Source organism: Protopterus annectens, chromosome 3.part1 (assembly GCF_019279795.1).
Source record: "Protopterus annectens isolate FY-2018-M chromosome 3.part1, PAN1.0, whole genome shotgun sequence".
Taxonomy (NCBI): Eukaryota; Metazoa; Chordata; order Ceratodontiformes; family Protopteridae; genus Protopterus; species Protopterus annectens.
This window is the reverse complement of record NC_056732.1, coordinates 1,470,339,380-1,470,411,468: the sequence shown is the minus strand read 5'-3', so window position 1 is coordinate 1,470,411,468 and position 72,089 is coordinate 1,470,339,380. Positions and strand designations below refer to the sequence as shown.

Below are 72,089 nucleotides of genomic sequence, written 5' to 3'. Positions count from 1 at the left end.
AACTAGTATTTAAATAGTATATTTATGGGTATTTCTATGGAAAATGGTATTAAAATGTAAAGTAATTAAGCAAAAAGGAGGGAAAAATAAGTTTCTATCAATTGGTTGATAGAATAATGAGTTTGATGTGTTTGTATTTAAGGAGATGGGTTTCATTTGATGTATTGTTCCACTGAAGGCGAATTGCCGAGGTACCAGGACATGTGAATAAAGTGTTGTGGCTTTCCATCTTCGTGGTTGGCGTTTACTTTCTGCTATGTGTTGGAGTTTTTGAGATTTTTTTCCTTTTGGTGTTTTGTTATGAGTATAAGGAGTTCTCATATGAGTTGTTGGATTTTTGGAATTCTGTTAAGATGTCGATCCTGTGCTGGAAGGTTATTTTTAGGTTGGTTCCATTTTATTATTTAACTAATGCCTGGGGTAAGCGAGGGTTGGTATAGTATTTTGTAGTTCTAGCCAGTTTAGGTTCTATAATGGAATGCACTGATGGGTTTAGTTTGAGAAGTTGGATGAAAATTAAATTTTTATTATAGATCTATTCAAGCTCATTCATTAGTATAGTCTGAAATTTTATGAAAAAATTGTAACTGCATGCAGTAGTCTTGGAAATAAGAGTGATGTTGCAGATACTTTCCTACCATGGTCAGTGACTATGGCCTGGCTTTGTAAATCAGTTTAATTTGCAATAGTTCTTTTTTTTTTGTTTGAGAACAACGCTAATATGTTGGTCAAATTTGTTTGTCATCTATGGCTATTTGTTCCACTGGAGGCAGATGTGATTAATTTTTTTTTTTTTTGGGTAGGGGGATTCAGAAGTAGCTGGGATCATTTTAGTCAAGTCTCAATATGGATCTTAGAATTCAGAAATATCTTCACCGTTCAAGTAAATTGCATATCACAAGTAGGTCGATTTGCATGAGAGTAAGGAAAATGTGATTCCAAGATGACCTCATCATCATCTCATTAGCATATCTCTGAATCACACTCTGGCTAACAGTAGTGCTGATAGACCTGATGGCGGTGATGTTTTATCTGGCAACCCGTGCATCACATTGGTAAATACTCCATACACTCATAAATACGCACTCATTCAGACACCTGTGCACATGTGAGCGCGAGCACACACACTCACACACACACACACACACACACACACACACACACACACACACACACACACACACACACACACCATTCAACAAACAAGCACCTGTCACTGTCGATCATGCTTAAAAAGACATTCACCCATTTCCCCACATGCACACTCTAACACACAGACATGCGTGCGCGCATGCACACACACACACACACACACACACACACACACACACACACACACACACACATACACACTAACACACCCATCACCTCCATGTCTTCCCTAATCTTACCTGCACTACAGCTGCTTCTAAAGTAGGAAATGGGTGACCATATCTTTTGCCACTTTTCATATTTTCCTCCAGCAGTGGAAGTGTATGCAGCTATGCAATTCTCTGAATCATTTGGCACCATATATATGGATCCACTGGCATTTCTGGGAAATACCACATAACAAATTAGCATTAGCCTCTCCTCTAAATTTCCAAATTAGCATGCAGCCGTGCCAGCTAGGCCACCCTCTCTTCTATGACTCCCACTAGAGGGAAACATGAGTGGCTAGGTGTGCTAAGAATTGGATAGGCTTACCAAGAATGAGGAAAATGGCCACATTAAGTTTTCCCACTTGTGGTAAGCTTTTCTGAATATCAGAGAGAGTCTTGGGTGATCATTTACAATTGGGATAATGTTGGGGCTGAGCAAACAAGAGAAAATTCATCAACATATACTATTGTTGTATGTTTGGCTGTGTGTCATTTATAACTATATTAAATATGAGGGGTCATAGTATTGACTCATGGTACTCCGGTTTGCATTAGCAAGAAATTAAATTAGGAGTCCTGCCATTTGACAATATGGTTGTCGAGGTAATTAGAGAACCATTCAATGGTGGTGCTGCTTAGTTCTAGTTGTAAGAGGTTGTTGAATAGAACAGGGTGAGATACTGCATCAAATGTCTTTGAGAAGGCCAGAAAAAGGTGGTGACAAGGTTAGCCATATTTTTTTCTTTCTTTGGTTGACTGTGTGACTGTACAACACAAAATTAGGACTTGATGATGGAGACATAATTCTAATACTTTAGAGAGTGGAAGGAGTTATGTAATAAGTCAATAGCTTGAAAGTTCAGTGGAGGTACCTTCTTTAAGTACTAGTATAATGTAAGAAATATTACTGGAATATGTGACTCTTGTAAGAATCTGTTGATTAGTGCAGAGACTGTATAGCTTATCCTACCTTTTCCTAATTTAAGATATTCTGCAGGAACATTATCTGCTGCTAATGTACTGAGTTTTAGTTTGTGAAAGTATTTTGTTATTTTACTTACTGGGAGTGATTCAGATGAGAGATTGTCTGATTAGTTCTGCAGTATGAGGTGAGAGGCAGTATACATACATTCTGTTTGCAGATGGGAGAGGTAGTAGCTAAAGTGCTCATTGAACTTGCAATTTATGATGGCATTGATTTCAGGGGAACAGGGTGAGGGGTAGGCTTGGTACCTGACTTTAAGAGATTATATATAGCACACTAGAACCACTTGGCATTATTAAAGTATGTTGTTTGTGCTGTTGTGTAACAGTTTTCTTGTCTAAAGAACCTGGTTTTAGTGATACTTCTTAGGTGTGCGAAGTTTTGGTATTTGTTTTGAGTGTTGCCTATCCACCACTTATTTCAAGCAATATTCCTAGCTTTCATTAATTGTTTTTTTTTGTGTGTTTGCCCAGGTGCTGTTAGCAATGTGGCACACTTATACCTCAAGACATGTCTGTTGGTTTAAAACTTGTAGATAGGTGGCACTGAAGTATGGAACAACATCATCTAGTGGGAGTATTTTTAGTGGGATCTAGTTGCAGATTTTATAGTCTCAGTGAAAGTGACCATGCTGAAGTTTGTAAGGAGTCTTACCAAGTTTAGGTGCTGGTCCCTGGTGATTTCTAAGAAGACTGATTATGCAGGTTGGTTTCAGGGAGAACTCCAGCTTTTTTTTTTCTGGGTAGTTCATAGTATGCACTCCAAGGGCTAGCTTTGCTGGAGGTCTTATCATGTCCTGTTGGGCATTTAACGATTTGGGTAAGACTGAATAGAATGATATTTAAGTGGGAGGTGTAAGTATCTTGATAAAACCATTCTCATGTTGACGTCTCCAAAAACAAGTGTTTCCTGTTTAACATTAATAGTTATCCATATGAGTATATTTGCTGTTTTATTAATATTCTCTAAGTTTGGAGATATGAATGTACCTAATATATGTATTGTCTTATGTGAGTCTAATTTCAGATGAGTTATTATTAGTTTTTCAAAGTCAAATTTTGGGGACTTTTAGTGGTATACTGATATTTCTTGGGTTTTAAGGATTATGATACTTAACCCCTCCAACAGCTTCAGTGGTACAATAATTTCTTATTATGTTATATCCTGGTTGGAGTATTCTGTCATCCTCAATGGAGGAGTGAGAACATGTTTCAATGAGTACAAGTATGTGGGGTTGCAGGTTTGGATCAGGACATGAAGTTCATTAATTTTATTGCAGATTTTGCATGCATTTATGTTATAAATCATAAGACTAGAGTGAGCTACTCTGGTAGGAGTTTGTTTATCGTCTTTGAAAGGGTCCATGGATAAAATAGTTGGATAACTTGGATGTGCGTTCTTAGTTGAGTGTGGGTAGGTGGAGTATGGACTGATACTGGTGGTGGAAGGTCCCTTGTTTAGGTATATGTCACTACACATTGTCAGTATTTGCTGCAGTATACATGTTTAATTGAACTGGCCACTACACACTGTCAGTATTTGGGGCAGTATATGTGTTTGGTTGAAATGAACAGTGAGTTGCTTTTTGAGTCTACCTTAAGGTTTATTAAAATGGATAAGTGGTTTTAAGAGAATGTATTTTTTAAAGTAGAAAATAGTGGATGCTGCAGTGAGATGTGCAAATTTGAGGAGTATAGTAGTAATGGGTTCAGTAATGGTACCTTTTGCAGGGAGCTAATGGTTTTATGACAGTTGCTAGGGTATTAGGGTTGACAATACTGTTAAAGTGAAGAGTACAGCTAAGAGATAAGACAGAGTATTGTAGGTGAATACAACATAGAGTTGATGTTTTTGTTTTGGAAATTATAATCGGATGATTACATTAGTGCATTGAAAATCTGTTTGTAGAAGGATAGTCTAGCGAGGGGGTGTGCTACAGTTCATTAAAATAAGTTATATTCATTATAGTAAAATGCTTAGGTTGGAGGTAATGAGGTATGCTAACTGGAGAAGGGTTGAATAAGAGAGGATATTGAATAGGAGGAATTGAGGCTAACTGGTTTGGGGTGCAGAATTGGTTGTATACAAAGGAAATGATGTTGGAGTGGGAAGGATGGGGTTAGGGTAGGTGGAGTAATGAAGTGCCATCGAACATAATGAGACAGTGTGGAGCAGATTCATCTACCTTTATTGTGATATATCCTAACCATCTTACTAAACAATACTTCCACAAGGAAACCTGTAATCTTACCACTTTCAACCCTGATATATTTAGTAATATTCTCAAAACTCTTAGCTGGACTTCTCTTCATACTGTACCACCAGATGATGCCGGCCAGACATTTAGCACTGTATTCTTAAACATTCCCACTTGTTCCCATAAGGAGGAGAAGAGTAAAAACTAACACCACTCTCTGGCATTCCTCTTCCACCAAAATCTTAATGCACAAAAAAGATAACGCCTGGAGACAATGGCAAAAGCATATGTCTCCTGCTTACCTATAACACTATAAGCAACTCCACAACCACACACAAAAAAAAAACTGTAAATGACAAAAAAATATTATTTAGACCTTCAAATAAATGAAAAAAGTAACCCCAGAAGTTATGAGCCACAATAAATAAAATCTTACACCCTTGTATTCACTCATCTCCTAGCCCTTGCTCTGATAACTCTCCCTGGCAGACAGCTACAAAATGCAGCTCCCACTTCATTGAATCCATTGGTTCTCTCACCAATAACTCTTCACAAACCCCATCCTGTCCTTTGCAATGTGTCAACTGTATCAGTCCATCTTTCTCATTAAAACTTGTCTCATCTCTGTTTTATAAAACAATTAGGTAAAATCAAACCCTACACTCCTTCTGCTGAGTAGCTGAAATTCACTTCCTCTGCTATCATATATCATATTTCTACATTAATTGATCACTCTGTGAAAGAGTCCTATGTCCCACTACTCTGGAAAAAAAATACATTACTTCATTAAGGATGAAGTTCCATTGACATTACTAAGTTTAGACCATAGCTAGTCTGCCCCCTTAAGATATTAGAAAAATGCATACACAAACAACTTCTACATGATCTATTTCAAGAAAATTTACTTACCTCTACTCAACAGGGATTCAGACCTAACCATAGCACTACAACTACTCTCTTAGATTTCCTGGACACTGTCATTAAAGCCAGAGATAACAATATTCTTCTTGTTAGAACTCTGCAAAGCCTTTGACACAGTCTCTCATTCTAAACTACTCTCAAATATGGTCCCTTTGGGTCGTTCTCATATTATTCCTAACTGGTTTTCCAATTACCTGCCTGATATCTATTAGTCTGTTAAATGACTCTCTGCTTACTCCCTTTTCCTTTCTCTTAGTACTGGTATCCCACAAGGCTCTATCCCTGGCCCTTTACTTTTTAACATTTTTTATTAATGATCTCTATGTGTCCTCTCAGAAGGCCAGGTTAATACAGTATGCAGATGACTCCACTGTCATCTGCACAGCTGATAACCTTTCCAAACTACAAACCATTACCCAAAACTCATCTCCATTGAAACTTGGCTAAGACATAACCACCTTCTCCTTAATCCTAAAATAAAAAATCCTATTGTTTCCCTAAATCTCTTACATCTCTCAAAGATAACTTCAAAAATATCTTCAGTAAACAACATTAATACTGATGCTGTCCCCTATGCCAAACTACTGGGCATCATAATACATGATCAACTCAACTTTTACCTCCATAGCCGAACCTGCATAAAAATACATAAAAAACGTGGAATGCTCTTGGAATGTCTTTCAACCCCTCTAGAGCTACTGTAGTTGCTGCATACCTCTTTTCCTCACTAATCTATGTCTCTGCCATTCTTATCAACATAAATTTCACCCTTCAATCACAGTACACATCCTGCTGCAATAAAGTAGCTAAATTTGCAACTAATCTACCGTATGACTCTAACCATTGCATTGCTCTAAAATCTCTTAATTGGCTAAAACTACCCATACATTAATTTAATTAACTTTTCTTCCCCTGCCATTAGCCTACTTATCTCTTACTTTTCAAATCATCCTTTCCGCTCCTCTGATAAACAACAACAAAACATAATCCTAATAAAGCCATTGGTCACAGCCTTTATTCCAACTCTGTGGCTAAAGCTTGGAAAGTATTCCCTTACACATCAGAATACACAAACATATAAATCAGAAATAGGAAATGTGTGAAGGGTAATTAGAAGCTACTAATAAGGTCTGAGAGTAAGGAGTTTAAGCTTCAGAAAATAATATTGTTTTAGTTTTAAAAATGTAGCAGAAATCTCATCAGTCTTATACTGTGTATGTATGTATGTGTGTGTATATATATATATATATATATATATATATATATTTTTTTTTTTTTGATCGACAAACTTTTCACAGAGACCAAAACACCTAAAGCTCAAAACACCGAAAACTCATTTGATCGAAACTCATAACACTGACACATGAAATTTAAAGCATTATGCCCTTTTCCCCACTGGCAATGTTACAGTATAAATAATTTAGGTTCATAGGTTCATAGGTAGGTACTAGACTATTGTCCCTAGGGCCTATATAAGCCTAGCCAAAAAGGTACCCTGGCTTTCGCCACCCAAGAAAATTATTTTTCTGTGCCCCTGTCGAGCTGAGCCACAGAAGTGATCCCCGGGATGAATGTCCTGTTTCCCATCCAATCATCAAGATTTTTCTTGAAGAGTGCTAATGAGGAACTTTGTTTGATATAGATAGGTAGTTTGTTCCAGGGTATGGGAAGTCTCTGGGACAGGAATCTATCCCTCCAGCATGTTCTGTTTATTGTGGTGACAAGGTTTAATGTCCCTAGAGCGTGTAGCTTGGAGGGATCGGGACTTGTACTTAAAAAGTCTGAAACTGCAGTTCAAAATGTGTCCTATGCCCCCCCCCCACCCCAATATCCAGTACAGTGTAGTGTTGCAGTGCCTGGATACCTGTATACCTCTGTGCTATAATTAAGTCTGTTACTGAATATTTTGTTGTAGTGTGTGTGTGTGTGTGTGTGTGTGTGTGTGTGTGTGTGTGTGTACTCGTACCCCCTTGCTCTTGTGGATGAAACTGTGATTCAAATATTTTAAAATTAATTTTTTTGTAATTAACTTTTATTCTAAAACTCTTCTATGCTGTGGGCTGACCAATGTAAAATTATTGATTCAGGCATATAAATTAACAGGGACTACAGATACAAATGAGACTGTTTGCTGACTTAGGGAAGAGTTCTCCCTAACACAACTTCACATTCCTTCCAGCTGGTATTCAATGACTCAGTGCTGCTCCAGTCTCTCCTAACTTAGTGTCCCAAGTACTGTGCCTCTAAGCCTAGGACCCCCATTAGTAGGCTGGGAAAGGGAGGTAGAGAAATGGAGCAGAACAGTGTCATATACATTATCCTTATACTCCAGGAGTTTTAATTATGCTTTAACTGGGCACAGCTGATTGATGTCACAGGCATCACATAGTATTAGTTAGTTCCAGCCCCTCTCCCAATGCTGAATTCAGCTCTCAGTCATCATGAAGCCAGGGGTCGGGTACATTTCTGAAATAAATAAAAGACAGTAAAGTTCCATGACAGGTACTGAATATAAATTAAAATATACAAACTTTCATGTTAGCAAATGCTTTTTGAAATATTTTACAGACACACACAAAAGTTGCAAATGTAAATATGTAATTAATCACATGACTTATAATGTAAGCCTCTTTCTCTTTTATAATAGGTTTTAAAGAACACATTTAATTTAAAATTGCATTCATTTTTTATGCAGTCATTACATTCTGTTTTATTGATAAGGTCTCCCTTACTAATAGCCAGATATAACACTTATAATAATGAAGAAATGTTCATTTCCATTAAAATCTACATGTTTAGCTAGGGCATTATTAGTATTTTTTTATTATTTTGCACGTTAAATTATATGTTCTTTAAGTTTTCTGTCTTACTTATATTGAAGCAGAACAGCATATGCATCTTTCTTGAGAAATCTTTTGCAAACCTTTTGACCATGGTCTGTTGTGGGATTAAAGCCATTTCAATACTTTGGAATAAAAGCTTTATACTTGCATCAAGTGCTGATGTGTGTTGGCATTTTGGAATATTTGGATCTGTGCACTCAGTTGTTTGTCTATCACGCACCTGGTGGAGTGAATGTTTGTATGTGGATATATAGATAGAAATATATAGATAAAAGATATATATATATATATATATATATATATATATATATATATATATGTATATATATATATATATATATATATATATATATATATATAAACTATACATATATACATACATTTGAGATATATATATATATACATATATATATATATATATATATATATATATATATATATATATATATATAGAACAAACAATGACATTTTATTTGAACCTTGGTTCCGTCTGGGCACTTTGTTTGTTCTATAGTTTTGGTGTTTTCTACAATTGTCATATATATATATATATATATATATATATATATATATATATATATATATATATACATATACACACACAATCACACATACACATACACACACACACACACACACACACACACACACACACACACACACATGCACACACACATGTATGTATATGTTTGCTGGTTACTGAAAGCTTGTCTTGTCCATGGTAAACTGAAGTTATAGGGGTTAAATGCATGGGACTCTGAGTATCTGATGTCTAGATGAGATATGGTCCCTAACAAATACAGAGAAAGCAATACCATCATGCTTGAAGGCTTGGTACATGAACAACCCAGCTATTGGAGGTAATGCAAGTGTCTGTAGTTACACCTCTGTGGACATGTTCCCAATGCAGGAGCACTTCAACACTGAGTAATTTATTACTGAGGCTCCTGATGTAGGGAAGAGCCACTTTAATATGTTACAATCTATGGTTAGATGAATTTGCGTAGTTGGGATGTCCATTAGATGTACTTTGCCTATGCCTAAAAAAGGCACTACAGGGGTTACTGGGGACAGCAAAGGCTTTTGCCAGTATGTGAAATCCCTTGAATGAGAGATGCAGGCCATCCTTTGAAAAACGAGTAGGATTATCGATCATGTCATCCCAGGCTGATACATAATCTATCCCCCTGGAATGACACCAACTATTAAACCAATTAATAATTCCAATTATCTTCTCTCTGTACCTAGGCATAGATTTTGGTGAAGGAAGGATTCCACTCAGGACCAGAGTCTTACCAACATCTGCCACATATCCAGCAAGTCTCTTTGTAGGTCCCTTATGGTTTTCTGTGACCCAAGTCATTCACTTTCACATGGGCGACTACTATGTTGTAATCATACTTTTTTCAAAAAGGGGATTTGAGGACACTTATAACATTTGTGATCCTGGTACACAAATGGCAGATGACAGCAGCCCTATCCTTTTCCAGCCAGATAGCTGGGAACCTGTATCATATGCCTAACAACTGAGTCACCAGTCACCACTATATTGTTGTCAGAAGCTAGATTATGAATACTGTATTGGGAGCAACTTTGCTATCAGTGACTTGTTGATGTAGGTGTGCATGGAGTAGGTGAGATTATATTTGCTGCAGCCTGTTCTATAAGTTCTAGGAGGGTTTGGCAAGGATTTCTTTACAGGATCAGCATATGGCATTTTTGTGTGCTTTGACTGGGAATGTGTTAGTGGTTGAGGTGATATGATGCCCACCGTAAATTATTGGTGGGAGAGATGCCACCATATTAGTGGGGTATTTGCACCTCTCACAGACAGAGAGAGATTTCTGTGGTCATTATCAGTGTGCTTCCCTTTTGGTATCTTTTTTTTTTGTATGATCTTTTCTTGGCTATCACTTATTTCTATTTCATTTGGTTTCAGGCCTGTATTATGTAATGTAATATGCTTATCTTTTGAAATAATAATTTTGTTGTATGGGTTTGTTTCCAAAAACAGGCTGTATTTGTAAAGTTCACCTGCTGTACAATAAATAAATAAATAAATAGTCATATGTGACATATGCCATATTTGTCTGGTTCCCCTAGAAAAGGAACTTTCTATAATACATTTCATCTTTATATTGACAACAGCATCCTGAAAAGCTCCCTAAAATAACTTTCAAAACTTTTTATGCAAGTCCATCTCAGTGTCTGTCTGTCTTTCAGAAAGACCCAGTCAAATGTATTAATGTTTTTTATTCTGCATTTGGAGTTTCAGAACACTGCCTTCATTATAGTCATGAAGATCTGCCTACCTGGTATGGCACACAGATAGACAAGCCATTTTGCAATAATGATTAGACTACAGACACAACTGCATGTAAATAATTTGTAATCATATTATAAACAGCTACTTAACTGCGAGCCACATGCAATGAGCAATCTCTGCATGAGCTCAAGGCTACTGAGATTGACATGTGTGATAAGGACTTTGCATCACTTCATATCATTGTCCTAGAAACTAGCTGTGTAGTATAACCAATGTACCATACTACAGAGATCTGTCCGCTCCTCCCCAGGCTTGTTGTCTGAACTCAGTCTTTGTCAAAGATATAGTATGTTTACTCAAGATGTACCTCTTTGATATCCAGTTTTAGCAAAAGCTAGAAGAAGAAAATAAGAAAACGAAACCCTGAGTAATATATGCGTGTGTAGGTTAGGGGGAATGGGAGCAAGCATACCAAAATGCTCACGAAGGGAGCTTAATTCACTTCACCACCCTCTTAATATTGCTTACTCTGAGGTTGCACAACCACAAGGAAGGTTATACATTTTTTTTTGAAACAATATGTCATTGAACCATCATCATCATCAGCCCCCTTTTTCCCATTTTTGTACATGGAGTCGGGGTATTGTGTTAACTGTCACCAACTCTCTTGATTCAGTGCCATACTCCTGCCTTCTTCAACACTCATGCCTGACTATCGCAGATCTTCTTTCACACAATCCATCCACCTCTTTGCTGGGCATCCTCGCTTCCTCTTACCTTCTTTCTGTTTCTCCCAAATCTTCCTCACCAGATTGTCTTCTGCTTTTCTACACATGTGCCTAAACCACCATAATCTGTTCTCTTTGATCTTTTCTGCACTTGGAGCTACTTTGGCTTCTGCTTTCATGTCATTTCTTTGTCTGTCCCACAGTGTGCATCCTATCACCTTTCTCAGGAACTTAATTTCCATCATCTCTAGCTTCTTCAACTGTTTTGCCTTTACTGCCCAGGTTTCTGTACCATACAGTAGTACTGGTCGCCTCACTGTCTTGTACACCTTACTTTACAGCTTCTTTGGCATTCTTCTCTCATACACTACACCCGATACTCTATGCCAGTTGGCTGCAGCTCCTCTGATTCTAGCTTTGACCTCTTCATTCAGACTTCCCTTCTCCTCAGCTACTCCTCTCACATACATAAAGCTGTTTACCTGTTCCACTGTCTACCCTTCTATCTCTGTTCTCAGCTTCTTCTGATTTCCCCAATTTGCTGCCATTACCACTGTCTTACCTGTGCTTAGTTTCATCCCATGTGCCTTCAGATTTGCTTTCCATTCTCCTATCCTTTGCTGAAGTTCTAGCTCAGAGTCTGCCTGTACTACCACATCGTTTGCATACAGCAGCTTTGCCGATCCGCCTCCTCCAACCTGTTTGCTAATGTAGTCCATCACCAGTATGAACAGCAGTGGGCTCAGAGCTGAACCCTGATGTACACCCACACCCACTGAGAACCGCTGTGTGAGGCCGAACACTGTCCGTACTTCAGTCATTGGGTCCTTGTACATAGCCTGCACTAATTCTACCAATGTTTCTGGGACTTCAAACCACTGCAGTACTGCCCAAGATCAGCTTTCTTGTGACCTTGTCGTATGCTTTCTCCAAGTCTAGGAATGCCCAGTTGGACTCTCTCCTCATCTCTAGCTTCTGAATGCACAGTTGGACTCGCTCCTCATCTCTAGCTTCTTCTCAAGTATCTGTCTCAATGTAAACATCGGATCAGTTGTGCTGCATCCTGATCTGAATCCAAACTGCTCATCTCTTATCTTACATTCTACTACTCTGTGTATTCATTTATCAGTCACCCTCTCCAGAACTTTCATGCAATGTGATATGTGTTTGATGCCTCTGTACTGCTCACAGTTGTGGATGTCCCCTTTGTTCTTGTACACTGGCATGAGTATGCTTATTCTCTCTCTCACTGAACCACATCTCAGTTAAAAAGAGAATACAGGGTTGTCAGAATATAAAACCAAATAACCCAAAGAATGAAAAACTTATTTTTTATATTATTTTTATTAAAGGATAAAACAGCATGCATACATATACAAAGATGCAGTTACCCTATCAATTCATCAAAACCCCAGTACGTTGTCTTAAAACTGAATTGGTTACTACTCTTCAAATATAATCATAGAAAAGGAAAGAGAACAAAAGCATCTCCAGTGCCCTTGTTGAGAAAGTGTTGTAGCTATTGCCATTTAACCTTGTGCATGCAATTACACCCTTTCATGTCTCTTATCCCTTCTTATATCCCAGACTCGTCTTATTCCATCTAATTACAGCTCCCATGCTGCTGGAGATCATCCTTATCACCTTGGGTTTTCATATTTTACATGAATTATATACCATACTTCTTAGAGATCCTTTCTGAGTTATTTAATACTATGATCCTATTCTGCACTTACATACATTTCCTAAACATCACTCATCCAACCACCCCCTTTTCACAAACCCTTATCAAATCTGCCACTAATATCTTCTCTTCCTCAACTCCTGTATGTTCTATATTACTCCCTCTTTGTCACAAGCTCCAACTATTTTGTAGTCTTTTTCTATACTCTCAATAACCCAAAGTCAGATGCAGTTTTTACCTAGTTCATTATCTGACATTGTCCCATCACTATCCCTGAGCTATCCTTGTTTTTTCCATTTAGGAAAAAACTTTAACTGCACTCCCTCATCTCTATTCCACCCATCATTCTTAGTTTCTGCCCCAGACAACAAAGCCATGTGTCTTCCATCCTATTCCAGTATAGCTCTGTTCATACTTTGACCATATATTTCTACATTGTCCTTACCACTCCGCAAAACCACCCCATGTAAGATTATCCAGCCTATCTATCCCACACCTCTATCAAACTGCTGCCTCCTATCATCATTTGTCTGTAATGTTCTGCAGAGTTCTGTACCACCTGTGCAACAGCAGCCTTATCTGCAAACAATATACTAGGCCTACTTGTTTAAGTTGTCAAGCCAGTTCCCACCCCTCCTCCCAATATCTATTATTCTCCCACAAGGCACTGTCCTTAATTCACAAATATTACAACTTCATCATCATACCAGCTCACTCCCTGACCCTTAGCTCTTTATAAATCATAAAAGTTCTAGTCTAGCACACAGTCATTCTCTTTTATCTACCCCTTTCTCCCTTTTTACACTCACCTTTCTTGGATAACCAAATTTCTTTCCTTACAGACTAACTACAGCATTGCACATGAACCAATTACCAGTCAAAAGACTGCAAAATATCTTTACTGTGCTGAAGGATATGAAACTCATCATTTTTTCCTCTTTTCCTGTCCTCTATGTTCCTCAGACCTTCCCCCTCCCATCTCCATAAAGTACTCTCCCAGGACCAATATCTTGTTGCAGTACAGTCCAGTTTACAACTTTTCAAAACTTTCACACTCATTTCCTCACAAACTCCACCGTATTTCCTGGTCAGTATTGTTGTCTACCTCTGTAAACAGTGTCCTCACTTCATTGTTACACGTATATTGAAATATCAAAAAATATAAGTGTCAAAGGAATTGTCTCTAGCATTAGTATTTCAGAAATTACAACTGACAAAATGGATTTCTGCATTTCAGACCAGAAATGTTTAAAGCAAATTGTATAATGTTGCAAGACAGATAACTTTCATTGTGCTGTTTTGTTCTGAAACAAAAGAATGACATTGGTTTGTTTTCTGTTCCATGACAATTCAGTTTGTTTGTGTAACTATGTGGATGAAGTCATGAGAAAGTGCAGAGTATGTGAAAATATGCAAAGAATAGCAATATTGTACAGGTTATAATTAATAATAGCATATTTCTACTTCCAATCTAGTTTGTAAACTATCATTGGAAAAAAATATTCCAAAATACTTTTGTCCATGTATTTAGTTATGTAGTTCTATTATGTTAGGGTTTGTCTATGCTTGTTATTACTATATTTTAGATGTGGTGCAATCTATTCAGAAAATAAATGATTTTGCCTAAATGCTGTGTCTTAGTGGTTTTACACTAATGACAGATGGTAATAAGAACAGGAACATACTTCTCAACACTCATCATCTCTGTTCCCACTGCACTTATTTCAGACCCTTGTCCTTTGTATCTTGCAAGCATTGTAACATATTTACCATTCTAGTATAACCCTGAAAATCCATAATATTCCATCCTCCCAACGTTTTACATTTTCTAAGTCTACCATTCTTCCCCTCTTACCTTTCTAAAATAATCCATTACAGAGTCTGCATATTTTAGCCTCCTATGCTGAGGACTGGTCACTGTAAGTTGCAACAAATACAATAACAATTCATAAAGTCATCACCCTAATCACTTCAGCTCTGTTTCTCAAAACTGTTACCTTCCCAGACCATTATTTGGTAAGGCACTGACCATGTACTGTAATGCTGCACAGTTTGTATCTATTATATCCCTTCAGCATGGAATACCCTTTAACCCCAAAATTCATATCTCTCCACAATGAATTTGAAAGGCATGTAATCCTCCTCGCCACCTATTATAATAATGACCCAATAGCAAAGTCCCAATTCTTTGCTAAAAATCTCAGAAACTTCCAGCTCTTTAGCCAGCATCCCATCTATCTTCCAGTACAATCATCAGCAAATAAATTGACTAAATTTAATCCCATCAATGTCTCCTCAATGTCCAAAAACGTATTGTCTGAGCTAACATTTCCACTGTTATAAGAAGAGAAATAGTGAAAGTTGGCATCCTTGAAGAGCCCCCTACTTAGACTTAACCTCCCCAACATGCCACAGTCCATCATAATTTGCATCTAGCGTCCATCATACAGTATCTAAATACTCATTAACAACTTACTATCCCCTGTTAGTTGCTTAAGAGCCATAAAGACAGAGCAACAGCTGAGGTGAATGTTTTCTGAATAGCCATCAACACAGCAGCTGTCCAACCCTTACCATGCTTCTCCACACAAGCCAAAAACATTCACTAAGAGTTACCAATGGTCAGTCAAAGAATGCTCCTTAAATAAGAAAAGTACCTGACTATTCTTAATAATATGTGGCAACACACTGTCTAGCCTAGCCATATCAAACTGGCAATTAATTTAGTGTCTGCACTACAAAGGGATAATTGTAATTTTCCAGATCCTCTGGATCTCCCTTCCCCTTGGGAAGCAGCTGCACCATAGCTTCTTTTACAAATTCTGGTATCTGCCCAAATTCCACAGCCTCATTCATTACTGCTGTCAATCCTTCATAAATGTCTAGGCACACAATCATATACAAAATGTATGGGGAATCCATCAAGTCCACCTATTTTCCAAACTTTCATATAATGTGTTATTGCTATTACTGCTCCCAGGCCAAGGTTAATAAGCAAAAAGCAAATCTCATCCTCTTCCAAAACCCTGTTTTGCCAGTCACTAAAAACTCCTGTCACCATTGACACCTGCACAGTACAAACAGGCATAAAATATAATAAAATCCTCCATTTATATCCAAGATCTATATCAGCTACATCCCTTGTCTGAGTTTAAGTAATCTAACCAAAGCCCTCCTCCTCTGATCTTTAATTTTCCAAATTATTTTGTATCCCATTCTCCAGAAGCCTACCATCTAGCCCCCCTTATGGTTTACCTTTAAAATGTCACAACACACGTGTGCAACTCTTTACTTACTCAACTTGAAATGTGGGAAACTGCAAAGCCGAATGCTCAGAAGAGCAAACTTGGTAGACAAAAAGAAGTCGACAAAGGAATGTCGACTTTGTGCGAAACACCTGTCACTTCCAGATGTCTCCTACGACCATTATGCAGGGCAGCAAGGCCTCTGCAACCCCCATGTGGGGGTCTGTGCTCACCATACCCCCTGCTAATTATATATAGTAACTCTGAGATTGCACAACACTGAGGGAAAGGGTACATGTCCTGATCCCATTGTAGAGCGATCTCCACTCAAAATGCCAAATTCACAACAGCGAATGCACACTAGCATTTGCTGTTATGAGTTCGGCATTTTTCCATTCGCTAATTTGAAATCTTAAAAAACATACTTATACTCATTCGAGAATCAAACAAGTCCACCTCAACATTTTAAGGGTAAGTCCCCCTTACATAACTCTGCCTCTTTGTTTTCTATAGACTTAATGCCTCCTGCAGCTCTTGAACTTTCTCCTACCTGGACTCAGAGACAAAATCTCTGCCTTCATGTGGCCACTGTAATTCCTTCTCCCCTTCCATAATTTTATCAGTGCAAGTTTCTTGAACCTTACCACTGGACCCTGCAATTGTGCTGCTCTAGACTGCTTTTATCTAATCTCATTCCTGCCCCCTTCCATCATTACATTTATTTTTCTTATGCCATACTGTATAACCACTGGACATTTTTAACTTCCTTCTGTTTACCAGAATTCCAGTTATTTTTTTTGAAAATCATATCCTTCAACCTTCCACCTGAAAACCACCACTGCGAAATCACATATCTCTTTATCATTGCCTTATACATCTCTTCTGCTATCCTTTAGTCCACCAAAAATAATTGAACATACTCACTAGTTGGATATCATGCCACAAAAAGTAAATTGTTTCTTCTGCTCCAGCACCTCCTGCCAAATGTCTGTCATCTCCAGCTCCACTATAAATTTTCTCATTGTCTTTTAAGATTCAACATGAAATTCTGTCACTCAGTACAACCTATAATCTAGGATCTAACACAAATTAAAATACCCCTAGTTATACTACAACTGTTCCTTTTAACATATATTTTAATAGTTTGCATGTAGTCCTTCAGCACATCACCATGCTCTACATTTGGTCCATAAAAGGATACAACCCTATCTGTCTTCTCCCATTCATACCTCCACACAACCCACCTTCCACCTCCTATACATCTTTTACACTCCCACTGCAAAGTGTATTTAATCAGAATTGCCACTCCATTTATCCCATTTAACAGAAGCCAATATCTAAAGCCTTTCCTCTGAATCATATATAACTCTGTTACCTTCAGATCCTGCAGAACTACCAGACCCACTATTTTCCTAACCAGCTTTGCAATCTCTCCATTTTAAAAGGTTTGATACCCCCGCATACCATGTAGTGATCTTCAATCCTGTACCCCATCCTCCTCTCCAAACCTGAAGTGCGCCAACCTGCGACTCCTCCTAGGCTAGATCTAGTGCTTGCTTGGACTGGCCTTCCTGGACTGCTTACATTCCCACTAGATGCCATGGGCTCTCCTAAACAAGAGTGATGCAAACAACCATCCTCATCCTCCTATCCTCATTAATCTTCACTTACAGTCCATCCCACCATTTCCAAACCAGTTCTTCTCTACAGCCCATCCAAAAATGTACTCCATTGTACCCCACCAAGAAAAACATGCTATTCTAATAGAGTCCCTAAATGCTCACATCAACCAACACTAATAACAGAGAACCCAAAATTCAAAATCCCCAACCCATCAAGCTCCATTTCCACTCCAGAGTAAATCCACTGGCAACCTAAGCTGATATACATTTTCAGCTATTCATGTATGCATCAGTCCTGAACTGACATCTAAATAAAATGCAAACATAATGACATAATATTAATGGGGAAAATCATAAACAAACTCACATATTAATGGCCACATCCAACACATCTCCATTCCACAATATATATTAGTATTTCAACCTTCCCAAAACTAAATTATATCAAGATGTTTTCATCAAACACTAAGCGCCCCATACCCCTTTGCTGAAGTGACATTGTACAATCCCAACATTATTTATATTGACCATATATATAGCAGCAAGCTACTTATTTACAGTTAAACCCCTCACAACCCCATAACTAATTCAGCAATACTGCCACACCACCCTATTACCTGACTATGCAGTAAAACCTCCATTGCCCCAAAGGTCCACACAGACTATTAAAATATGACAGTATCCTTATGACACTTACCGTCACACTATCATAACAGATTGCATATGAACACAAAGAACAAGAAAACAATACTTTCATTTTAAGTAAACATTTTCTTAAAAGCAAATGATATTGATAACATAGAACAGATATAAACAAATGGAATACAGAAAAGAAAGAGTGGTAGAACCGATAGGGAACCTTAAGTTTCCCTACAAAAGAGACAATGTTTATGAGAGAATCGCACAATTAAATGCAATTAAATGCAACAAATATTGACATATTACCTCTTGGTGGATATTATTTTACATGCAAGATACTGTAGAGCAGTTGTGGTATTCCCATATAACATGTCCATTTTCTTCACTTGTGGAAATCTGCAGACCTCAAAGGAAATCACTCTTCTTGGAACGGTCAAATCTCACTAACACAACATAAGAAAAAAAGTTGAAAAAAGATGGAATGATCAGTCATGTAGTGACATACCACCCAGAACCCTATTCATTCTTACAGAACAGCAATTGGTATGCAGCTGAAGATATGCATCTATACTCCAACCAAGCTTGTGGTAACTCCATCTACTGAGGAGACCTCCTTTCTTGTTCTTCTTTACTGATCAGTCTCCCTTCCAGTGTATGGGCTCCTTTACTGGCAGCACAGATGCATCCATTTCAACACTGTCACTCCTCCTTCAAATGTATCTAGCAAATTGATTCTACTACTCTACTGCCTGTGATTAACATTTGGACTCAAGGTAATAATGAACTCCTGCACTGGTCATCATCTCCATATCAGTTTTTGTACTCTTGATATTGACAGCTTCGCTACTCAAGGAGCTTTGGTGAGTGGCTTATCTGTAATATTATTTGTGCCCTCAGACTGTTACACAAACACCTCATGGTTTAAGCCCAACCCTTGCTCTGCCTGCTCCTTTATTAATACCTCCATCTGCTGTTGATTGTCCTCCTTAATCAGTTTCTACCAGGAATTGCTTTCATGCTTCACACCAGAATAAATGTGTCCTACCTCCTTTAAATTACAAAATCAGTGAAGACTACCTCTTCATATCACTTAGATCATAGCAAGACACATTATCATATGATACATTATCCAAATGGTGGTCTCTTCCTGCCTCATGCTCCATCCAACAGGCTGCAATTGTATTGATGTTTTCAAACACTGCCATTGAATAATCCTTCACAACATGGACACATACATGACCCAGCACACATCAAGCCATGGTTAGTATCCAGTTCTTGCACTAGCCATGCTTTATACCGAAGTAGTAGCATTTAACAATCAGATGTCATTCCTTTCCTAGGGCATAGGGTTATCTTCCTATTCTGTGTACCTGATCTGCTTGCCAGTCCAGATCTAACAATGTTTGAAATAGCTCTTCAGTTTCAGGATTCTAAATCTGACCTGCTCTGCACATTATAACTCTCCCAATAGGCCAATAATTTCTGCATTCTCATGGTAGTTTCTGTTTTTAACATCATCTTGCAAACATTCTCATTCTGATGTGACATTAAACTGAGGTCCCAGATACTTGAGTTGGTGGTAGCTCAGGTGGATGTAAAAGATCCCATGGCACCTATCAAAAAGAGTAGGAGAAATTCCCCAATGCCATGGTCAGATTCCCCCTAGTAATATAAATATTACCTCGGGTCACCCTTGAAAGGAGGCCACTCATCTAGTAGGACTAACCTGAATAACAAAGGATGGTCAGTTTAGTTTTCTCAAGGTTCCTCTTCAGCATCTTACAGTATTGCTCCAAATCATTGCTTTTATGCTCCACTTTCACCATTGATTTATGTGATCTCAAATTCTGCATGGATAGTAGTAACCTCTTGTCACAGAACACCTACATCTAGCATGAGCAGGTCACAGATTTAAAAATGTCATTGAGTTTTTCCTTCATATGCCAGTTCCTGCCTAATTAAAAGTGTTCAGTGGCACATACTGACCACCACTAGACCACAGATGGTCTTTTGCCTAGAGAAAGTACACAATCTGCCAGGGTGTGGGTGAAGCAAAAGAATTACACCCTTCTGTGTGTTCAGACTTGCTATCAGCCCCAAGAATGAAAAATGTTTTATTAGATGCTAAAATTCTCTCCCTTCAAGTTACCCTGCAGCATCGGCTAAGTTAAAAACCAGGGGGGGGGTGACATCATAAATGGTGCTGTTCCTTCTGTTCTATCAGGCTAGCACATCCTGTGGCATTCTTCTTTTTCTGACTCCCCTCCCCCCTTTTTTAAACAAACTTTATTTTCCCCAGCAATAATAGTAGAAAACTGAGCAACAACAAAATATTTTTCAACCGTTAAAACAACACACGTAAATAATCATGACTGTTGATTGGATTTGATATCTGATTGGTAACTTTGGGTTTTAAAAGCTTGGTTGCTTCAACAGTTTTATTTTACTCTGATGAAGTCTATTTGAAACAAAAGCACTTAGCAGTAGTGAAATAAAATAGTACACAGCTCCTTTCATGTTTTTTTTTTCCTGCTGCTTTTTACTAGTTCTGCATGTATGGGTTTTGATTGTATTGTTAGACAATAATCTTTAAGATAATATCTTTTAACATTGTCCCAAGTTTTGACACATTTACATTAATAATTTTATATTCCACTATTTGACTAATTTTCTGCAGTCAAAAAATTGGTGAACAAGAATACCAAAACGTAAAAAAGTATATATATATATATATATATATATATATATATATATATAAATATATGCATATACATACATATATATATATATATATATAGGTATATATATATATATATATATATACATATATATATATATATATATATATATATATATATATATATATATATATATATATATGTCTATATATGTATATCGAATCTATATGTAATCTATATATATATATATATATATATATATATATATATATATATATATATGTATATGTGTGTGTGTGTGTGTGTATAGATATAGATATATATATATATATATATATATATATATATATATATATATATATATATATATATATATATGGATCACCTTTAATTCCTCGAAATCGCGTTTGCCCGACACACTAATGACCGACACGAAAAGACCGACAACAAAAAACGCCGACAACGCAAAACACCGAAAACCAGTACACCAACACACTACACGTAAACAACACAGTACACGACATAACATATGCACTATCCCTAACCCAAACCCTAACCCTAAGGTCCGACACTACCGCACACTTACCCTACCTGCACCCTAACCCTAACTCACTTACCCACCCCTAACCCCAAGATCCGACACTACCGCACACTTACCCTACCTGCACCCTAACCCTAACTCACTTACCCACCCCTAACCCCAAGATCCGACACTACCGCACACTCACCCTACCTGCACCCTAACCCTAACTCACTTACCCACCCCTAAACCCACAGTCCCTCACTATCGCACACTTACCTGTCCGCTCCCTCACACTAAATACCTCACTCGATCACACACTTACCGAGTCCGTCGGATTCTCACCTTGTCGGTCATCTGCGTTGTCGGTATTTTCGTCCCGTCAGATTCCGTGTCGGCCAAACGCGTTGTCGAGCATTTAAAGGTGACCCATATAAATATATATATATATATATATATATATCTACATGTATATGGGTCCACTTTATAATTTCAAAATGCCGTAATGTCGAGACTCATAAAATCGAACCCAGAATCTCGACATTATGAAATTTCAAACTAACTTCGAGATCGCGCTACAGTGAAGAGGACAGTAATGTTCCTTTCTACACTGTCTAGCGATCCTCATTACCGTTCTCTTTGCTGTAGACCAATCTCCCCCTGCAAAAACATCATTTTGCATGTTTTTTTTTTATTAATTTTGAGATTACAAGATCTCGAGGTTCTCGGTTCGTTATATAGAACTTTTGAGATTTTGTAATTTTGAAATTAAAAAGTGGACCCATATATAAATATATATATATATATATATATATATATATATATATATATATATATATATAGATTCACTTCATAACACTGAAAGCTCAAAACACTGAAAACCAAAACACTGAAACCTCAAAATCTTGAAAACTCAAAACACTGAAACTCAAAACACTGAAAGCACGTATCATACATATACCGAGTTTAAACAACATAAATCTTAGCACTTTCCACCAAGTGTGCACACCAAGTGTGCACCCCCCAACACACACGCACACACACACACACACACACACACACACACACACACACACACACCCTGCTACTTATATATATATCAACTCCAAGATTGCACTTCTGCACTAAGTGCAATCTTGGAGTTGATATATTTAAGTAATGGGGGGGTGGGGGTGCACCCCCCATGGGGGGTGTAGGGGGCTTGTCCGCCTGCTTACACTTGGTGGAAAGTGCTAAGATTTATGTTGTTTAAACTCTGTATATGTATGATATGTGTTTTCAGTGTTTTGAGTTTCAGTGTTTTGAGGTTTCAGTGTTTTGAAGTTTCAGAGTTTTGGTCTTATGAAGCTTTCTCATTTTCAGCGTTTTGAGCTTTCAGTGTTACAAAGTGAATCCATATATATATATATATATATATATATATATATATATATATATATATATATAGATACATGACTCGGTTACGTTTATTTAAGAAACTTTTCATCTGATCACGAAATTTCTAAAAACTTAATTTAATACACATTTAATCTAAAACACACATTACATTAAAAACTTCATATATATCAAATACTCCTCTAAAACTTCTTTTTTTTGCAGGGAATCAAGCCCCCCTCCACCATCCCTCCATACACACACACACACACACACACACACACACACACACACACACACACACACACACACACACACACAGACACACACACACAGCATAACACTGGCAATTAGCAAAGTACAAATACTAATCAACACTAATTTGTATTGTAATTCCTAAGATTCAAAACCTCACCAAGAGTGGTTTTCTATGGTCATACATGACATCTCCGGCTATGTTGTTCAGGAAAGGCATTAATTTTAAGTCTATATTGGAGAATTTAAATAAAACTCCATGTATTAGGAGTTCGCATATGAGTAGATGTAGTAGATGCCCCTGGTGTTCCAAAATTGAAATTGGTAAAGCCTTTTGGGTAGGGGTACGAATACAAGATTAAGCATAAATTTGATTGTAATAGTAAGGAGGTAGTATATTTAGCTAGCTGTCAGTCATGTATGGCATTCTATGTGGGTAAAACAGATTGTAGATTAACGGATAGAATCTACAAACATGAATATGCCATTAGAAAAGGACAGGAAACTAACGCCCGTGCAAAACATGTTAGAGGAAGTATTGGCCATAACTTTAAATATACGACTATTGACAGAATTGTACCAGGACCTAGGGGGGACCCTTGGAATTACTTTTACAGAAAAAAGACCTTTTATGGCAGTTGAGGCTTAATGCCTTTAAATGGCCAGGTCTCAATGATATGTGTTCCATTTCTTGTTTACTCAAGATCAGAGCCTTAGAAATGTAGGATATATGTTAATTTATATTTTTATATATAACTTTTATATAATTAAAAACATTTTTGTAAGCTTTTATTTTAGGAATTATTTTAGGTTAGAAGGAGAATTTAAAGTTTTTAAAATAATAGTTTTAGATGTACTTGATATTTAAGTTTGTAACTTTAAGCTGGGGAGATTTAATTGCTTAACTGGTTTATTAATGATGTCTGATTGACTTATGTATTTAAACTACTGCTTCATTATGGTATGGTTTATCTGAAGAAGTTCATTTTTGTTGGACAAAAGTGCTAACAAAGTCATTTGCTTTTGACTATTTCCAGTTTATTGCCTGGTTTATCCATAGATTTACCACAGTCATTTTGTGCCTTCTTGGTTTGTTGTTCAATTGATTGAGAAATACATTCTCAATAAATAAAAGTCACACACAGGCTTCTGCTCACTTCATATACCAACCCCCTTCACACCTTGATTTAAACTCTTGATTGTTTTCCCTACACATTGTCCAGTATATCCAACTAGATGCGTATATTTGCCAAAAAGTTTAATTTGGAATTTGACTTTTTCAGTTCTGCAATTCATCCTTCAGTGTTGAGAATACTCTAGGCTTCCATATGTGAATTGTTTTCTTCCCTAACAACATCAAGAGAGCTGCACTTTACTTATTACAGACTGGATAGTAATACCCCCCCCACACACACACACACACACACCCTGCTACTTATATATATATATCAACTCCAAGATTGCACTTCACTACACTAAGTGCAATCTTGGAGTTGATATATTTAAGTAGCAGGGGGTGTGGGGGGCGCAGCCCCCCACATGGAGAGATGTAGTGGGGCTTGCCCCCCTGCTTACACTTGGTGGAAAGTGCTAAGATTTATGTTGTTTAAACTCAATATATATATGATATGTGTTTTCAGTGTTTTGAGTTTCAGTGTTTTGAGTTTTCACTGTTTTGAAGTTTCAGTGTTTTGGTCTTCTATATTATGTTTTCTCATTTTCAGTGTTTTGAGCTTTCAGTGTTACAAAGTGAATCCATATATATATATATATATATATATATATATATATATATATATATATATAGGTACATGACTCTGTTACTTTTATTTAAGAAACTTTTCATCTGATCACGAAATTTCTAAAAACTTAATTTAATACACATTTAATCTAAAACACACATTACGCTTAAAACTTCATATATATCAAATATTCATCTAAAACTTTTTTGCAGGGAATCAATCCCCCCCTCCACCATCCCTCCATATACCACACACACACACACACACACACACACACACACACTTAAATATAATAACTCTGCAGTCACCCAACAGGAGAGAAAACAGAAAACTTATACACTGAATTATTGCCAGCACAAAAACACAAACGTCTAGAGACAAAAAGATACAGCATAACACTGGCCATTAGCAAAGTACAAATACTAATCAACACTAATTTGTATTGTAATTCCTAAGATTCAAAACAATGGTTTTCTATGGTCATACATGACATCTCCAGCTATGGTGTTCAGGAAAGGCATTAATTTTAAGTCTATATTGGAGAATTTAAATAAAACACATTTCAATTACCCAAACATTAATTGGGAGAACTACTCAAGTACTAACTCCCTTGCCCAACATGTCCTAGAATTTATAAACTCAAATGCCCTGGATCAGCTGGTCAACACTCCCAGAGGTGACAACATATTGGACCTGGTCATCATCAACATGGGCGACCGGTGCTCCACACCGGAGGTCAACCCCTTGCCGGTTAGATCTGACCATAAATAAATCACTTTGGATATCCACATTCCACCCCCACCCCCGGACATGGAAACCACCGTGAAAAACTTTTCAAAGGCAAACTTCACGTTACTTAAGACTGAGGTGGAAAGTTTCAAAGCCCCCATGCTAAAGAATAACATTGTCCAAGCTGCAAAATCCTTTACTAATGCATTCTACGGGCACCTACAAGAATGCATGGATCGTGTTATCCCAAGCAAAACCAAGACTCACTCCTCCAAGAAAAGGAAACCAGTCAGGTGGACCCCTGCCATAAACAAGCTATACAATAGAAGGAGTAAACTAGTAGAGAAAAGAGTAAAACCCCAAGAAGGGAAGACATCCCTGATTAGTATCAGCAAGAAACTACGATCCCTCATAAAATCATCCAAGGCAAGTTTTGAAAGAAAAATTGCCAAGGACTCCAAAGATAACCACAAGGCATTCTTTAGCTATGTCACAAATCTAAGTGGCAATGCTCAGATCTGCTCGTTGTTAGTGCAGAATGGTACAAATACACTGAACCGACCGATATTGCCAACATCCTTTCAGACAGGTTCAGCGCAAACTTCACCCCCCTCTCACCCCCAAAAGGGCCCATAACCATACCAGAAGAATGTAGAGCTCCTGAAATCACATTCACTCAGGTTAAAACAGCCCTCTCCAAAGCCAAAAACACAGCATCAGTGGGACTGGACTGTGTCCCAGGCTGCATCCTACACGAGCTCAAAGATGAACTAACCCCTCACCTAAACACACTGTTCAAACTCAGCCTCTCCACAGGTTACGTACCCATAGAGTGGCGCACAGCAATGGTTATTCCGCTTCACAAAGGTGGAGCCACAACAGACCCCGGGAACTATCGCCTTATAAGCCTGACTAGCTTGGTCTGCAAGGCTATGGAGCACATCATCATGGAACTCATTAACAGAGACATTGGGAATCTCCAAACACTGGACCCTACCCAGTTCGGCTTTGTTAAGGGCAGATCATGCCTCCTAAACCTGGTGGACTTCTTTGAGACAGTTACCAAGGCTATAGATGAGGGAATGTTGGTACACACAGCCTACCTAGTCCTTGCAAAGGCCTTTGACACCATTCCCCATTCTGGAATTATAGACAAGCTCACCAGCCTGAACATAAACCCCTACGTCACAATATGGGTTGCCAACTGGTTCACGGACAGAACCCACATGGTAAGAGTGGCGGGAGCAAGGTCTGACTCTAAACTGGTTACAAGTGGCGTTCCCCATGGCTCAGTCTTAGGACCCCTCCTGTTCGGCATATACTATCTCAGAGGTACAGGCAAGCACAGGAGGACTATGGCTGACCAAGTTCACAGACAACTGCAAACTAGGGGCTATAATTGACTCTCCGGCTGACACAAACATCCTCCAAAAGGGTCTCACTGAGACGGATACCTCGTGTCAAAATCATGGTAAATCTCAAGCTAAATGCCAAAAAGTGCATAGTCATCCCCTTTGGAAAAAAACAAAGTACTCACAAACTACCACATAGGTGGTAGTCCCCTAAATACGGAATACATAATAAGGGATCTGGGGACCCAAGTAGATAGTAAACTCTCCTTTGATAATCACATTGCCAAAGTGGTTAGAAAATCCTTCTACATGGCCCACCTTATCACAAAAGGGTTCACATCCAGATCAAAAGAGGTCATTGTGCCCCTCTACTCATCGCTCATCAGACCCATCATAGAGTACAACGCCCCATTTGGGATGTATCTTACAAGACACCTGCAACAGCTGGAAAGACCACAGAAGTACCTCACCAAGAAGATCACTGGCCTCAAACAGATGCCCTATGCAGCTCGACTGAAGAAACTCCAGCTGTACTCGGTTGCATACCGCCTACTCAGAGGTGATCTCTGCCTGACATACAAGGCCATGTCCAACCCAGAACTGATGGACATGCTCCACCTAAAAAAAAAGCTTATCCCCTCGAGCCACATGCTGTAGGGATCTAAACCTCACCACAACAATAAATAGGATGTGCTGGAGGGATAGAATCCTGTCACACAGACTTCCCATGCTTTGGAACAAGATTCCAATCTACATTAGGTAGAGCTGCTCGCTAACACTCTTCAAGAGAAACCTTGACGAGTGGATGGGAAAAAGAAAGTTTACCCCGGGGATTACTTCAGTGGCTGTGCTAGACAGAGGCACAGGGAACTAATCTAAGGGGGTGGTGAAAGCCAACACATTCTGGCTAGGCTTATAAATGCCTTTGGGCAGATGGCCTAGTACCTACCTATAAACCTATGAACAGACTACCAATCCCATGGTCAGTCCTACTTCCAGCCACAAAAATAAGTTGAGCAGAAATCCTTTGCTACCATAGCAGTCTAGAAATTTCCCTTAGCTGCAGGTGGGTGACTACTGTAGCCATTTGTTGTACCTCAGACCATCTTTTACTCTGGAACCCTTTGGTGTAGCACCTACATCCACTATGGACCAGAGGTTAGCCACATCCTCTGCGTTCCTGAGAGAGGAAACAGGAAAGTTTTCCTGTTGAGTCAGAATGCTGTGTCCATCCCTGGGGAACCAGCTGCTGCCATTAGTGACGTGGTTGGTCCCAGTTTTCCAGTCAAAAAGAAATAGAAAGCCAAGCATGTATCTTCTCCTCCTCAAATTTCTTTGGATAGTAGTAGTTTTCTGTGTCTGGCTCAGAGTTTATTTCCAGCTATTGATCCTTCTTAAAAAGTAGTTTCTGGTAAAAGTAAGACGGGTTCCTCTTTTTCTGAAGTGATTCAAGACTCTGAATCTCAACAGCAAGATGTAGGGATGGCTATATATTTTTTTCTCAGATTTCTGACCCAGACTCAGAGGAAAACTCTCAGAGGTTCTCTTTCTCTGAGATTATTCCTAGAATGTGCCAATGTTTTCAGTTGGAGAACACTGAGGTTTCTCAGTCTTTCAGAAAATGCTATGAGTTGTTACAGAAGGATTTTCCAGAACCTACACTCAGCTTTAGAGGATGTGTGTGCATTTGTGCCTGCAATTTTCCTGATAGTCAGGCAGCGGTCCATAAAAAGGCAAATAGATTCTATAGAGTTCTCGGCATTTTAACTTTTTATATACTGTTCCCAAACCTGACCCAACAGCTACAGTTTTAGTTAATCCCACTGCTGGTAATCCCTTATTTAATTCCAGTCCTACTCTTTCTGATAAGGATGGGAAAATTATTGGTAGGTATGGGAAATATATATATATATATATATATATATATATATATATATATATATATATATATATATATATATATACTTCTGCAACTCTGATTTTCACAATTTTGAATTGTCAGGCTCATAAGTTAAAAGTTTGTTCTGACAAATTGTGAAAGTATGAGGAATGTTTTGTCTGAAATTTCTTCTTGTAAGGAAAAATCTGCTTTAAATAAATTAATTTGTTCTATCACACAAGTCACTACTCATTGTTTCCATGTGCATATGGCTCTAATACTTCTTCCAGGGATATGGCCACTGGTACTGTTCTCAGAACTTCTCTTGGATAAAGATTTAGTGCTTGGGTCCTCTGAGGTGATCAAAAAATGTGATGAAAGAAGCAAGATGATCCAGGGAATCTGTTAATATTTTTCAGTTCTACTTTTCCAAATTGTCTAAAGGATTTTTTATTTCTTCATCCAATCTTGACAAAAAAAAATATAGACAAATTCAGGTAAACAGAAGTTTAAGAAGAAATGATGGGGGGGGGGGGGTCCAAAAAGAAATTTCAAACCTCATAAAACCAAGGGCAGTCCAACAAGTCTGAATGACTATTCAGGAGATCCTGTGACCCCCACCCCACCATGGCTCATTTTTTTCTTCCAGAATGTTTGAATCTCCATTTTCTCTTTGGTAATCTAAATTCAAAAGTTTGTCACGTCATAATCTGTTACTTCTTCCTCTTTCAATTTTTCTGACAACACTACACTGAAAAGATGCTTAACATTGCATCTTATTCATCTAGACTCCAGATGCTTCTTGAGATTTTGTATTTAAACAACTTCTTTATCTTTGCACAGACTTTGCAAAGTGTCAGAAATCTTTCTATTGGGTAAGAGCTCTCCTACACAATTTGGGATTCAAGGAAAACATTCAAAAGTCTTTCCTGACTCCCCCACAATTGTGTTCTTGGGATGTAACTACATAACTCAGTTCAAAGAGCTTTTCTTCCACAGGAAAAAACATTATTTAGATCTATGTCTAAGGTTTTCAACTCAAACTTCAGTCACTGGGAGGGAATACCTCAGCATTTTGGGTCTTATGGCATCTATGAGTCTTAGGATACCCCTGACAAGACTCTACATGAGTAAGATACAGTGGTATCTGAAATCTATTTGATCCCAGCACCAACACCCTTTATCTTTTCAAATTCCAGTGAGGTGTTTGTCAGAAGAGAAATCTTTTGGTGGAGACAACAGAAATCCTTTAAGCCAGGTCTCCCCTTCTTCCTTCCTGCTCCAAATCAGTCAGACACTACAGACATGTTGGACTTTGCTTTGGGAGCAGTTTCAGGGGGATAAAAATGCAGGGGGTGTGGGACACCCAGGACAAATTTAATCACATAAATATCAAGTAGATGCTTCCCTGATCAAGGTACTCGAGCACTCTTTGAACCATTTCTGGTCTCTGGAACCTCTTCAAGTTCTTACACACAGTCATGAGGTACATCAAGAAGTAAGGGGGAATCAGGTCATACACCCTTTGCAAACTAGCCATGTTGCTTATGACATAGCTTCACCATGCACTCTCACTCTGCAGACATTCTGCATTCCAGCAGAGCAAAACTGTGTGGCAGACTAGCTGAGTAGGGCCAGGGCAGTCCCTCATGAATTGTAACTAGATCAGGGGGTCTTCCAAGATTTTTTCCATCTTTGGGGAGTTAAAGTAGACCTTGTTGCCTCCTCAACAATCAACTGGCAAGATTCTTTTCTAAGATTCCATGCAAGACGTTCTGAAAGACATATGCTTTTTCTTTTTTTGGACATGAATGTTTCTGCATGCTTTCACACCCTTTCCACTAATATCTTGGCTACTTCTAAAGATTCCAAAGGAATCCTCCCAAGATCATTGTGCTGACTCCCTTCTGGTTCAGACAGCCATGGTTCTCCCTTCTTTTGGAAATGGCCAGCTGCAATTAAAACAAGCTTCCTCACAGACTGAATCCACTCACACAAGAAGAGATGTTTGATACACCCCAACATCAATCATCTTCAGTTTATTGTCTAGATGATGGGATCTTAATTCCTTTTAGGCACTTGTTTACTAAGAATGGGCAGCAGGTACTAATGGAGGCAATAAAGCCTGCTAATAGAAAATCATATATTAGCAAATGGAAAACGTGTTCTAGTTGGAGCCAGAAACATAACCATCACCCATTCAGGGCTATTATATCTTGTTTTAGAAAATGTGTGTGTTACTGTCCTATGGCCTTTCTTATTCCCCTGTCGACGTTCATTTATTAGCCATTTTTGCATGTCTGCCCATGGATATTCCTATTTAATGAAGTCTCATGTCAAAATGTTCTTGAAAGATGGTTTGCAAAAGAGGCCTCTAAGAAAACAGATGTTTTGTTTTAAAGAAGCTAACACTTGCTCAATTTGAACAACTAATCTGTCTGACTTGAGATACTTAACATGAAAAACAGTTTGCAAGAGACTGCCTTCCCTACCAGGGCTTGATCTCAGAGTACAGGCAAAGAGAAAGAGATAGGAACATTTTAAGTGAAAACCTGTTGAGGTAGAGTTTTTACTTGAATCTACAATAGATGCAGCTGTTAAAAAGGGATAATTAGTACAGCATTAAAATATTGCATGACAACTTTAAGAATCAATCAGAGGAGGTTAGAAAAGATTGAAAAGTCAGACTGGAAAGTAATTTGCAAGAAAACAATGGGAATGCGTATGTATGGCTCCCAAGTATGCACCCAAGTCCAGAATGTTTAGGATCTTTGCTTGGAAGTGTTTGTATAGGTATTTTTATACCTCAAGAAGACTTCAAAAATGTAATTTGCCTTAGGTAGATAGTAAACATTGGAAGTGTGATGGAGAAAAAAAGAGTTAACTGGGAACATATGTTTTGGGGTGTAATGAGGTTGTCTAAGGCTGTCACTTTTAGTTATACTCACCATGACAAATCTATTTCAGGTAGGGTCAAGGTCTACTCTATCAGGGCCTTGGCCTCATCTATGGCTTTTTGAAAAGGGTTGGACTCTAGAAGTATTCTAGAAACTGCTACTTGATCCTCTGTTCCTACTTACAAAGTACTATAAGCTTGATTCATTATCTAGGTCCAGATCAAGCTTTGCTTGGACCATTCTCCACGGGCTCCTGGACTCTTCTCCTTCTGCCAGTAGCCTAGTAACTTCCTATAATCCTATAAACCTTCTTACGTGCAACCTGGATAACTGGATGGGGAACAGAAAATACACCCCTGGGATACCACCTATGTCCCTGCTGTACAGTGGCATAGGGTGCTGACTTGTTGGAACATGGGCTAAATTCTTGGATAGGCTTGTAAGGACCTCAAGCCTAATAACGTCCTATGATCCAAATGTAGTTAACTATGTCAATCTACTATATAGCTTAAGTCTGCTGCAACAGTGATCAACATGATGAGAATACTACAGTTGTGCAAGTTGAACTTGCCATAACAGTAGATTTTCAAATGATCCCCACTGCAATAGCTTCTCCCTCCTTGAATCTACACATGGTTTATCAATGCGCATGTTTGTAGTCCTACCACATCCTATGTATTTATAAAATAGTTTCCCGTTATGCTTAATATGTCTTTAAATTTTTTTCAATTGTTTCATGATCCTATCTCATACTATGTTTAACTTGTCTGTCCAGCTTGTTTGTTTCAGTTTTCAAAGTCATAGTTCAACCTCTTTTCCATTTCTTATACTTTGTCTCTTACCTTAATCACATATCTTGCTGTTAAGGAACAATATTCTCCTGAAGTTTTGTGCTTAGATCCTGAAGTTAAACTTTTTTTTTTTTTTTTTTTGCATTCAAGCAATTTCTCTTTCAAAGTTTTCCAGATTCCTTCTGCAGTTTTTACACTGAACACATCACTCTAATTAGTTTTTCATATTGACTTTTTGCTTCCACATAATCTGTTATTAACCTTCTGTACATTGGTTTACATCTCAGCTTGGAAGAATTATCTAGCAACAAATTACCCTTTGTAACTATGTGATCACTACACAACAAGAGATGCAAAACTTGACATGAAATAACAGTAATTTATTACGAACACAAACAATGTCTAGTATGTTCGTGACCCTGATAGGCTTTTTTACAGTCTAAAGCAACTGTTGTTTCTGGTCATACATTGTAAATAATTCCTTACTAATGTTATTGAATCAATATTATTCTAGTTGTTTCTGGTACGTGTAAGTCTCCAGCCACTACTATTACTCTTCCCTCCTGTGTTTAATGCAAGAAATGTATGAATTCCTCTAGGTCATCAGCACTTGACCTTTGTTGTCTATTCACTCTAACTATTGTTACATATTTCAGGGTTGACTTTGTCACAGTAACACAATCTACAGTACGGTGTTATCATTAAATGTAATAATCACGGGTCTCATAATCTTTAATCCTTATCATAACACCTCCACCTGACTTTTTGTTAGAATGTCTGCTACAGTTTATGCCCTGACTTAACTTGTTTACAGTCATTATTCTTTGACTGTATTTCACAAACATTATCAATCTTGAGGGAACACAGCAAATTTTGCTCCCAAAAAATTAGTAACATTAACAACCATCAGAAATGCATCAAATATTGCTATGTGTGAAATGCTGAATTTTCAAACTGTCAAAAATCCTGCCTTGCATTTGCCAAATATTGCAAAATATCTGCTGCAAGAATTATCTTCCCCGATCTTAACAACTGCACAATATCCTGTCTGAACATGTGCCCACTATTAGGCTTGGATACTCTACACTCTTCCATTTTTTTAAACAGGACATTTTTGTCATGTAGGTATTAACCTCAAAAAATCTCTTAATTTAGGGTGACCAAATTGTACTTTATAGGAGATTAATGCAAACTACATCCAAACACCTGTAAAAGCTGTGCTAAGAGCACTTTAGGTTCCCTACTAACAGTCAGACTCCTTGGAGCGGCCCTAGGTCAACTGGTGCCCTAGGCAAAAGGGCTCCATGGCGCCCCCCAGCACACTACCTGGTGCCCCCATCCTGGTCTTTCTACATCAAATAAATACTGGAAAAGCGCCCCTGCTAGACTGGCGCCCTAGGCGGCCGCCTAGTTGGCCTATGCCTAAGGCCGGCTATGGGATGAGATCATTTGTACCAACAAAAATAAAAACAGATCCATACTTCCAACTTAAGGCCTTTCTCGCATCCTCTGTCTTTGTTCCTGGGAAGCATAACACTATTCAGTGTTCATTATCTTCTCTGCAAACAGGTTCCTCTAATTATTGAATCTCCAATTACAATAGTATCTTTTCTGACCAGATCTGAAAAATCGTCAACTTCTAATTCAGTAATACCTGCTCTATCAGTTGTTAGAAAAGAATGATCTTCATCACCATTGGCCTTATTAATTTCACTATTTCATTACTTATTGCATTTGCGAGCATCCAATTCTCAGCAAGCTGGCTTTGTACATCCACAACTTGAGCCATGTTGTCAACTTCTGTCTTTCTCATCTTTTTTCTTACAGTAATGTTCTTTAATAATTCCATGTTCAGTTTTGCTTTCTACCTTTTCACCTGCCCCTTGCAATTTTTTTCTACCTTCTCTTTTGGAAAAATGCTGTTTTTCTATACACTGAGTTTTCTGGTAGAAAAAATATTTAATTTCCTGTAATCTGTGTGTTACATAACAAAGTAGTATTCTTTTTAACATGTATTCTCTTTACTTTGTAGGCAACAAATTGCAAAACACTTGTATGCAGAATTCTAAAGTTGTCAGCGGTATTATCTTGCTCAAGTGGGGTTGAGTGATTTTAAATAGACACTTCCTTTTCTAGATGTGTTCTTTTTGCTCTTTGCCTGATACTATTTATTTCATCAGTCCAGTCAAAATATGCAACAGTTCTCCAACCTGTACCAATTGTACAAGTGCAATCTTCATCAGTAAGTCTAGATTTACTACCAATAATAGTAAGCAAATCATTCTGACATGAGAAACACAGATCACACATTAGGTGCTACGTTTAAATATACACAGTATTTAGTACACTGTACAAGACACTTGTGCTTTAGCAAATTGTTAATGCCATACTAATTTAAGGAATCTATTTTCAGCTGCAAATGAATAAAGAATTTTAAAAGAAAAAGAAACTCAAAATCAGTTACCACAGAATTCAAAGAGATTTTAAATCAAATTCTATGAGAAAAATCACACAAACAATATGCAACTAAATATTAAATTAAGAACAAAGTTGCAGCTCTGGCCGTACCAGTTGCAAAAGTTACACAAAAGCTGGAACTCCTTTACATCACGCAGTAGCTTCTGCTCACTATTGCTTGCAGTCTCACCTCTTAAAGATCAATAAATTACAAACCAACACAAGACTGTTTCTAACAACCACGCCATTCTTGCAGGGATTAATTTTTATTTCTAGTTTGTTGAGTCAGTTTTTTTCATTGTTTCAGACAAGCTCTGTATTGTCCTTTGTGCAGTCTGTGTGAATTTATACCTAACTAGGCCTCCTGGAATGGCTGGAGTTTGCCTGTCTAAAAGTTATCCGTTTCTAACAACAAACAGTGAAAATTAGAGGTACAAAGCACTTCAACTGTTTTTAAATGATTAGTATTGTACTTGACACGTGTATGGTGAATGCAGTTTCACCTAAGTATATTTTGTTTAGAAGTGTGGTCACCGTAGTATTTGTGGTCACAGGAGCTAGGTTGAGTATGTTTCACTCTACCTATAAATACACAGCAAGCCCATACTTTTGTGCTTGCTGAATGGATATTTTGTATCTGAGAATTGTTATTTGGATGATAGATAGTTTTTTTAAGTGTTTATATACGGAAACTGTCTTTCAAAGTCTGAGGAAGCATTCCTATTGGACGTGAAAGTGCTTACTATAATAAATGTTTTATTGTAACTGCTGTGTTTGCGTGTTTATATACGGAAACTGTCTTTCAAAGTCTGAGGAAGCATTCCTGTTGGACGTGAAAGTGCTTACTATAATAATAAATGTTTTATTGTAACTACTGTGTTTGCAGCCTCTCATTTTTTTTTTTATGTTTACTGGACGGGACTGGCACTTTATTCACTGGGGGATATTTTAATTATTATTCCAAACAAAGTTATGAATGTGGCACCTACTGAAACACCCATGGTTTTTGACTTACTGTTCAAAACTAACACCAAATGCTAAAATAATGGTATACCCACCTCTTTATTTCACTTCTCCATTGCTAAACAACATTAAACGCATCTAAATAGAGCAATTGTTCTAGAGATTTACTGAAAAAATAACTGGATACAGATACACTAAGCTGGAAAAGTGTGTTTATTGAAATTCAGTAATCAAAACTGACATGTTAAGCGCAAGATATTGCTATCAGATACAGTGTTTCACTGTAAACTGCTTATTTCCTAATTTCTGCTAGAGTCATTGTTTTAAGCAGACCTAGAAAGCCTACGGTCTAGCACAATTCTCGCGCATTCCACATACAGTAACTGCATAAAGGCACTTGAAACTGTTATTTTTCTTTCTCTTGCTCCCATTTCAGATCCTTTAAAGATGCTCTGACATTGCTGGTTAAGGAATCCATATCCTTGTCTGATGAAGGTGTGAGAAGACCATTACATGTTTCTTATTTTCATTCTTTACTCAAAGTCTAAGTCTTCTGCATCCTGGACCTGCTCTGATTGGTTGACTACCTGTTAAAAAACAAAAAATACAAATTATTTAATTTCAACTGCTCACGAGTTCACAGCTTTCAAAAGTAGAACTGCAGCAAATTAAACAATCCTGTACTTAACTGCCCATTGCATAACATTATGAAATAAATGTATGAAAAAATAGGTTTTAATGGCTATAATAAATGTGGTCATTCTTTTGCTATTCTAATTATGTATTTAAATATAACAAGTACATATAAATTCATATTATTCATTTTCCATTAACATGTTTTTCATCGGCACATATCATTCTTTTGCATTATCACACTTTTTAGAATTTGATCCCTGCTTTTGGAAACATTAAATTTTCACTGCATGTATTACCGCTTCATTATTGAAAGTTTTCCTATAAATCACACTATTAAATCAAAGCAATATAAAATGTAATGTTAATACTGCTGTTTTCTTGTAAACAATGAAGTAACAAGTGTGTTGTCTTTTGGCCCAGGTCATGGATGGAAAGGGTCTCTAGAGTCCATCTACCTGGTTATCACATCAAATAAATAAAACCAACAATATATGGTGAAACAGTTTCAAATTGTATGTAAGAAAATGAATGCATCTTTAAAAATAATAAATAGAAAAATCTTGGAGAATGGGCACAAAATTTAATTAAATCAGTTGTGTGTCAAAGGAAGTATGTATAAGTGTGTAAGGGTTACTTAATTAAGACATATGTGTCCTTATTTAAATGTTTTATCCCCACTGAATGGAAAACAGTGACTGTTATCCCCCTCCACAAGGGTGGCTTGGCAACAGACCCAGGTAACTACAGACCTATAAGTTTAACCAGCCTCATCTGTAAGACAATGGAACAAATCATTATGGGACTCATAAGTATATAGGTGACCTCCAAACCCTGAATCTATCCTAGTTTGGTTTTATCATGGGCAGGTTATGCCCACTAAACCTGGTGGACTTTGAGAATGTGACTAGAGCCATAGATGAGGGCAAAGCTGTGCACACAGCCTATCTTAACATGCCCAAAGTCTTAGACACTATTCCACATTCAGGCATCATTGACAAACTAACCCAGTTGAATATCAGCCCCCTATGCTGTCAGATGGGTTGCAAACTGGCTCACAGATCAACATTCAGTCAAAGTGGGAGACTTTACCTCTACCAGCAGAAGTGTCACCAGTGGGGTCCCACAATGGTCAGTGCTGGGCCCCCTCTTGTTTGGCATATACTTGAGAGGTCCAGGCTAAAACAGAGGTGTTGCGGCTAACCAAGTTTGCAGATGACAGCAAATTAGGTGCCATCATTGAATCCCCTAACGATGTCAGCATACTTTAAAAGGGGCTTACACAGACCAATGACTGGTGCCAAAGCCATGGTCTTAAGCCAAAAGTTAAAAACTGCATTAGTATTCCACTCCGTAAAAACAATGTTCCTGCTGATTATAAAATAATACCAGAAGTATCAATTCAGTAGTGAGAGACATGGGAACACATGCTGACTGTGACCACAGATTTGACCATCATGTATCTACTGTGACAGCATTCCACGTCGCTCACCTGATTAGCAAAGGCATTGTCTCAACAGCAAAAGAGGATATAACCCCCCTGCACTTTTTCTTCATCAGGGCTGTTATTGAATATAATGCTCCCTTTGCTATGTACCACACCAGACACCTGCAGAAACTTGAGAGACCTCAGAGATTTCTAACTAAAACAATTAAGGGTCTCCAGCATATGTCTTATACAGACAGACTAAAATTGCTGTCACTGTACTCAGTAACATATAGACTACTTAGAGGCGACTTAAGTCTGACTTACAGGGCTATCTCTGACCCAGATCTAATGGAAATGCTGCACATCCATAAGTCAATTGGGACTTGAGTCATCTGTTACAAGGACCTCAATCTAGCCTGTGACACAAACAGGACCTGCTGGAGATACAGCTACATCTCCTCTCTAATAGGCTTCTAATCCATATCAAGCACAGCACCTCCATGATCACTGTAACAGTAGTGTATTCGCAGGAGGCTTAGGACAGTACTAAGTATCAACATTAATACTTTTAGTCTTTAGTAGGACAGTATTAAGTATCAACATTAATACTTATAGTCCTTAATAATACTGTATGTAAATAAGCCTTTTATGAATAAACTAACATATCACTTATACTACTTAGTACTATCATAAGCCTCCTGTGAATAAACTGTTACATTGATACTAATACTGCATGTAAATAAATCTCCAGTGAATAAACTGTAATGTAATATTTGTACTGCTTACTACTACTGTATGTAAATTAAGGTACCTGCAAATAAACTACAGTAATATTGAAACTGCTCGGTACTCTTTAGTGATTGCAGCTTTCTTTTTATTGTGCAAACTACACACTGCATTTCGGTTCATTGACTTTAGGTATTGTATTTCAAGGTAACGATTCTGTGATTGGTTTGTCTAAAATGTATAACTTGATTTGCAGTGCATCTATTATTGTACTGTAATTGTTCTTGTCCTTGAACCTGGCATATAGGTGGCACCTACCCATACCATCTTTAGATCTTTATTTCCCCTCCTCACGGTAATAAGTTTAAATAACCTGAGTGAGAGGAAAAAGGAATAAACACAGGTGAAGAGGGATGGAAAAAACAGTATCTACACCAGCCATAAGTACCACAAGTAATAAAGGGGATGGAGGAAGGGAAACAAGACTGCAACAGTGACCACACTTGAACATCGACTATTACAGTAAACTGCCTAATTCAACTGTTTATGTTTCTGTGTGGATCACTGCTGAAATGGTAAACAAAGCCCCCCCCCCCCCCCGAGTTAATGTGATAGGCAGGGAGGCAGCATACCCTTCAATACAGCAAAGGTGAACCCATCCCAAGCCCTGGAAGTTACAAAAAAACTATAATGCTTTGAGAAGATGTGAACTGCAGACCATGTGTCCACCTCTAAGGTGTACTGGGCACCAACTGTTAAAGCAGTGATAATTGCTACACTCTGCTTATCAGGAAATTATTTTTGTAAAAAATATTAATGCAATGCGCTATCCATCAGGAAATGGTCTACTTTATCAGTGGAAATGCTTCCTTGTTCAAGACAAAGAGTCGGTCAGTTTTCTTTGTATCTTTTGTTCTTTGTTCACCAAAGCCTGAAGTTATGGCACTCTTGTAGCTGAAGTGTTACAGACAGAAACCAGACAGAGAAGGATAAGGTGAGTGTTTTATGACATTTTGCCCATCCAGGGCAGGGGAAGGGTTGCTAAGTCCCACTGCTCCAGCTGAAGGAATGCCACACTCCAGAATGCCTATGAATTTAGATACAGGTAATGCAGGGCCTCCAATGAGTGTGTGTGTATTCCAGCATAAAATCACAAGTGTGTAGAAGAGTGATCTCACAAGGTACAACACAACAGGCAGTGCACCATGATGTCCTGCACTTGGTGAGTATTAGCATAAAAAACTCTCCCAACCCCTCTTGAATGTTGGCAGTGATAACTGGCTCCTGCTTCTCTCCTTAGTTGATCAGGAAGAACAAGTGTATCAATAGAGGAGATGGTCATAGATGGGTACAGGCCAAAAAGAATTAAAAAAGAGAACAAGAAATTTGTTACTAACCTCTCCATCTCGAGTCTCAATGCGTCTAATCAAAACCGTCTTCTTGCTGTAAGAATCCTTGGGCTGAGACTCCATATTGGTTTCACCTAAAATCAAGAAAGAGCATAAATTATTCCGCTGTCTACATCAATGTTTGTTAACAAGTAGCACAACTGATGAGGTTTATTTGGGAATAACATGTTTCATAACTAACAAAAGTTGTCTCCAATTTTCTTACAAATTATTTTTTTTTTTCATGAATCATGGAGATCTAACCTGTTTTTACCTGTAGTATAAAACATTCAGGACAACAGTGAATTATGTTTGCTCAATGACAACTGCATCAATTTCAAAACAATTCATAAGATCCCACTCATTGTTACAACTCCATCCTTATGTAACCCACTTAAAGTGTATTGGTCAGATTCTAAAGCATCTTTTGTTTTACAATTAATTTCACTTCCACTTATACTCATGTTATAGATGCACGTGCTTTTGTAAAAAAAAAAAAAAAAAAAGTTAATGTTGCTTAATGTTCTTTAGTTTCACTGTTTACTCATATTTTCTCTATAACCACACCTGGCTGGTGCAGTATGGAATGAGCAGGTTTCAGATAAAGAAATATGAGACAGTAAGGAAATTTCATCCAGCTTATTTTTTACAATGCAGAGCAGTAATGGAATGTTTTAGTCTATCAGCAGTGAATTTGGCACGTTTATTGTAGTGTTGCTGTTATGAGACAAGTGATTTCCCTATCCTTGTCAAACCACTTTTCACTTTTAATGTGACTACTATTAAAACTCCTTTTCCCCCTGTCAAAACATGTACCACTAATACTCTCTTTCCAGTACTACTGCTATCTCTATGACACTCATATCTACACCATCTAAATTTTTAGTACACCTTGCCTGCTTTCGCCTTTACACTGTCATACAGACTTTTGTCAATCTTCACTATCCTTTCTCTGGTAATAATCATGTACAGAACTGTTGTCCAAACTGTTTTGTACAAATTCTATTCTTCTTTTTGACTTTACATGATAGCATTGTATGTTCTACATATCTGTATACCGTGTAATGTAAAGCTAGGCATCTGTATATTAAGATGTATAATTTCTCCATTAAACATTAATGCAATTTCTTAATACATGTAAACATTTCTGTCATATTTGAAGTGTTTCCCCTCGGGCTTTCAATGAAAAGTCATTGTTAACCCAGACAGACTATCCCATCAATCAAAAGCAATAAATAAATAAAAAGTAAATGTAGGCTACTGAGGATAGGGGCAGCATGTAGGAGTGTTGATAAAAGATAAGCACTTGCAGTGGATTCATAAGCTAGGCCAGTAAGAAATGACTAGCTCTGAGCCTTTGATGAGTTTTCTTTGACATTACTTATATGAATATCAAATAAGTTTATCATATAATTTTGATATACATTAATTCAGTCACAAAAAAAAAACACGAACGAGAATAATCTACGGAAAAGATGGCACTATATACCTTAGAAATGGTGTTTTTCCTATATCGTCTTCTCCACTTATGTAACTGCTGCTTTATTGTCGCTGTTTATGCTTAAAACCCTTTCTGCATCTGTAGCTCACAAGGCCTCTCAGTATTAAATCTGTGCTCCCAGTGTCCATGGCTTTTAAGTCTGCATTAAGTATTAGTTGTGTCTTTCTGAACCTTTCCTTGTTCCATTTTTCTGGTTACACAAACTTATCTGATGTAATTCATCTACGGTACATCCTCTAACAGGCACTCATTTTCACTAACACCTGAATGATTACAGGTTTACTTCCATGCAAGCTATCAAAGATCGTACTACAATATTCTGGACATGCATGTGCCAAACTTTAGTAAAAGTTTTAAATTACTGCTTACTTTTGATGCTCATAGTACTGAAACCTGGAAGAGGCATACTGATTCTGCAAAAAAAAAAAGAAAAAAAAAAAAAGATTTCAGAAAAAAATTTTTTGATAATGACATTACTAGATCGAGTTCATATCCTTTCTATAAAAGTTCTGAACTAACAGGGTTGAGAAAGATGTTTCATGAACAAGTACTTAAAAAGATTATCCTATTTAACAGTGATCTACAAACTAAGAAAACCAATAACATGAGTGGGTGACAAAACAATGGGTTCACTGTCAAAGCAAAAGTAGTAAATCTGGCAGCCAGCATAGAAGGTTAGAGCCTTCAAATGTTAATGAGCCATTTCCTGTGGTGCAAGTTTTGACTGGTCAGCCTCTATTTGGGCAGTGTGGGGTTATAAACAAGTTAATTAATCAGAAAGTGCCCCATGCTGCTTATGAAATTGGCCCATGTAGACTGGTGCTCTACCCTAGTTAACAGATAACCACAACTTTTAGCAAATGTTTGTGAATTATGTTCTTGTCACCTACAGACAAGACTGAGTTGGCATTGCCTTTAGCAGAAAATCATGCACTAGACTGTACTTTTCTCTGATTCAAGGAACATTGTTTTGTTTCTAAAACCAAAATCAAATTACACGTTTTTAATACTTTGATCTTCACTATATTATGTACATTTTGTTTGACAGTGTGTGCTCTCACACATGTGGGGGGATGACCTTTGATTCACCAGCAAAGTAGGCTATCCACTACTGACTAACTCCATATAAAAACAATTAATAACCGCTGCATTAGCACATCATTATTATCGCGCTTAAGGATTAAAAAGGTTTGCAGTTTACAGGCATCACCACTCTTACTTGGTAAACAAATACATTTATCCCAAAATAACTACCTGGTTTCTTCTCCTTCCAGTAGCTTCCTATAGGTTGCAATTTCAATATCCAATGCCATTTTGACATTAAGGAGGTCCTGGTATTCACGCAGGTGACGTGCCATCTCATCCTTCATGTTACGGATTTCTTCCTCCAGACTGGAAATAGTGTCTTGGTAGTTAGCAGCTTCAATGCTGAAGTTCTCCTCCATTTCACGCATTTGACGCTCCAGTGATTCATTCTGTTACATAAAGTTGAAAATTACATTCACAGTCTGCCGTCTGATCATTCCAAAAACAATGTAATATTAACTATGCCAGTTATGGACATAAAAGCTTGTCATATAACAGATGAAAAAATGAAAGCCAGTTTTTATACAATTATTTTCTTCAGGCAAACATGATTTCTTTTTTATGATGAACAATGTAAAGTCTTAAACAGAAAAAAAAAAATATATATATATATATATATATATATATATATATATATATATGTATATATATATATATATATATATATATATATATATATATATATATTAAAAGGAAGCTAAACTTAACTGCAAACAAGTAAACTCTTGACATTTTAACTGCAGCATCTAAGAAATTATAAATTTACAAAAAATGCAATCATTAACTTACAGTTCCTTTAAGAGCATCAATTTCACAGTTTAGTGACTGTAGCTGTCGACGGTATTCGTTTGATTCTTGTTTTGTCTGACGCAGGGCATCACTGTTACGGGAAGCAGATTCAGCCAGATCGGCACACTGCAAAACATAATTTGAAGAAGTTTAATCTAAAGGTCTGCATAACATGCAATGCAGGTAAAGGTCAGAGCAAATAATGGCCACTAGACTACAAGGAGAGCCTGTACAACAAATGTGTGCAAAACGTCAGCTATTTATCTTTATTTGATTGGGTTAGTAGTATTAGGCTAGGCTCTTTCAGGGGAGACCTAAAGTAATTTTTACATATAAAGTGGATCCTGAAATTTCAAATAGTTACCTTTCACAAATTGTAATCTCAGACAACTAGGAAAAACCCCAAAGCTTACCTTGGACTTGTACCATTCCTCAGCCTCAAGAGAAGTCCTCTTAGCAACATTCTCCATTTCCAAACGGACATCTCTCAAAGCAGCACTCAGATCTGGTTTAGAAACATCCATGTCAACCTGGACATGCTGTTCCTGAATTTTTGCCTGCAGTTCACGGACTTCCTATAAATGCAAATTATCACTGATGAATATACTGGCATGTTTAACAGAGATCACAGTAAACTTAACAGCTGCAAGGAAACATACTATCAAAATAAAGACATCTACCTCCAATCCAATCCACCTTTATGCAGAAACAAAAGCTGTAAGATAATCATATTATGGCTGGCATATTAAATTCAGATTTATTCATTAACATTTATCTGGTTGGGAAAGACCTTTGTATTCCCAGTGGATCTTAGCAGCAGTTCAAAATATTGTACCAAGCATCCAATATTTTTAAAACAGGTATGATGCGGGTAGAATACAGAACATTGCTTTAGCAAGCATCATAACTGAAAAGTGATGCTCCATTATAAGAAATGTGAGGATCAATAATAATTTTCAAACACTTCTGAAATAGCATTGTGCTATCTGGATGCTTTTAAATAGGTTCTTACCACTTCAGCAATATTAACAAATAATATTTTGTTTTCAGTAGCATTTAAGCAAAGAACAGAAATTACACATTTAAAATGTAAATTTCCAGCCAACCATGTTTCTCACCTTTCAACCTTTCAATTTAGTTAAGTTATATTTTAAATAAGAATAATTCAAAATTGTGAAATAGGAAGAAAATAAATTCATATTCTCTAATATTCTGCTTACTGTCGCACCTTAGTACGCCACTGTCTTAACATATTAGCCAAACCCACAAAAGAATATGAATCTCACATTAAACTGTCGAGAATAACTTTTTGAATCTGTACCCCTTTGCTATATGTTACTAAGAATCAATTATATACATATAAAAAAACAAGGGGGATGAAAACCTAGCACACCTGACATTTGAGCCATTCGCAAAGGAAAAATACATTCTGACTTGATAAAAAAATTCCATTCCATTACTTGCTCCCTAAAGCTTGCTGAATGGCATTTCCTTAACAAAAAAATTGAACAAAGTAGCATTCAGTATTAAAAGGAACTTTTATCTGTTTCTCTGAGATATGGTGACCTGGGAGTGGATAACAAAAAGGGTTGACAGTGCTGGGGATTCCACTTACAGACTGTTTGTGGCTCTGCACCCCCCAAGAAAAAAAAAAAACTTCAGTGCTGGGGGGTGGCATTTAATAGCATTTCACTCATTTTATCTAAGGAAAGCTAAAACACTTATAAAAGGAATACTATCTTCATGGTACAAAGCACCCGTTCCCATCTTTCTATGTTTATACATACTCACACAGGCAAATACAAACACTCACATCCACACACACACCTGTAAACATATTGGTGATTGTTTTTTATGATTTTTATGACATGAATAAAACAATCCAACAATACTGCTTACACTCAGACATGCAAGTAACATGCAAGGCATGCACACATGCATGCAGCTATATATATATATATATATATATATATATATATATATATATATATGTATATACATATATATATAAATATAAATATATATATATATATAAATATATATATATACAAATATATATAAATATATATACATATATATATATATATACACACACACACACTCATACACACACACATATATATATATATATATATATATATATATATATATACATATATATATATATATATATATATATATACACATACATACACATGCACACACACACTGCACATATATAAACAGGATGCATATTAAAAGCTATACTTACTTCATCACGCAGTTTGTTCAAAAAGATAATTTGTTCGTTGAGGCTTTCAACCTTGCGCTCAAGGTCAAGCCGTGCCAATGAGGCATTGTCCACATCCTGAAAAAAAGAAAAAAGTCTTGGTGAAAATCAACCAATACCTTTCTCATATATAGTACAGATTTTATTTACAAAAAAAAAAAAAAAAAAGAAAAGAAGCTGTTATGTGGCTAACACCGAATGAAGGCAAAGTGCTATTTATAAGCTAAAAATCATGTGTTAAGTATTTTAGTTGTTACTTTAATTAAAATTTTGTGAATGCATCTCCTAGAGCAAGTGGTGTTTGGCTGAGAAGCATGACTAAAGTGACAAAGCAGAGAAGCAGATACGGACCGACTGCCCTACCCTGCCAATCCTCAACCCAATGAGCAAGTTAACGCACCTGCTTAACCAACAACAGACTTCTTCCTCACCCAATACCAGAACTGCCTTACATATGTCATTCCAACTATTTTTGAATCTTCATTTATACCAACCTCAGAAAAAAAAAGTAGTTTTTTTGTGAATAACCTGCATTTCTCCTCAGACCATTAAATTTTAAACAGCACCCTTTGCTTCTTCTCTTGTTTTCTTTAAACTGCATAAATTCGACTGTGATGTCCCTATGTTTCTCTCTTTTCTTCATAAATACACATGTACAGTTCTTCTATTCTTCCAGATGCCTTGCTGTGTAAATCCTGTACTAGTTTTTACATCCTCTAAACCATCTCCAACCTGAACGTGTGTCCTTCCAAAGAAGAAATGTATAGATGAGCCAAGATGGAGCCCTTGGGTCTTTCATTCTATGTCCATGAAAAGAAACATTAACTTTCTGTTTTATGTTAATTTACTGCTTCTGATAAATTTAAGTATCCTTTCAGTTTTGTGTACTTGTCTTCAGCAAGTTACTTAATTTACCCGAGTTTCCTAAAAAGGCAGGTATACTCTCTATTCTTCACTGTAGGCTACAAACAGTATAAGATTTGGAATAGTTTCTCTACTGCTTACAGATTCCCGTGTGTCATGCTTATAAATTCTGCAGGCTTTCATTAATAGGAAAATATTTTCCTCTGAATACATAACCAGCAGACAGTGCATTACTAACATCACAAAAGGCTGAAGACAAAGCTAATTTGCCAGCTCCTATGGTATAGGCAAATAAAGCCGTGTTTGCAATCCAGACAACAAGAGTTCAATTAGAATGCCACAACTTGGAACAAATGGTCAGGGACAGACAGGAACTGATTAGGTACAGCCTCCATGTCTCTTGTAAGTGGATGGATCATGCAGCACATGTTCAAGGTACAAACAAACTCTGGACGGACTCCCCACTGGAACAGAGTTTCACAGGAAATGCTTGCCTTTCACAGGAGCAGGGCAATGGCTGAGATGTCTCTCCTGAACTTGGGTGACACTTCCCCAAAATACATGTACTTACCGTAGTTATTAACTATATATAAAGCTGACTTTTGATACAAATGTTACCTACTGCATTAAACTTTATATTGCACAAAAATGGACAGTGGGTCATGCAGTACTCTCAATACTTCTTGTAAACCATATTGATTATTTATAATTATTTTCAAAGAAGAGTCTCTAACTTTCTGCATGTGCTTACACCACTGTATCTGATCCCTCCCTCTCACAGGAGAGACCAAGTACTCAGTTCTCAGGTGACTTACTCAAAGCAGAGTTGCTAGGAATAACTCCTGGCAACACGTTTTCAATTTGCCAACCAAAATCCAACTTTTCAAGTACTGTAAATCAGTTATCCTTTCCCCGGTTTCCTGAATGATAAGTATGAGTAGAAATGAGTGCTACCTTGGCTATACCCATAACTACTGGTACTATCAAAAGTTATATAAACCAGCTTATAATAAGCTGCCTGAAAAATGTTGGCAGATTTAACTAAGAACCTTGAGCACTTATGCTGCCTGAAAAATGTTGGCAGATTTAACTAGCAACCTTCAGCAGTTCTATCCACGGCATTCTATACACTCCCTAGACTGAGCAACCATCACTGTTATCACTGCACCCTGGATAAATGCCTCTAACCAGGACCTTCACCATTTTTCTTCAGTTACCATTAACAATTTAAAACTATACCAGGCAAAAGGGTAAGTGGAGGAAGAACATTATCCTACATGAACCTCACTTGAATATCACTATAGAGTCTAATTCTGCACATGGCCATGCCCTTAACTGCAGAATCAAGTGAAACCTTAAGTAAAACACACCACCTATTCCTGACAGGGATATATCCCTCACCACTGACAGACAAATTTCGAGTCCTCATAAATCTTGTCTCAAAGGATCTACTTCCAACAACTTCTATCATCTTGAAAGATGTTAATGACAACCATCTGTGCAAGCACATGAATAAGATTAATTATCTCTTAGCTAACCTAGTTCTTAACCAAATGATCCAACAGTCCACCAAACACAGCTCAGCATCTTAATACTTCTCCTGACCTGACCTTTTAATCAGAGATACACCCAAAGGTGAATCGTGAATACTTATCCACCCTTCCTTTCAGAGAAACCAATCCCCAGCATCATTCAATATGTCCACAAAAGACGCTAACTAGTGGCAACAATTACCAATAACCAAAATTGCAAAAGAACCCATTTATGTAAATGTACAGAGGACCAAACATGGGAAGATAAAACCAATGACTTTATTAAACAACAACACTTACTCCCTAGTTCTGTCCTATCTCCATTTATATCAAAGGATTCTTCCGCAGTTTTGATCATTCAATATGTCCTATCCAAGCCCAAATCTAAAACATGCAACAGCTGACTGTAGACCCAAAATGGCAGTATACAGAAAAACTAAAAAACTATTTTAGGGACAATCACTGGTCATCCAATGCACTGACATTAATGTAGCAGCAAACCTACTTATGTCCATGTTCAAACTCATAGAGGAGCTGTATCTCTCCTACAATAAGGCTCAAAAAGAACTTCAAACAAGGACACCAGAATCAGAATCACATTTACTGACCAGGTATGCACCCTTACAAGGAATCTGACTCCAGTTTCAGTGACTCTCCAAGTATGAATTACATAAATGACATACATACAACTATTAACATCAAGAAAAATGACATACAGGCAACTATTACGAACAAGACAAAAAAGTACATATACATGCAAGGTGCAAAGTGCAACTCAGTGCAAGAAATACTGAAATAAACTCTGAAAGAAACAAGTATTAACAATATGTAAACAATAGTGCAGAATCCTCTGAGGCTTGGGAAAAAGAATACCCCAGCCTGATAAGCTGAGTAATACGACATGACTACAAAAACGAATCCCACCCCAGAAATATTAAATCGTTTACCCCAAAACAAATACCAAAAACTTCCTTTTACCAGTCCCCTTTGCTCTTCCGTCTAAAATAATTCTCGAAAAAAGTAAATTTGCTAACCAACACAGTTTCAAAACACACTTGCCCTTCAGAAAATATTCCACCTGCTAAAGGTGCTGCCTCAGCTGTCAATGTCTTCACTGAATTTCCAAACTCCAACCCATATACCTTTCCCTTCTTCTCACTAAACCCCACCATGTAACTGCCACCACTCACTTCTCTTACACTTCTAGTTTAGAGATATCCCCCTCCACAAAAATGACAGTCCTCTGACAAAGTCAATTTCTTACAGCAGTACACCAACTCTGACTCTCTACATCTTGGCTTGTGGCTCACATAAAAAGTCATCATCTAACCAAGACCAAAAACCACCCCCAAGTCTAGACTTCAGACACACCCCCTCCTACCCACCTCAAGAAAAAAAATATGTATCACTGCTTTAAGTTTAAGTGAGAAATTACTGACTGATTCAGCAATTACCTACTACAAAGACCATTTCAGTTGAAATAGGTAACTATCTCGTTCACAGCTCATCTTCCCCAAGGGTCAGTCTTGGCTCCTTGGCTCTTTTCCCCTTTAAAAATGGACTGTTTTACAACCACCACAATCTTGAAATAATTCTGTACTCTGATGACATTACTGATAACTCTAGTCTCTCAAAGCATCCACCTTAAAAAAAAACACAACACTGACTACTTCTCTCAAGTTGTTTCTTCTACTATAAAATGCTGTTAGATCCCACAAAGATCAATGTCACGATCTCTGGCTCCAAACAAACTAGCAACTACCCAGTATAACTGGAATGCAAAAGACGCCCCTCGTATTTAAAACCAGCCAGTTTTCAGATTCTTGGGAATCTACAAATCCTATCATTCAAACATCTAATTAAATAAAATTAAGTAAAATTAACAGTAAACTATGAGGAGCACTACAGTTGATCATTTTTTTTTCTCATAGCATAAGACATCATGAAAGTCTGCTCTTTTATTCTGTTGGCATGTTAAAATACCAGAACTCGCTTGTCACAGATATTGCACTTTGTTTTAATTCACTGGACTCCGAAAAGAAGGAAAGGTGAGTTTAAAGTTGTTTTTACACATTCTCCATTTTCTCTGAGATTGCATGATGTCACAATTAGTATAAACACAGAGACTGGGGGTAAAAGAGTCACAGAGACTGTGGCTACTTGTATGAAGCAAGCTGCTGGCCCACTACAGTGCAACTGTGAAGCTGGTATAAGTGCCATAAAAATGTCTATGTTTTTATCATTTTTGGAGTTATGTTCTCCAAGATACAAAAAATTAATGAAGTATAACGTGTTTTTGAATGTATTGATCAACTTAGGGAAACCTTTTTATTATAATTCATGCCTCAACTACATGAAATGATATTTATCAAAGTAGATCCAAAAATGTAACCCCATTTTCTTACTTTTTAATTTTAAGTCCTGCTTGGATTATACAAAGATACATTACATACAGGGCAACTAGGTACTAACTTCAACAGAAGGGCAGTTTTATTTAGTTTTGTACTGCAGTATAGCAACTTCTCCCCAAAACTGTAACTTAAACTGAAAGGTAATAAATGCCTGGCAAACAAGACAGTACAAAAAAAAAGTCTGTAATGTTTATCGTGCATTCTGTGCACAAAAGAGTTCAGAAAAAAAGAAAAAAGCCGGTAATGTTTATCACACACTCTGGGTACTAGCTGTCAAGTTTCCAAAAAGGGATCTGCCCGTTTACAGTATTAAGATGTTAGTATGTCTTGATGTTGCCAGTACTTCTCTGTTCATAAGCTTACAAAGCTAAACTGCTTCTGTAATTCATAACTGTTCTCACAAAAATTCAATACCTGCAAGATACTATGACTTTGCTAGTCTTCCTAAAATCTAAACAGCTTATCAGTCAGTTTACTGCAAGCTGCTTAACAGTTAACAGAGCCAAACCCCAAGTGTTACAAGCTTGAAGCTCAAAGATCATTACTGCACTCTGCAGCTTCCCATGGTACTAGACGTACCTTCCCCAGGGATACCCGAAGTGCCATTTACAGTCCCATCATCACGTGATCATAGGACTGTGACACAACTATGGCACAAAAACAAACATTCGTTTTACAGCAGGTTATTTGTATTAAATACATAAGAAGTAAGAAGCTGAAGTTTCACTGTGTAAAGTGCACTCTCAAACACTTTCATAGTTCCCTTCAGAATTTAAACCAAGAAATTTATTTTTTATTTATTTTGTTTAACATTTGTTGACCGGGAAAGTCCGACTAAAACAGAACCTATTTTCAGCGGAGGCCCGGGGAGAAACACTCCAGATGCATGCCTTTGGATTGTTTATATTAGAGAATTATAAGAAATATTACACATTTTCAGCACAATTACTCTGCTATAATCATGCAAATGTCAATGCTAAGAAGTGACTGTGTATGCTGAACATGTAATCATTTCACTTTATTTTTACATGAAACAAGTTTTAATAGCAATAGGTAACTTCTGAAAGCAACAGGAAAATGGTATATATATATATAAACACAAGTCACATAACCATGACTACAGAGCAAACCTTTTTGCAGTGCACTGCAGATACCTTTTTGCAGTGCATTGCAGATGGCAATATCAGGATTGACACAACAGTGGTCAACTAAATGCACAGCTAACTAAATGTTCTACTCTACCACAGATCAACTAAATACAGAGCTCAAAGACTGACAGAATGTATGGCAGCCATATCTCTCAACTATACAGATTTCCCCAGAATGTTCAAAGTTTTGCCTCATATTTTTGGACTGGTTTTCATAAAGTTGTGGTTTTCTGGCAACGTAGTGGCAAATCATTGAATACTGAAGTTAGAAAATAATGACGGACATTTGAGTTTCAGACTTCATACCCATCAGAAAATTCATGGTAATTCAAAACCTGTTATTCTATCAACTCTCTAAGTTTGTACGAGCAATATTTAAAAAATGTCCCTATTTTTGGGTCTTTGTCTCACTTTTATTTATGGCTTTCTACAGCTTTCTTGCTCTAAGAGGTTGACAGGTATGATGGCAGCTATATGCATATAGATACACACACACGTGTGTGTGTGTGTGTGTGTGTGTGTGTGTGTGCGTGTGGTTTTCTATCAAAATGTGGAATGGCACTTACGTGAAACTCGGACGGCCGAATGCGTGTTTTCCAATTTCTATAATGTCGATCTGGAAATGTCTGTATCCTCATTAGCGAATGGTTGTGTGCATTTGCTAATGTGGGATTGAAGTTCTGATAACAGATTGCACTACAGTGGGGATCAGGAAATGTACCCTTTTCCTCACTGTAGTGCGATCTCCGAGATGGAATACATAATATCCAGGGTGTATGGGGGGTGTGCAGGGGGCTTCCCCCCCGCCAAAAACATTACCAGTAACACAGAATTTCGACACTGGAACTTCCGGTGTTCGAATCTGTGGTTACCATTTCTGACATTTTTCTGTACTACCAAATTCGGATAACAAATTCAATCAAAAGTGGAAAACTGTTTTGGTTTTCCACATTTTGATAGTAAACTGTATGTGTATGTGTGTGTGTGTGTGTGTGTGTGTGTGTGTGTGTGTGTGTGTGTGTGTATGTATGTGTGTGTGTGTGTGTGTGTGTGTGTGTGTGTGTGTGTACACATGTATGTATACCACACACGCTTGTACATATACTGACATTATATATATATATATATATATATATATATATATATACATACACACACACATATATATACATATATACATGCACACACACTACATAAAAATATATATCTATATATATATATATATATATATACATATATATATATATATATATATATATATATATATATACATACATACAAAAATTATATAAGTATATGTAATATATGAACTAACACTAGGTAAGACTGCAATCCAAATTGTAGCTTGCTACAGATCCCCCACCATACCCCAAGATTCTCATTACACCTTTCTAAACATACTGGAAAATATTAAGATAGAACCAAACACCCTAATACTGGGTGATTTTAACTACCCTGCCATTAACTGGGAAAACTACTCATGTCCCAACACCTTTGCGCAACGGTTCTTGGAATTCATAAATTCCAATGCCCTGGATCAACTAATCCATAGTCCCACCAGGGGCTCCAATATCCTAGACCTGGTCATTACCAACATGGGAAATCAATGCTCCATACCTATGGTCACCCCTCGTTAGTCAGGTCTGACCATAAGCTAATCACCCTTAACATCCACATCCCACCCCCACCCCCAGTAAAGAAACCACCATAAAAACTTCTCCAAAGCCAACTTCATGCTACTCAAGTCAGAAGTGACAAACTTCATAACACCCATGCAGACGGGAACTGAAAGTTCAACTGCTGAATCCTACACTAAGGCACTGTACGAGCACATCCACTCATGCATGAATCGAGCCATCCCAAATAGAACCAAAATGCTCTCATCCAAAAAGGAAGCCAATCTGGTGGTCCCCTGCCATAAACAAACTTTACAACCAAAGGAAGAAACTTTTGCAGAAAAGAGGAAAATCCCAGGATGCAAAAAACTCCCTTACTAGCCTCAGTAAGAAACTGAGATGCCTCATAAAATCCTCCAAAGCTAGTTACGAAAATAAAATTGCCAAAGATTCCAAAGACAACCACAAAGCATTCTATAACTATGTCAAGAATCTAAATGGCAATGCTCAGATCTGCTCTGAGCTAAAACAGAATGGCATTAAATATACTGATCCAAAGGATATTGCCAATATCCTGGCAGATCGATTCAGTGCCAACTTCACCCCCCTCTCACCCCCTAAATGGCCCATCTCAATACCGGAAGATTGCCAAATTCCAGTAATAACGGCCACACAGGTACAAAACGCACTCTCTAAACCCAAGAATACAGCATGGGACCAGATGACATCCCGGGCTGTGTACTACATGAACTACAATATGAACTGGCACCTCACCTAAGTGTCATGTTTAATCATAGCCTCACCTCAGGTTTCGTGCCCACTGAGTGGCGCAGAGCTACAGTTATCCCAATCCACAAGGGGGGATCCACCTTGGATCCCGGAAACTACTGTCCCATCAGTCTGACAAGCCTTATCTGCAAGGCCATGGAGCGTATTATCATGGAACTTATAAACAAAGACATCGGCAACCTTCAAACACTGGACCCCACCCAGTTTGGGTTTGTGAAGGGCCGATCTTGTCTCCTGAACCTGATTGACTTCTTTGAATCAGTCTCCAGAGCCATGGACAAGGGTAAGGTGGTCCACACAGCCTATCTAGACATTGCCAAGGCCTTTGACACCATCCCCCACTCTGGAATCATAGATAAACTTACTAAGTTGGGCATTAATCCCTATGTCACCCAATGGGTTGCTAAATGGCTTACTGATAGAACCCACACTGTAAAAGTAGCCGACTCCAAATCCAGCTCCAGACAAGTGACAAGTGGAGTACCTCAGGGTTCAGTCCTGGGGCGCTCTTGTTTGGCATCTACTTCTCTGAAGTACAGGTCAACACTAAGGGACTCTGGCTAACAAAGTTTGCAGATGACTGCAAACTGGGAGCCATTATTGAATCCCCAAATGATGTGGATACTCTACAAAAGGGCCTTACAGAAACAGATGCTTGGTGCCAGAGCCATGGGCTCAAGCTCAATGCCAAGAAATGTATTGTTATCCCTTTGGGAAAAAAACATGTATCCATGAATTACCATATAGGTGGCAGTACACTAAACACAGAAAGTGTGATAAGAGACTTAGGGACACAGGTGGACAGTGGTCTCACCTTCGATAACCACATCGCCACAACAGTCAGGAAATCCTTCTATGTGGCACACCTCATCACGAAGGGCTTTTCATCCAGAAAAAAGGAGGTCATTGTCCCACTGTACTCATCCCTCATTAGGCCCATTATAGAATACAATGCCCCATTTGGTATATACCTCTCAAGACATCTGCAACAACTGGAAAGGCCACAGAAATACCTCACTAAAAGAATCACAGGCCTAAAGCAGATGCCCTACGCTGACCGCCTTAAAAAACTCCAGCTATACTCTGTCGCATATCGTCTACTCAGAGGCGATCTCTGCTTAACATACAAGGCCATGTCAAACCCAGAGCTGTTGGACATGCTACACTTAAAGAAATCCCAATCCCTCAGAGCTACACGCTCCAGGGATCTAAACCTTGTCATCACAATAAACAAAACATGCTGGAGGGATAGGTTCCTGACCCAGAGACTCCCCAGACTCTGGAATAGATTGCCCATACATGTCAAGCAGAGTGCCTCTTTGGACCTCTTCAAGAGGAACCTTGATGACTGGATGAGAGAAAGGAAATTCACCCCAGGGATCACGTCAGTCTCCCTGCTAGACAGGGGTCCAGGAAAGTAAATAATGTGGGAAGAAATAGCCAGGGAATTGTTATGGCTAGGCTTATATAGGCCCTAGGGCTGATAGCCTAGTACCAACCTATGAACCTATATATACAAATGTCGATGTCACTAAGCTGACACAAAATAATCAAAAAGAAAATTAAAAGTGAACTGCACATGCTCAAAGATATAACCTCAGGGCATGAAACTAAAAACAATGTTTTTTGTAGGGGAGGGCTTCTCCCTGCACCCCCACACTCCCTGCTATTCATATATTCCAACTTTGAGATCTTACTACACCAGGGAAAGTGCATATTGCCCAATAGTAATGTAGCAATTTCACACAAATGTTGATCAACTTTTTTGCCAACCAAATGTGTCGTCAAAAGAGACTGACTGTGCAGACAGTTGACATGCTTAAGTGCTCACATTCACACACACACACACACACACATATACAGATAGACAGACAGATATGAAATGGAAAATGTAACACTTTCCGATGAGACACCAAACCAAGGTGACATTTGTTTGAATTAGTGGTACCTCAGGTAGAGCTCATAGCGATTACCACAAAAGGGAAGTGCTACCCCTGTCAAATTTTCCCTAATCAATATGAACAATATCTCAGATTTTCCTTATAAATGGGCTATGCCTAATGAAACTGACTCATAATAAAAAGCAGATATATTCCAGTCAGAAGAGCATTTTGATCACATTGAGTAATGAATTAATGCTCACACATTAGAAGGATAACCAACATAACATGCTTCTTTGATGCAAACCCTTAAGACACTAAAGATTACAAAGAGCAGAAAATAAATTTTAACAGCCTAATAAAAGTGCATCAAGTTAACAGACAAGTAGAATGGCATACCCTGGCAGTGATAACAAAACTGAATTATTTTAAAATTTACTTTAAAATATCTTATGTGTCGCAAATTATGTATGCTACACATTATATGAAAAAATATATGTTTACAAAAAGTGTTTTTTCACAAGCTTAAGTAGTAACATAATTTTGAATGTGTTGAAACAATACTGATAGCAGCCACGAATCACCAAACTTGCTATAAGCACTCAAAAAATGTAGAATCAAAGTGTGCAAAAACGCAATTTTATTTTTAGAGCTTTCGTCAGAATATAACAAAGACTTCTTCAGATATTCTGACAAAAGCGCTAAAAATAAAGTTGTGATTTTGCACACTTTGAGTCTACATTTTTTGAGTGCTTATAGCAAGTTTGGTGATTCGTGGCTGCTATCAGTATTGTTTCAAGTCTTCGTTTGGGTTACTAATTTTGAATGTAAATTTAGTATGCAGTACTGCATTACATGTTTTTCTTTTTTATTATCCAAGACCATTACACATTTTCAAGAAAACACGTCCTTATCACTTCCTCACCAGCAGGGGGCCTCAACTTTATAACTGATCTTTTCACAGGCCTGCATATATGCTGAAATTGTAAAACGCAAGGGTGTAGCTAGGCATACTCTTTGTACTCTGAGTATGTTTTTTTTTTCTGAGCACCACATCAACATGGCTTTTTTCAGGGCATATTATATATACAACTGTCCAAGTGAATGCCTTTAAAAACAAATGCAATATTGCTAATCCAAAAACATTATTTTTAATAGTTTCAGGGGGAACAGCTGAAAATGTTACTTGCATTTATTAAGTGCTTGGGGGGCAGCATTTCGAGAAATGAGTCCTTTAAGTGCCAGGTGCACGGGGGTGTAGCACTAACAGCTTGCGAGTACAAAATGGAATCTGCTTGCTACACCCCTGGTAAATAGCAATGTTTTCAGAGATAAGTGACAAAGAGGTATGTGATATTGACACAGTTTCTTTCTCAGTTTAACCCATAAGGTATGGTCATGAGACATCCATGTATGTCTGAACCATGTTTTGCAGGCTCAGTTAGTAATCATCCTATACCACCAACCATGCCTGTTACAGAATTAGTAAAGCAATCTCTTACCCAGCAACATACCTCCCAACCGTATTGAATGACTCGGTTTTTACCGATTTTTGGGGTTAAAAAATGGGGTGTTATCCCTTCATTTCTGATTTCCCCAACTTTTTAAAAATTTTATTTTTTCGTTTTCAGCTGACGTCATCACGTGTGTGATGACATCAGCCTCTTAGAATTGAGCACAACTCGCGTGCATCATGCACGTACATTTCTGGTGTTTGAACACGTCTGAGCGGGAAGGAAAGAACTGCTGCTGCATGGGAAAGGAAGCAACTGCTGCTGCACTGTAAGGAAACAATGCTGCTTTCTGAATGGATTATCTGTTTATTTCGTAGTGAACTGGAGACTGCTGCTGCATGGGAAGGAAACAATTATATTTTCTGAATGGATTAGCTGCTTATTCCGTGGTGGAGATTTCAGTCAGGTAGGAACTAGTGGTGTGTGTGTGTTTTCCTATTGCTCATACAATGAATGTTCAAGCAAAACCTCTGTTCTACAAAAATTTTTAAGTGAATTATAGTACTGTTTAAAAATCGCCACTAATTTTATGCCTTGAGCAAAAAGGTTCAGAGGTACGCATATATTCAGTAGCTTTGCTGCATGCTCATGGGATACGCAGTGTTATTTTTTGCTAGTTTTTACCTACATAAATGTAAGCAGAAAAAATAAAAACTAGAACCTGGGGAAGATATGTTAATTTCTATCATGTGGAGTGTATTATACAAGACTGACAGCCATTAACCATTGTTATTAATCAAGTCAGACAGCTAAAACCATCACTCAAATATATGTGTTTGTTAATCATGTGGTCCTGCTAAGTCTGTGGAACTTTATGCATTATTAGTACTGAATGAAGGGCATGTATGGAAGACATCAAGGAAACTGCCCTACTGTGCTAGAGGAAATAAGTGGTTGAAGCAGCTATAGTTTAGTAAAAGTACAAGAGCAACAACGTGTAAGGTCAAAATGGCCTGAAGAAATAAATGGTTAAAGCAGATAAAGTTTAGTAAAGGTACAAGAGCAACAAGATATAAAGTAATGATTTCTGAAATATCTGATGTAACCATTTCATAAAAAATGCACAGTATGAAACACAAATCTCTAAACTGTCAGCAGTTTTTTTCAACTGACAAAATCTTCCCTACTAAATTAACATTTGGAATGCCAAAAAAAGGATAACATCTAAAGATAATTACAGCAACATAAGTCCCCCTAACATATTAAACACAATGTTTATTATTGAATTTTATTCTATTAAACAGTAATTAAATATGAAAGGTTTTACTGTACTTCATCATATGTAATATTGGTAGTAACAATAATTGTATGAAATACAGCTTGATTTTATCATTTATATTAGATTATTTGCTTGACAGAAACTAGACTTGTGTGCACAAAGTTCACTTATTAATTTCACATGATCTGGTACCTTGTTTTTTATTTTTTGCCTTCTAAGTGTCTAAGATGGTGCAGCGGTAGCTTTGTCACCTCACAGCAAGAGGTTCTCCAGTTTGATTCTTGGCTGGAGTGCCTTCGGTGTGGAGTTTGCATGTCCTCTCTGCATTTGTGTGGGTTTCCTCTGGGTGCTCCGGTTTCCTCCCACATTACAAAGACATGTGTCTGGAGATTTTCTCCCTGGGCCTCTGCTGGAAATGGACTTTCCATGTTAACAAATGTTAAATAAATAAAAAACATTTTTGCAAACTCAAATTCCGTTTACAGGGATATAAAAACAATTATCTAATCATTGATTCTGTAAAACATTGTTTGTTAAAATGCAGTACTAATAAATTCAACCTTTAATTGGCAACTAAATATAGCAACTTCAACAAATTTAACTTATTAATTCAACAATGCTATATTAAATTATTGATTTAGCCTTTTGGATCAATGTATTTATACATTAAAATCATTTTGTTTTCTGCTTTATTATCATGACCTGAGAAGTAGACAGAAGGATATTACCATTAAGTAAGCATGGTAGAAGTTAAACATTAATTCATTGTAAAAAGATGTTTTCAGTGGTGAGATGTTTGCAATGTTTCAGAAATTGCTATAGGTACAGGACAATACACCTTTATGGAGCATTTTCTGGGCAACAGAAACATAAGACTGAAGAGAACAGCTGACAAGACTGGAGACAGGAAAATATAGGTCATTCCATACATAATTAAAATATTCAGGAAGACTTCTTAAAAATATATTCAGGAGGCATACTGTTTAGCAGATGTCTATTAGTGTTTGTGCACTGTGCTATAAAATTTAAAAATAAAATCCAAATAATCATTGTAGAAGTAAAGCCGTATGCACACATTAGGGTTTATGGTAAATGGGGTGAAATAGCCAGGTAATGGGACATTGGAATTGCTGCAGGGGGACTCTGGTGCCATATTTTGGTTGTCTATTCTTCAGTTTGCGTTTGAAAGTTGGTATCCCACAATTCCACTGGAGTGGGTGGGGTTACGTAATCATATATGCAAATTGTATGTTAATCAGCATACAGATTTGTACCTATTTTTCATGGGCCTTGTCCAGATTTTTGATGTTTCCAGGTTGAGAAGTATGCCCAGCGATGTCAAGCAAATGGCAGCAGTGACAATACCCTACATATTAAAACCCTCCATTTAACAAACAGTGCCCAAAGGTGCAAACTTTTAGCTCAAAGACTGACATTAGCACAATGGATGTTGCATCTCAATGTAAAATACTAAGGTAATAAATATGTTGTGTTTCAGGTAAATATACTCTGGCAAGTATTTTCTTCATAAATTGAATTGTTTGCCATTGTAAGAATGTATAATATACAATTTTACATACAGTGTGTGCTGATTTTTCAGGTGAATGCAATAATACACTTGAAATATAGCACTTTCCACACTGTTTTGTGTGTGCGTGCGTGCGTGCCTGTGTGTGTGTGTGTGTGTGTGTGTGTGTGTGTGTGTGTGTGTGTGTGTGTGTGTGTGTGTGTGATTACCTGTCTAAATGCTTGCAAATTACTTTCAGCTTCCTCACGCTGGAGTATCTCATTTTCCAACCTGCAAAAGAAAAAAAAAAAGAATTAATTTCAAATTAAATGCACAGTACTCAAACTATACTTACAGCCTTTGTATAACCATAGCACTGAAAACTCTAACTTTTGCAAGCTTCATGTTGTACATAGAACAGGTCTGTCTTGCATACTTAGTTAAGAAGTAGAAACAGTTAACATGCACATATTTACTTTTATCTGTCAGATGTGACTATATATTACTAGAAATTCTAACACACATTCCTTTTCAGCAATATGTTGGATAACTTTTAAGCATGATTACAAAGTGTGCATTGCATGTATGTGCATAAACCCATGTCTTCTTTTTATTTTTACTTTTTTTACTACAAGTTGCTGCCTATTGCAAAGAAGATGATGTTCACTTAATAAATAATACAGAAGTACAATGTACTCCACACTAAATCAGATGCCACACCCTAGTAGGATCTGGATCTCTGCCAAATGGCACCGCACATCAGACTGTTAACCAAACTTCCCAAACTTCTCTCAGTTTTGTCCACAGTTCTATGTCTCCACCAGCCCATGCACCTGTTACACTTAGAAAAACGTTAATACACCTATTCTTAGTAACATATATGGGGATTAAATGCTAAACTTTGGCACAGTGAGGTACCTCAGTATTTGCAATAAGATGCTTATTTGAAACATCTTCCCCATATTAGTACAAGTCAATGAGGATCACCGTTCTACATGTAAAATTGGGGAATATGTATCACCTTTGTTTGCCACACACACACACACACACACACACACACACACACATACACACGTTGTACTAATATTCACGAAGTAAAATACGTTATTAATCAAATTCTCTACAATTTATGTATAGCTCTTCGAGGGGAGATACGGTGATCTACTCAGATTATTTCAGAGTCCTAGAGTATGCAGGATGCGAAACAGTACTCCAAAATCCGACAGTAATTCCCCACATTAAGAAGTATACCTGGGAAAAAAATCCCCTCAAGAATTACATTTACGACCAGATTCTTAAACAGACTACCACATAGCAAACTTGAAAACCGAACTACCCTACAGGCTGCAAATTGGCAGCTCTGAAAACCATAATAAGCTCAGACCGTGCCTTCATCCTTACTGACTCATATCCCACCCTGAACAAAGCACTGCAACAGTTTTAGGAAATAAAGACCCTCATCTATATGATCCTATTTACTCTTAAGAACTTTTTAGCTAAAAGAAACGACAAGCTGATAATGAGGTAGAGAAATCCACGCAGGGAAATCGGTGCTTAAAAAGCGACATCCTTTTTCAGTATAAACGTGCAGCATTTCTAACTTGGGAAGGAAGAGTTGCTCCAGTTGTATGAAAACAAAGAATGAAAGAAATGCGTATGTAAGAAACTATGGCGGATGCGGCTTGTTGCATGAACGTAAAATGCCCAACCACACAAAGAACTTGCCACTGAGACACCGCCGTATTTTTATTTTCGGTGGGGGGGGGGGGTAGAGGGGAGTGGGTGCAAAGACGTTACTTTCTCTATTTTTAATTTCAACAGAGTTATGAAACAGGCAACTGGAAGTATAACTTACTTTTCCTTGAGCCTCTGCAGATCATCTGCAAGATTGTCCCTCTCCACTTCCACCCTGTCCTTATCGTTGGTGAGCTGGTCCACCTGGAGTCTCAACTCTCTCAGTTCTTGCTCATAGATGTCCGAAATCCGGGACGGTCCTTTGCCCCTCAGCTGCTCCAGTTCCACCAGCAGGATCTTATTCTGGGACTCGAGACTGCGCACCTTCTCTATGTAGGAGGCGAAACGGTCATTGAGGTGCTGCAGCTCTGCCTTCTCGTTTGTCCGGGTAGCCTTGTACTCGGTGTTGAGGGCGCTGGCCGCTTTGAAGTTCACGGTCTCCGACACGAAGGGTCTGGATGATGGAGGTAAGCTACTCCGTACCTTCATCATAGAAGAGCGGGTGATGGCGCCCGGCATTGAGTAACTGGTGTATGCCTTACTGCTGCCGATGGACGAAGGACGCATCCTGCTAACATTGGACACACGATGCCTGGTAATCGTGGTCCCACTAGATGTGCCTTCTGGCGCAAACATCCGACGGTAAGAGGAGCGATGGTAGGACATTTTGGCAGTGTTTTCTTTCCAGGGATAAATACTTCACAAAGTAATTCAGATTCCAATTCCTTCTTACCGATTGTAAACCAGGGTGCATCAGAGGCTCGCTGGACCGCTTTTTGCTTATTTATAGTCACAGTGGCACTGCTATTCATTAGAAAGCCCACCCATATGACTGATAACTAGTTAAGCCAATGATTGCTGGGCACTAGGCTGCGCAACCAATAAAAGTAATCTTCGAATGACTGTAGAAAAAATGTTTTGGGGAGGGGAAGGGCAGATAAAATGCACAATGGAAAATCTGGCTGGGCATCAAGAATATAATTTGGGGTGATTTTCGCGGGAACGGGCGCGAGCAAAAAGTTTTGTTCAGCAGATTAACTTGCAGCGGTTTACATAAAACAACTCAAAAAACATTTTCTTTTATTTCTACTAAGGCATTAGAGTTAAACCATAGTATCTAAATATTCTCATTTTGTCGGTTCAAAAATATATTTGGGGTGTTGTGCTAAACAAAGAAAAATGAATTTGCGACTGTACTAGCACTAAACACTAATGATATTTATACTAGTAGTACCACGACAAAACATCGTTTGAACAAGCACGTTTACCTGTTTGCTAAGACACCGTTATGTATTTAGCTGTAACGACTGATTAAGAGTACTTTAGTCTGGTTTTACAGTTTGGTAAATGTTATACAAAAATGTATTTTTTTCTGGGACACACCCATTTTGTAACGGAACGATTGAGGTACATACATTAGGGAAGCTGAAGGATGTGATTTAACGTGTAAAGAATTCGCATGATTCCCATTTTTTAACGAAATGTGCAATTTTCCACCAGAGGGCATCGTGCAAGCTGTTTAAAAGAAGAGCACCAAATTGATTTGTTGGTGGGACGTGAACTGCCCGACATTTCCAAAAGTCAGTCAAACTAAAAAATACGTTTCAGTGTCCCTAGGATCCTGTAAGTGAAGTTGTAGACCTTTCAGCTGCTCTGATTTGAGGGAACTTCCGGACTTTATCTCAGATGGTTTCCATGATCTTCGTAAAACAATAGGTGCTTCTGTGGCAAAACTGCAATTGTTACAGAGTATATCACAACCATACCTCTTCATTATCCTGAAATTCTTACTATGCCCAGGCCTTTCCTTATTTATTTATTGACATGTGTTTACCGGCAAAGTTTCACTGGGTACAGCAGCCTATTTTCAGCAAGGACCTGGGAGAAAAGTTCCGAAGTTTTACTAAATATTTTAAGAATAATAATTAAACAGTCATTAAAATAAAACAAAAGATACAGTTTAAATAATTATACCAGTATTAGACATAATATGAAAACGTTGGTTAAGAGTAGATTAAGGAGATGTATGAATAAGTATTTTTCCACATTTAGGAATATACTTTTGCCTCGTGGTTTTGGTCTGTTCATTATAAAAATTGGGGGGGGGGGGGGTCTGGCAAATCTTTGAGAAATTAAGTCATTAAATTATGACAGACGTTTGAGCTCCAGATTTCATATTCTTTAGAAAAGCCCACTCAGGCTAGCAGCTTTCTGAGTTTATAAAAGCGATATTTAAAATCTCACCTTATTTTAAGGCATTTTTTTCATTATTTTCTGGCGCTGTGCTGAGTTCTTGTGCTAAGAGGTTGAGAGGTATGACTTAATTTACAAACGTCTTACTTTTCACGAATATAACAACCGTCTCTCGTCGGCTTTGTAGAGGTTTTACATTACTATTTAAAACGTAGGCTTTAATTCTGTGGGGTTTTTTTGTCTTTATATCAAATTTCCAGATAAGATTCTGAGGTCCATATTAATTCGATTTGTCGACTCCTGCATATTCCTGCCAGACCAGCGTGCTTTGCTTAGAGAGCACAGTTGATACAAAATGCTATTCTGCATGCCAACCCGGAATTTGAGAGTACACTGTAATTGTATGTAATATTTAGGAAGCCGCAACTGAATAAAATAACACAGAATAAATGAAACATTGACAGTCGTTACAGAACTATTCTCAAGTCAAGCAGAGGTGGGAATTATGATGTGTTTTGTACCTAACTTAACTGCAGGAGAAAGAAGTTTTTATTTTTATGTAGTAGCAGAGCTGTAATTCCTTTGCAGTTTCTTCAACCCGCCATGCAGTAAATTATTCATATGTTGCCAAACCAGGGGTTAAAGTGACATGAGATTTTTTTACATCCCCTTTAAAAAAAAAAAAAAGGGGGTCACATAGTATACTGCAGACAAAAGGGTGGGATTCCCAAAGTCCTACGTAGTCCAAACTCCAAAGTCTTTCGCTGTAATTAAAAGGATAGTGTATGAATATGCTATTCATAGTAATATTGACAAGGCAGGTTGAATCCAATGAGCAATTGCCTGCATTATGGTTATATGTAGACGTACACAAGTGGGAATTCAAAACATTTTTGCACTATTGCATTCCAAAGTTTTTGTAATAATTGAAAAGGATTGTGTAACAGCATTCATGTGGGATGTGCACACGAATTGTAACATTGACAGGACAATGTATAAATGCATAATTGCCTTTACTTACTTTATGGATATATGCAAAAATGCATAAACACACACAGATATATACAGCAATTTTATCACCCACTTTTTGTATTTTTTACATGCTTCATTACTGAAATGATGTAAGAGGATTGTATGTATTTCTTGTGTTACTATAAATAACTTACTGCATGTACACCTTGTTTCTGCATGGCTATGTATTCCAGTCCTGTAAAACATGTTTATATTTTGAAGCTTTTCTCCCTGTGCCTTGATTGAAAAAGGGGCCTTGCCCAAACAGCCTTTCCTGACAAACAGATACATTGTCAATCCATGACAACGAATACTGCATCTCTGTGCCCTGAATATCTACTGAAAATCATGAAACATGAGATTTTCAGATCTTGGCCTTAAGGGGTTACCACCTATTCCTCTTTGAGCAGTTGAGTCCGATTTTTAGGACAAAAATATTTCCTGAGTTTTATTTAATAGTTGCATAGAACAGTTATTTTGTATCTGAAACACCTAAATGTTATATGAAATATAACAAGCAAGTCAAATACTACAAAAATAAGCTTTTATTTTGACAAAAGAAAGTGAAGTTCTGCCATTTCACTGGATGTGGCTATATCTTTTCCTGCAAAATCTCAGACTTCTACAAAAAATGTCCCACTTTGGGCATTTGAAAAGGTGGCAAGCCTACCTGTCCTCCTAAGTATCGTTGAAGATTCTATGATTGCTCCAAGATTGCCGTCATTCACAAACTTAGTAAACTAGAGACCTTTTATGTTATTTTATTCTTTAGAAAGACTGCCACCTCTGGGAATTACTACACAGACAATATACCTTTAATAGTATGTGTGAGGCTGCCAGCCCAGCTAGCTAGAATCTTGCAAATAATTCTATGCCATTTGTGAATATTAATATGATTCGTATGTGGATATTAAACTACTGGTGCAGACGTGTGCGTTGAACTGTATGTTATGTTCTGAGCTTCAAGAATGTAACCACAGTGTACCCTACTGGAAAAGAACAGAAATGTATATAAAGTATGTGCCTATGCAAATGTATGTTTTCATGGTAGAGGCTAGAACATACAGACTTAACTTGCAAATCCTCAAGAAAAGCAAAGAGTTTTACGACTGTGTTTATCTCAGTTTCAAGGCAGCTAGGAGACAGTATGTCTACAGATAGAAGTTCTTTCTATTGTTTGGAAACAAAAATAATTACAGGTTTCAAATGTAAAAGTGTTTAACTATTTTGCAATTTCCAGTTCCGGGAAAACTTCTGAGAGAGAAGTATTTTTCACAGAGAAATGTTAAATTCTGTTGATATCTGTTAGCCTGGGAACTGAAGGTAAGTGACAAATAGTGATGTCATCCAGCTGACCCAGCAGTAATGTGTTGTTATTAATTTAAGAACTCTCTCTCAGAGAAAGTCTGTGCATTTTGTATTTGCCTTCAGATCTAGCAACATCCTTTCATCAGCACTTTTGCCTTGCTTATAAGTACTAGATTACAGTAATCTCTCTTAGAGATAGATAGGAATATAGTAAGATTAGTTTAGATGTTTTCTGTATTTATGTGAGATTGTTTTGCAATGTTGTTTTAAAATATTTCCTGAGATTCTGAACTCTGTTGTCACTGTATTGAGTTATTGAATACTGTCTTGTTTTTTTATTATTTATTATTACTTATATTTAAACCTTTTAATTGTGGAGGGTTTGTTTAGAGATATTTAAGGTCTCAGAGTACTTGCATATGTATTTGGTAACACTGTATAGGCCACTCCAATAGCATCGTTGTTCGTCATACTTATTATTTGGCTAATAGTAATATTACACAATAGAATTGGTCAACATTTGTAAGGGCATTATAGTAGCTGATAAGTAGTGGTTGGTTGCAGCTAGTACTACCTTGTAGTCCGGGCAGAAGGGGGCATAGCTAGTGAACCTGTGCCAGCCTTTCCCAGGAGTGTCTGTGTTTTTGTATGTAAATCAAATCTCAAAGTGTGTGTGTGTGTGTGTGTGTGTGTGTGTGTGTGTGTGTGTGTGTGTGTGTGTGTGTGAGCTACTTGGGCAGGGACACGAAGCAATGGTTGGACAGAGAGGGTTATGGAGGTTTTGGCTTGACTACTCGGCTGAGATCTTAACCCTATAGCTGTGTCAATCGGGAGTCTTATTGGGGATCTGGAGAAACTAGCCCCAGACTGACTGTGATCTCTATGTGCTCTTAAGGGAAATTGTACTTTATTGTGTGTGTACTTGTCATCCTCCCAATGTGCACATTCCTCACTGGTGCTAGTGGTAAGGATTGAGGCTCCTTGATTACTGGGCTAGTGCAGGGGCGTCACATATTAATTGTTTGACAGTGGTGAGATAGTCACATAACATATTAATTGGTTAATAGTGGTGAGATAGCCACATCACATATTAATTGGCTTGTAGTGATATGGATATTGAATTCCTGTAGCTGTGTACAGTGGTCACTGCAGGTTTTTTTGTACTCTAAATCAGCCATGCAGTGAACATTCAGAGTTCATATCACAATTGTTTTATTTTTTTAGCTTAGTTAGTCAGGAGAGCAGGCAAGCATGTCAGCAGAGGAGCATGGCAAGCTGACAAGGAGCCAGTTGGCTGAGATGTGCCAGACTAAAGGACTGGTGCATGCCAGCCTGACTAAGGCAGACATGATTGCAACTTTAGTCACAGCTGCATCACAGAATAGCAGTCAGGAGGACAATCAGACTGGCCATAGAAATGTACAACTCTCAGAAAACGGAGAGCTCAACCTTTCAACAGAGGACTTAAACATCTGCCTGGAGTTAAAGAGATCTAAGTTGGAGGCCAAGCATTTGGAAATAGAAGCAGCAGAAAGACTAAGACATCTGGAGGCTGAGGAGAATAAGCAGCAGAGGCAACATGAAAAGGAGATACTGACTCTTTGCCAGAGTCATGGAGGTAAAGGGGAAGGAAGTAACTGAACCCCAGAAGCAACAAAGGTCAATAAATTTCTTCCAGAATTTACAGAGGGGAATAATTTTGATAGTTTCATTCATATGTTTGAGATGGTATGTAAAGAGTATAATTTTGACCAAGGGCTCTGGGTATGGTTCGTGACCCCCTTACTCCATTGTAAAGTTGTAACTCTTCTTTCCAAACTGTCTGATACTGACTTTTAACATTATAATGTTGTAAAGAATTGTTAGCTTGAATTTTTTTAAGTTAACACCTGAAGCTTATAGGAAAATGTTTCGTGAGCATAGCTGCAAGGCAGATGAAAGTGTGTGAGAATATGTTGCTGAACTAAGCACTTATTTTCATAGGTGGGTGAGTGGATGTCATGTCACCACTTTTGAAGGGCTGGCAGACCTTTTGGTGAGGGAACAAGCCCTTACAAGCCCTTAACACTTTGCCTGAGTACATGAGAATCTGATTAGCTGATAGACAATGCAATACTGTAGATGAGTTGGGGAAGAAGGGAGACCTATACCTAGCAAGCAGGGCATCACTGCACAGGAAAGGGACAGCCAATGCTGCTCATGGGTCTAAGGGGACCCATGGAGGGCAGCCCAGACTGCCCCAACAGAGTCTGTCAGTAGCAGGGGAAGTGACTAGTCCAGGTACATATCCAGGACCGATGGTTAAATGTTTTAAATGCAACCAGTGTGGGTATGGAGCATATAGATGTCCACGGAGGCAAGGTGGGGAACAAAAGGTGGGAGATCCAGTAAGTGGGAATGACAAAATGCCAACAGTAGGTTGTCTTGTGACAACAAGGGTACCAAATTACCACAAGTGGTTATACCTTATCTTAGTGAATGAGAAAGAGGCCATGGCTAAGGGAAACACAGCCTCTGACCTAACCATTATGAAGCCTGCAGTGGTTACAGAGGAACACTACTTGCTTGGACAGTCTACTCCAGTCAGAGCTTTAGGAGGGACCCCATTCCAAATACCTTTGGCTAAGGTTCATCTTGACTGGGAGGGTGGAAGAGGAAGCAAGCAAGCAGGTGTGTTTGAGGATATTCCTGCAGATGTCCTGACAGGAAATGATTTTGATAATGCAGTACCATGTGTGCATGCAGTTACACACAGTCAGGCTTGGAAACAAGCATGTGGGTCTGGTAGCCTGGGGGAGACCCAGACAGACCACACACTTGCAGCTGGGAATAGTGAGGTGGTTACTTCAGGGAGTGAGCTACCCTGTAGCAGTGAGATTGAAGGTGAGCCACAGCTGCTTGTGGGTACTGTTGTTCCCTTGGACAGAGTGACTGCAAGGGCAGAGGTGAGTAGTAGTACCCAGACTGACAGTGAGGCAACACTATCAGAGAATACCAGACTTCCTGTGGAAGGGGAGCTGGGAAGGGTTACAAAGAGTGACAGTTGAGACAGGCTCAACTCTCAGACCCTAAATTACAAGGCCTGAGGGAGGTAGCTAGTGAGGCACCTGATTCTCAAGGGAAGGGGGATCTGTATACTGGGACAAAGGGCTACTGTATAGAGAGTGGACCCCTGAGGGAGGGATAGAGAGTGAGAGTAAGAGAATACAGCAGTTGGTAGTACTCAGAGCCATGATATTCCCTTTGCAGGTTATATGGGCATTAAATGTACAAAGAGACGTATTATGCAGAACTTCTATTGGCCTGGGATTTCCAGTGGTGTAACAGGGTACTGCAGGACCTGTGAGCAGTACCAAAAGGTAGGCAAGGCAGGGGACAAGGTGAAAGTTCCTTTGATGCCTTTGCCTGTGATTGAGGAGCCATTTCAGAGGGTAGCTATGGATATTCTGGGGCCTCTGAGTACCCCAAGTTCCACAGGGAAAAACTATATCCTAGTGGTAGTAGATTATGCTGCCAGATACCCTGAGGCAATGGCTGTCTCCATTGAGACAGAAAAGGTAGCAAATGCTTTGTTACAGATTTTCATCAGGGTGGGTTTTCCAAAAGAAATACTGACTGACAGAGGTGCCAATTTCATGTCAGACCTGCTGGCTTGTTTGTGGAAGTACTGTGGGGTGAAGCACCTAAAGACCATTCCCAGATTAATGGTCTTGTTGAGAGGTTAAACTCTGCATTCAAGACCATGCTATGGGTGTTTGCAGGCCAGTTTAAGAGGGACTGGGACATATATTTGCCCCATCTGTTGTTTGCTTACAGAGAGGTTCCCCAGGAATCCACAGGTTTTTCAACCTTTGAGTTGTTGTATGGGAATAGTGTGAGGACACCTCTAGATTTAATTCGAGATGAGTGGGACGTGAGTGTGAATCCCACTAGGAGTCTTTTGAGGCATATGTCCTAAACCTCAGGACAAGGCTTAGGGAACTCATGGGCATGGCCCAGAAGAACCTGGCAGAAGCCCAACAGCAGAAAAAGGTCTGGTATGACAGGAATGCTCAAGCTAGAGAATATGCTGTAAGGCAGCAGATAATGGTTCTCATTCTTGTCAGACACAACAAGCTGCAGGCAGCTTGGGAGGGACCCTACAAGGTGGTAAGGAAGGTCAATGATGTTAACTACATGGTACAACTGCTAACCAGGAGGCAAGGGCACAAATTGTACCATGTTAACATGATGAAACCTTACCATGATAGGGAGGCCCTTGTGCTGAATATTTACAGTGGATTGCAGGAAGAGTCTGAGGGGGATCTGGTGACTGATCTCCTCAGTGAGGCTCAGACTGATACCTCAGTGGAAGGGGTAGCAATGTCCCAGCAGGTGTTCCCTACCCAGGATCGAGAAATCGGAGCAGAGTTACAGGAGTGTGGGGACATGTTCACTGGGCAACCACGGTGCCCCCAGCTGGGGCAGCATATTGTAGATAAAGGACCCCAAAGTCCTATTATGCAGGCCCCTTATAGGGTGTTTGAGAGACTCAGACTCTGAGGAGGAGATACAGGAAATGTTGGAACTAGGGATAATTCAGGAGTCCAGCAGTCCCTGGGCCTCCTCAGTGGTGCTGGTACCAAAGAAGGATGGCAGCACCAGGTCCTGTGTGGACTACAGGAAATTAAATAGTCACACCGAGCTAGATACTTACCCATGCCTAGGACAGATTAAGGTCTAGAGCAGCTGGGTGGGACTAAGTATCTTACCACCATTGATCTTACCAAGGATTACTGGCACATGCCCTTGACTCCCAGTGCTAGAGAGAGGTCAGCCTTTGTGACTCCTTTTGGCTTGTATGAGTTCAAAAAGATGCTCCTTGGGGATGCAAAATGCCCCAGTGACTTGCCAGAGTCTGGTAGATTGTATCCAAGCAGGAGATTTTGCCCTTGCTTACCTAGATGATATTGCTATCGACAGCCATTCCTGGCAAGAGCACCTACAGCATGTAAGGGAGGTGCTGGGCAGACTACAGAGGGCAGGGTTGACCATTAAGCCCATCAAATGTCAGGTGGGTATGGCAGAGGTCTCCTACCCGAGACATAGAGTGGGAAGTGGGAAGATCAGGCCAGAACCTGCCAAAGTGGAAGCCATTCAGGCATGGCCTGCACCTGTTACCAAAAAGCAGGTGATGGCATTTCTAGGGACAGCAGGGTACTACAGACAGTTTATCCTTAGTTATAGTACCATAACTGCTCCCCTCACAGACCTGACAAGGAAAAACAGGCAAGATAAGGTAGTGTAGACCCCAACATGTGATCAGGCATTCCAGAAGCCTAAAGGAGCTTTGGGAGGACCCCCTGTGTTAGCCAGTCCAGATTACAGCAAAAATTTGTTGTGTAGTTGGATGCTTCAAACCATGGGGTAGGGCA

At 38.2% G+C, this 72,089-nt stretch overlaps 1 protein-coding gene across 1 annotated transcript; it reads right to left on the bottom strand.

The window, feature by feature from the left end:
* Positions 1 to 36,323: 36,323 nt before the first annotated feature.
* Positions 36,324 to 62,941, bottom strand: LOC122798519 (vimentin-like). The gene is made up of 9 exons (XM_044067537.1): positions 62,285 to 62,941; positions 60,660 to 60,720; positions 45,932 to 46,027; positions 44,094 to 44,255; positions 43,681 to 43,806; positions 43,060 to 43,280; positions 42,175 to 42,218; positions 40,314 to 40,399; positions 36,324 to 36,715 (listed from the first exon to the last, which is right to left on the bottom strand). The coding sequence occupies exons 1-9, from the start codon at positions 62,827 to 62,829 to the stop codon at positions 36,662 to 36,664; spliced, it is 1,395 nt and encodes a 464-aa protein (XP_043923472.1). The 5' UTR covers positions 62,830 to 62,941; the 3' UTR covers positions 36,324 to 36,661.
* Positions 62,942 to 72,089: the final 9,148 nt, after the last annotated feature.

Bases quoted from the DNA above. Each gene is read 5' to 3' on its own strand.
- LOC122798519 (XM_044067537.1), bottom strand. From the start codon at position 62,829: ATGTCCTACCATCGCTCCTCTTACCGTCGGATGTTTGCGCCAGAAGGC. The intron at 60,721-62,284 runs GTAAGTTATACT...TTTCTTTTGCAG, and splicing joins CTGCAGAGGCTCAAGGAAAA to GTTGGAAAATGAGATACTCC. The intron at 42,219-43,059 runs GTAGTTATTTTG...TTTTTTTTGCAG, and splicing joins CTGGAAGGAGAAGAAACCAG to AATCAGTATGCCTCTTCCAG.